We start from the raw sequence: 72089 nt of genomic DNA, 5'->3' as shown, positions 1-72089 counted from the left end.
CCACAGATTCTGAACAGTTGTGTTTTCATTATCATTTGTTTCCATGAATTTTTTCAATTATTTAATTTCCTGATTGACCCATTCATTCTTTAGTTGGATGCTTTTTAGCCTCCATATATTTGGGTTCTTTCTTAAATTTCCTCATGATTTAGTTCTAGCTTCTGAGCATTGCAGTCTGAAAATATGCAGGGAATGATCCCAATCTTTTGGTACCAGTTGAGACCTGATTTGTGACCCGAGATGTGATCTGTTCTGGAGAATGTTCCATGGGTACTAAAGAAGAATGTATTCTGTTGCTTTGGGATGGAATGTTCTGAATATATCTGTTATGTCCATCTGGTCCACTGTGTCATTTAAGGCCTTTATTTCCTTTTGATCTTTTGCTTGGATGATTTGTTCATTTCAGTGAGGGGGGCATTAAAGTCCCCTACTATTATTGTATTAGTGTTGATGTGTTTCTTTGATTTTTTTATTAATTGGTTTATATAGTTGGCTGCTCCCATGTTAGGGGCATGGATATTTAAAATTGTTAGCTCTTCTTGTTGGACAGGCCCCTTGAGTATGATATAGTGTCCTTCCTCATCTCTTATTATAGTCTTTGGCTTAAAATCTAATTGATCTGATAAGGATTGCCACCCCAGCTTTCTTTTGGTGTCCATTAGCATGGTAGATTGTTTTCTACCCCCTCACTTTAAATCTGGATGTGTCTTTGGGTGTAAAATGAGTTTCTTGTAGGCAGCATGTAAATGGGTTTTGCTTTTTTTTATCCATTCTGATACCCTTTGTCTTTTGGTTGAGGCATATAGCCCATTAACATTCAGGGTAACTATTGAATTTAGTGCCATTGCTTTACCTGTAAAGTGACTGTTACTGTATATTGTCTCTGATCCTTTCTGATCTACTACTTTTAGGGTCTCTCTTTGCTTAGAGGACCCCTTTCAATATTTCCTGTAGAGCTGGTTTGGTGTTTGCAAATTCTTTCAGTTTTTGTTTGTCCTGGAAGCTTTTTATCTCTTCTTCTATTTTCAATGATAGCCTAGCTGGATATAGTATTCTTGGCTGCATGTTTTTCTTGTTTAGTGCTGTGAATATATCATGCCAGTTCTTTCTGGCCTGCCAGGTCTCTGTGGATAAGTCTGCTGCCAATCTAATGTTTTTACCATTGTATGTTACAGACTTCTTGTCCTGGGCTGCTTTCAGGATCTTCTTTTTGTCACTAAGAGTTGTAAGTTTTACTGTTAGATGATGGGGTGTGGACCTATTCTTATTGATTTTGAGGGGGGTTCTCTGTGCCTCTTAGATTTTGATGCTTGTTTCCTTTGTCATATTAGGGAAATTCTCTAATTTGCTCCAATATACCATTTGACCCCTCTCTCTTTCTTCTTCTGGCATCCAAATTATTCTAATATTGTTTTGTCTTATGGTATCGCTTATCTCTCAAATTCTTCCCTGTGGTCCAATAGTTGTTTGTCTCTCTTTTGCTCAGCATTTGGTCTTTTATATCACTAATTCTCTCTTCTGCCTCATTCGTCCTAGCAGTAAGAGCCTCCATTTTTGATTACACCTCATTAATAGCTTTTTTGATTTCAGCTTGGTTAGATTTTAGTTCTTTTATTTCTCCAGAAAGGGCTTTTATTTCTCCAGACAGTGTTTCTCTAATATCTTCCATGCCTTTTTCGAGCCCAGCCAGCACCTTGAGAATCATCATTCTGAACTCTAGATCTGACATGTAACCAACGTCTGAATTGATTAGGTCCCTAGCCTTCGGTACTGCATCTTGTTCTTTTTTTTTTTGTGGTGAGTTTTTCCACTTTGCCATTTTATCCAGATAAGAATATATGAATAAGAGAATAAAATATTTGGGCACTGGTTTGGAGTAGCCAGAAGACAAGTAGATATCCACACCTGCCAATTGGAGTCTTAAAAGACTAAACAGAGACTTTAGTGGCGTTCAGTCTCATACACATCCTGACAGTCTCAGTGATACCCTACTTTTTCCAGACTGTTGAAAACGCTTTCTGCTATGGGGAATACCCCATCCCAGAAAGCCTCAAAATGAGATTTTTTGATGTGGGTTTTAAAAATTTATTTCTGAACCACTTTTTGTAAATTAATTTTAATTATTTCACAAATTTTCCATTTTGTTTAAATTCTTTTGCCAAAGGTTCATAGAATGTTCTATTAAATGTTAATATCTAATATTAAATCTCTCTTGCCTCTTATACTGCCCCCTTTCAAATATCATGATTGCTTCTGCCTTTTCTTTTTCTTTCTTGATTAGTGTTGTCAGTGCTTTGTCTATTTTATTAGTCTTTTCAAAGAACAGACTCAGTTTGTTGAACATCTTTGAATCTTTATTACATATCAATTCTTTCATTAATTCTACTCTTTATTGCTTTCTTCTGACTTTGTGTTTATTTTTCTTTAACCTTCTGAATTTAATATTTGGAATTAAAGGTATACATTCTTCTGTAAGTATAGTTTAGATGCATCCCATTTTTGTATCATTTTCACTGTAATTCATTTCTTTGTTATTTTCATCTTTAAAATAATTTCTTCTGAGTTTTTTATAATTTACATTTGCACAGGTCTTAGTGTGTATTTGTAGTTACTTTTTGGTAGTTGATTTTTACCTTTTTTAAGAAAACATATCTGAGAGGGGCGCCTGGGTGGCTCAGTGGGTTAAAGCCTCTGCCTTCAGCTCAGGTCATGATCCCAGGGTCCTGGGATGGATTCCCACATTGGGCTTTCTGCTTAGCAGGGAGCCTGCTTCCTCCTCTCTCTCTGCCTGCCTCTCTGCCTATTTGCGATCTCTGTCAAATAAATAAATAAAATCTTTTTTTTTTAAGATTTTATTGATTTGTCAGAGTGAGCACAGGCAGACAGAGTGGCAGGCAGAGGCAGACGGAGAAGCAGGCTACTGCTGAGCAAGGAGCCCGATGTGGGACTCGATCCCAGGATGCTGGGATCATGAACTGAGCCAAAGGCAGTGGCCCAACCAACTGAGCCACCCAGGTGTCCCAATAAATAAAATCTTAAAAAAAAAAAATATCTGAGAGATAGTGCATGCATAAGCATGGGAGGGAAGGGGTAGAGGGACAGGGAAAGAGAGACCCCTCCCCCCAAGCAGACTCCCTGCTGAGCACAGAGCCCAACATGAGGCTAGATCTCAGGACCTGAGGCGAAGTCAAGATTCTGACACTTAACCACCTGAGCCACCCAGGTGCCCCTGATTTTTGTCTTTACTGCACTATATGATTATTGATTCATTGTTAATATGTGCTTTATATATCCTTTCCTACCCTTTTACTCTCATCCTCAGTTAATTCTCATGCTTTAGCAGTTTCTCTTGTGACATTTCTAAAATTCAACATGAAGAATCTCCTTTTTTTTTTGAAAGGAAAAGATATTTGCATTTACTTGTAATAGCTCATATTTATTATTTTTTAATCATCTTTTAGTGCTTTTTAACCAAATGCATTTGTTTTGCTTCTACTTTTTCACCTTTCCACTAGATTTTTAAAATATTCTATATCCCTTTTATTCTTTATCCTCTGCTTTTGGATCTATATATTAAAGTTTACTCTTAAAATTATAATATACATATACAACTTCCATAGCATCCAAGGATTTAAGAAACCTTTAGTCTCAGTCATTATGTTCTCATTTTCCACATCATAGTTATCTAGTGTTTCTGTTTTATTCTTTTTAATCTTGAAATTAGATATTACTATTCTTTATATATTTACATTTACCCATATTTCTGCTGTATCTTTATGACTTTCCTTCTCATTTCATTTTCTTTCCATCTAAAGTACATTTTTAGAAGTTCCTAAATGATATTTGTTGGTGGCAATGCTCTAACATGTTTGTCTAAAATGGATTGATGTTCTCCTTTGTCTTGATTATATTTATATTGTCAATAATATAGAAAATATATAGCAATCTGTTTTTTCATGTGTTACTTCTCCTTACTTTAAAAATGCCAATCCACTATCTTCTGGCTTTTGTTATGATAGTGGACACTTTGTGGTTGTGCTAATTACTGTTTTTTGAATTATTTCATCTTTTTTTCTCTAAGTGCTTTTAAGATGTTTTTTCTTAGCATAGATTGTAGTTTCAACTAAAATTTGAGTTTCTTTAATTCAGTTCAACTTGAACAAATTGTGATTTAATTTGATAATTTAGGTGTCCCTGGAAAAAACTTAGCTTGAAACATTCTTTCTCCTTCATGTACTTTTCCTACTTCTAATGCTCTAATTTGGTGCTTTTAAGACTTGATCATTCAGTTCTTTTGAACTGTCTCTAGTGTTTTCCATAATTTTGTCTTTCTGTACCATATTTTAGGAAATTTCATTGGATACTCCTTTAGTTCGGTTAGCTAATTCTTTTTCTCTGTCTAATCTGCTTTTTATCCCATACGTTGTGTTTTAATTGCAACGAAATATGTTATAATTTCTTATTCCAAATATGCTCTTCTTTTGTATGATACATTATGATAATTCATGTTTTCAATGACCCTTATTTCTATTATAATTTTAAGAGTTTTTTTATAATTTAAATATTTGAAGTCCTTGGTTTTTAATGTGATTGTGGTTGTTTTTGCTTACTTTTGATGGTTAATTTCTTCCTGTGTTTTGAGATTGTGGATTGTGAGCAAATGTTAGAAGTGCTTGCCATTATCTAGAATAATCCTATGTCATTTAAATTCTTTAGAAGTGAATTGTATTTTTTTTTCTTTGCACTCTTGGGGTCCTAAAAACTGGGCCATTTTAACTGAATTTCTCTGCTTGGTTTTCTTGGATCATATGGGAAGTATAAGTTCAAACCCAAACTCACATAAAATCAGGCACTTAGTTTTAATTCAAGAAAATATATATTTTTTTAGTCTACATTTAAAGACTAACCCAAATATATTTCCTTGTTATCATCCCCCCCCTTTTTTAAAAGTCCACTTATCTACAGAGAATATAGTTCTTTTTGTTTTATCCTAAATTAGGAATATTCACTTTGTTGATTCAAGACACAATGTCTTGTCCTCTCAGTCGATATGAGAATACAGGACAGGACACAGAATGGGAAATAACCTATGGCAGCTTCAGGTTAAGTACCCACTTCTAAGACTGGTTTTTAACATATTTCTCTTTTTTGGCTTTTGGAAATTCCATTATTTTCTGGCAGGGTCAAGTAGGTGTTAGAAAGGATTGTTAAAATTTAATCATTGTATTTACTTTTGTTAAGGGGAAGATTCCTGAGGTTATTTAATATAAACTACCCTGGAACTGAAGTTCTCTTTTCATTCTAAACTCTTTGTATTCTGAATTCTTACTTTCACATCAGTTCTTGTAAATATTTTCGATAATCTCGCAAATACCAAATATAATGGCCTCTTCTCAATGTTCATCTCCTTATCATTTCTTCCTAACTTATATTTTCCATTTCTGTCCTCTTTTCTTATGTTCTCTTTGTAACAGTACCACCATTTCCCAAGTTTGCTCAAGATCCCAACTTCAAAATTATATAATGCATTTCTCCTCTATATCTACATCCATTCGGGGAATTCTGTAGATTGTGGGTATGTATTATGTTTTTGTTTGTTCTCTCCTTTACACTATTCTTTGTTCAGTGATGATTCAGATCCTACAGTGTTTCTTGTTGGTCTTTCTGTTCCTCCCTGCTATTTCTAGTCATGGCCTTCCTCCCTTCAAAAAAATAAGTAATATATATGAGATATACATCTACATATATACAATATATTACATATATACATGATATACATCCCTTAAATTAACTTTCAGATCTTTCAGTGATTTGACTGAGACCTATTTTCAACTATATTTCCTACAAAATAATTTTGAAGAACTTCAAAATCATTCTGTACAAAGCTGTTTACTGTTTTGTAAACATGAAATCTTTTTTTCAATTTCTCTCACCTGGATATATTATGCATGCATCCCCACAGGTTCAAAGCGGTTTTGCCATGATACTGTCTAAATGGAACATTTTGCAAGGACTCTACCAAAATTTTCCCACTTGGAAATCATCTAGAGAGATCATCTTTTTTCTTCTATCTCATAATGTAGCTATTCTGTTATGTTCATCAGATGGCACCTGGTTAGATAGACACCTATGTATATCTTTTTCCACATTAAAGTAAAAGGTCCATGATAATGAGATTCTTTCAACATCTTTATATCACCATTGTTTCTTTTCACAATGGTTAAATTATAGAAGATATTCAACATGTGTTTATAAAGCTGATATCTGGAGGTAAATAAATATTATGAATGAAAGCTAATCCTTCTTTTCATAAGGGCTATTATTCTATATGATAAGGAATCATACAGAAATCAGAAAGGGTAGGTGAGGTCTTCTTGTGTCCAGATAAAGATGGAATAATATCTTTACTGAGAAATACCTATTCTTGTTTACTAAACTGAAAAGTTATGAATAATATTGTGATATCACCATTTTTATCTCATGAAGAACAATACTCAAAACTAAGTTTTCCAGCTGAATATAAAAAGAATGCCTCATATTACATATTACTTTACATACTTAATTCTTATTACCTTCTGTGTTGGCTTGCATAGCAACTGAGTGGTGGGAATAAAATTTAGAAATAAATAACTTTTCTAAAATCCAAGTCCTGTGTATTTTATACATGTTTATTCCACTGTATTATACTTATATTGGTTTCAGCATTTTCCCCCTGAGACGATCTCCTAACCAAAAGTCAAAGATGGTGTTCAGCTCCTTTCCTGAGTATATTTAAGTATAGCTACATTCAGCTCCATCATGTTCACTTTGCATATATGGGAAAATTCATGGGAGTTATAGAGTTATAGAGTTAGAACAAGAGCTCTAAATTACACTCAACATTCAATCAGAGCTGATATACTATGTTAAATACAGAACATAAATTGTATGTTTTTATACTATGTAAAATTATCTATCACTATTAGGGAAACTCTGGTCTTTCTCATTTCTAAAGATAATATCCTGAGTACCAAGAGTTATAGCCATATAGATGTTTAGAGTTGCTATGACTAGATGATTTTAATTAATTTTGCAGAATTTGCTTATTAGTGAATTACTGTTTATCTCTGTTTTAATACAGTTGGAAATAAATAGATGAAAAAATAAATCAGAAAAAGTGAGATCCTCATGTCTGTGGAGGCATTTTTCCCCAACTGATGCCTCATGTCTCCAAGTAATACATTGACTTAAGACTTCAAGATTTTTTTCCCCCACAGGTGGCTCCTAAAGTTTGCTTTGTTTAATCTAGTGTTTCTTAAAACAAATTTCATGTATGTTTTGGCAGGAAATGTTAAATGATCCACAAACCATATAAATTTGTCTTTTTATTTTAATGTTAGTTTTTAAGTCAATTTAAGAATATTCTGGATTATCTAATGATCAAATTAAAACCAAATATTTCCAGATGAATTTAGATGTTAATATAGTATTAGTTTTGTGATTCTATTCAAAATAGGTGATTATCACAATTGATAGCATTTCCGCATTTAATGTATTAAGCATATCTTAATTATCTTAGCATTTCCTAATGTTATAATGATTACTATCTGCCACTATATTCATGACTGAATTTATGTTTTAAGTGTATCTACTATTGGATTCTAATATCAAAATAATAAAATTATTCCTTATGTAACACTATTTTCATGTTTGAATTTTTTTTTAATATAATTTTTTATTTTTTATAAACATATATTTTTATACCCAGGGGTACAGGTCTGTGAATCACCAGGTTTACACACTTCACAGCACTCACCAAAACACATACCCTCCCCAATGTCCATAATACCACCCCCTTCTCCCAAACCCCCTCCCCCCAGCAACCCTCAGTTTGTTTTGTGAGATTAAGAGTCACTTATGGTTTGTCTCCCTCCCAATCCCATCTTCTTTCATTTATTCTTCTCGTACCCACTTAAGCCCCCATGTTGCATCACCACTTCCTCATATCAGGGAGATCATATGATAGTTGTCTTTCTCCGCTTGCCTTATTTCGCTAAGTATGATACGCTCTAGTTCCATCCATGTTGTCGCAAATGGCAAGATTTCATTTCTTTTGATGGCTGCATAGTATTCCATTGTGTATATATACCACATCTTCTTGATCCATTCATCTGTTGATGGACATCTAGGTTCTTTCCATAGTTTGGCTATTGTGGACATTGCTGCTATAAACATTCGAGTACACGTGCCCCTTTGGATCACTACGTTTGTATCTTTAGGGTAAATACCCAATAGTGCAATTGCTGGGTCATAGGGCAGTTCTATTTTCAACATTTTGAGGAACCTCCATGCTGTTTTCCAGAGAGGTTGCACCAGCTTGCATTCCCACCAACAGTGTAGGAGGGTTCCCCTTTCTCCTCATCCTCTCCAGCATCTTTCATTTCCTGACTTGTTGATTTTAGCCATTCTGACTGGTGTGAGGTGATATCTCATTGTGGTTTTGATTTGTATTTTCCTGATGCCGAGTGATATGGAGCACTTTTTCATGTGTCTGTTGGCCATCTGGATGTCTTCTTTGCATAAATGTCTGTTCATGTCCTCTGCCCATTTCTTGATTGGATTATTTGTTCTTTGGGTGTTGAGTTTGCTAAGTTCTTTATAGATTCTGGACACTAGTCCTTTATCTGATATGTCGTTTGCAAATATCTTCTCCCAGTCTGTCAGTTGTCTTTTGATTTTGTTAACTGTTTCCTTTGCTGTTCAAAAGCTTTTGATCTTGATGAAATCCCAATAGTTCATTTTTGCCCTTGCTTCCCTTGCCTTTTGCGTTGTTCCTAGGAAGATGTTGCTGCGGCTGAGGTCGAAGAGGTTGCTGCCTGTGTTCTCCTCAAGGATTTTGATGGATTCCTTTCTCACATTGAGGTCCTTCATCCATTTTGAGTCTATTTTCGTGTGTGGTGTAAGGAAATGGTTCAATTTCATTTTTCTGCATGTGGCTGTCCAATTTTCCCAGCACCATTTATTGAAGAGGCTGTCTTTTTTCCATTGGACATTCTTTCCTGCTTTGTCGAAGATTAGTTGACCATAGAGTTGAGAGTCTATTTCTGGGCTCTCTATTCTGTTCCATTGATCTATGTGTCTGTTTTTGTGCCAGTACCATGCTGTCTTGATGATGACAGCTTTGTAATAGAGCTTGAAGTCCGGGATTGTGATGCCACCAACGTTAGCTTTCTTTTTCAATATCCCTTTAGCTATTCGAGGTCTTTTCTGGTTCCATATAAATTTTAGAATTATTTGTTCCATTTCTTTGAAAAAGATGGATGGTACTTTGACAGGAATTGCATTAAATGTGTAGATTGCTTTAGGTAGCATAGACATTTTCACAATATTTATTCTTCCAATCCAGGAGCATGGAACATTTTTCCATTTCTTTGTGTCTTCCTCAATTTCTTTCATGAGTACTTTATAGTTTTCTGAGTATAGATTCTGTGTCTCTTTGGTTAGGTTTATTCCTAGGTATCTTATGGTTTTGGGTGCAATTGTAAATGGGATTAACTCCTTAATTTCCCTTTCTTCTGTCTTGCTGTTGGTGTAGAGAAATGCAACTGATTTCTGTGCATTGATTTTATATCCTGACACTTTACTGAATTCCTGTATAAGTTCTAGCAGTTTTGGAGTGGAGCAGCCAACTATATAAACCAATTAATAACAAAATCAAAGAAACACATCAACAATAATACAATAATAGTAGGGGACTTTAACACTCCCCTCACTGAAATGGACAGATCATCCAAGCAAAAGATCAGCAAGGAAATAAAGGCCTTAAACGACACACTGGACCAGATGGACATCACAGATATAGTCAGAACATTTCATCCCAAAGCAACAGAATACACATTCTTCTCTAGTGCACATGGAACATTCTCCAGAATAGATCACATCCTCGGTCCTAAATCAGGACTCAACCGGTATCAAAAGATTGGGATCATTCCCTGCATATTTTCAGACCACAATGCTCTAAAGCTAGAACTCAACCACAAAAGGAAGTTTGAAAAGAACCAAAATACATGGAGACTAAACAGAATCCTTCTAAAGAATGAATGGGTCAACCGGGAAATTAAAGAAGAATTGAAAAAAATCATGGAAACAAATGATAATGAAAATACAACGGTTCAAAATCTGTGGGACACAACAAAGGCAGTCCTGAGAGGAAAATATATAGCGGTACAAGCCTTTCTCAAGAAACAAGAAAGGTCTCAGGTACACAATCTAACCCTACACCTAAAGGAGCTGGAGAAAGAACAAGAAAGAAACCCTAAGCCTAGCAGGAGAAGAGAAATCATAAAGATCAGAGCAGAAATCAATGAAATAGAAACCAAAAAAACAATAGAAAAAATCAACGGAAGTAGGAGCTGGTTCTTTGAAAGAATTAATAAAATTGATAAACCCCTGGCCAGACTTATCAAAAAGAAAAGAGAAAGGACCCAAATAAATAAAATCATGAATGAAAGAGGAGAGATCACAACTAACACCAAAGAAATACAAACTATTATAAGAACATACTATGAGCAACTCTACGGCAATAACTTTGACAATCTGGAAGAAATGGATGCATTCCTAGAAACATATAAACTACCACAACTGAACCAGGAAGAAATAGAAAGCCTGAACAGACCCATAACCAGTAAGGAGATTGAAACAGTCATTAAAAATCTCCAAACAAACAAAAGCCCAGGGCCAGACGGCTTCCCGGGGGAATTCTACCAAACATTTAAAGAAGAACTAATTCCTATTCTCCTAAAACTGTTCCAAAAAATAGAAATGGAAGGAAAACTTCCAAACTCATTTTATGAGGCCAGCATCACCTTGATCCCAAAACCAGACAAGGATCCCACCAAAAAAGAGAGCTATAGACCAATATCCTTGATGAACACAGATGCGAAAATACTCAACAAAATACTAGCCAATAGGATTCAACAGTACATTAAAAAGATTATTCACCACGACCAAGTGGGATTTATTCCAGGGCTGCAAGGTTGGTTCAACATCCGCAAATCAGTCAATGTGATAGAACACATCAATAAAAGTAAGAACAAGAACCATATGATACTCTCAATAGATGCTGAAAAAGCATTTGACAAAGTACAGCATCCCTTCCTGATCAAAACTCTTCAAAGTGTAGGGATAGAGGGCACATACCTCAATATCATCAAAGCCATCTATGAAAAACCCACCACAAATATCATTCTCAATGGAGAAAAACTGAAAGCTTTTCCACTAAGGTCAGGAACACGGCAGGGATGTCCATCATCACCACTGCTATTCAACATAGTACTAGAGGTCCTAGCCTCAGCAATCAGACAACAAAAGGAAATTAAAGGCATCCAAATCGGCAAAGAAGAAGTCAAATTATCACTCTTCGCAGATGATATGATACTATATGTGGAAAACCCAAAAGACTCCACTCCAAAACTGCTAGAACTTATACAGGAATTCATGTTTGAATTTTTAACAGTTAACATATAAATTTATATTTATATTTTATGGTAAATTACTATTAAAACACTTATATAGATTAAGACTTCAATTTATTAAGCTACATGAAAAACTTGGATCTGGTATTATGAAAGAGCATTGAAATAGAGTCATATACTTCTTGTCACTGACTGAGAAGAGGAAGGTGGAGGCAAACTTAAAATGTAAATGTGATGTTTGTATGGAATGAAGGTAAAATGATACCACAAAGAAACAGAGGCAACATGGTAATTTAGGAAGGCAGCTATGCTCACCACTATACCACCAACGCTGCACACAACATGGTAATTTAGGGAAAACTGATGAGGGGATTGTGCCATTAGAGCACCACTAGATTGCTGAAACTGAACTAATTTACACTACAGCAGTCAGTATCATATTTATATTGTGAGTTTTAATTTAGTTTCAGCAAAATATCATCCATCACATTAATTTAATGTGTTACTGAATGCTGTTACTCTGAATTTTTATTTTCTTAAATTTTTTAGTATTTGCTATAAATGCTTGGTTTTATGGTTGGGAGAGAATTAGGTACATGAAAGATTTATACTGTTATATATTTGTATGTATGTAAGCAACTTAAAAATAATTCAACACTGCTAGTCCATGATACATCTCTTTGTGGGTCTCTCTTGTTCTCTAGCTGGGAATCATTGGCTTCAACTGTAATCATTCATACAGCAGTTTTAAACAAAAACAAACACATTCTTTCTTTTTAAGATTTATTTATTCATTTTAGAGAAAGAAAGAGCAGGGGGAGGTGAGGCTGGGGAAAAGGAAGAGAGAGAATCCCAACCACACTCCCTGCTAAGCATGAAGCCCCACTAGGGGCTCCATCTCACCACCCAGAGAACATGATTTGAGCTGAAATCAAGAGACAGATGATCAACCAACTGAGGCACCCAGGAGCCCCAAAACAAACACATTCTAAAAACTTACTATAGACTATTTTTGGAATGCTATAAGCGTTTTCCTAGTTTTAGGGTTTAGAGCTATTTATTATAAAAGATAGTTGACAAAAGCTTGTAGTAATGATCACTGAAACAGTAGTATGAAAAATACAAACAGCCTTCGAGCTCTAAAACTTTTCCTTATGAGTTAGTTATCAAAAGTTAGTTTTTTCATTGATTCTGTGTTTCTTGGATATCATGCAGTAATATACTACTGATGGTTAGGCCAGTGGTTCACTTTACGCTATGAGAGAGCAAGAGGCAATGGTGAGTAGATGGCCCAATGTGTAGGCAGTTTTTTCCCTTAGTAGGTATGGGAAGCTTGAGTTTCTTCTCATGATTGTTCAAGTATACCTTCATAGCTGCTGGACATAAAAGTAAAGTGGCCCTCTAGTGAGGCTATTCATTTGATAACAATTTTTCACTAAAGACAACACAGTGACTATTGGCAGAAGTTTCAGAGTAGTCCCAAGATGCTTTATTTTAGACATAAATCCATCTAATTGGACTTTATAGCATTGGTGTCAGTGTCACCTGCTCTTAAACAGGACTTCCTTTTTCTTCTTAAATAGCCCCCTCTCTTTCCCACTTCCCCCAACCACGGCTGTGACTCTGTCCTCTAACTATAGGTTCTAATATTTTGTTTATTTGGCAAATATTTAGTTTAAATGGTAAAATAGTTACCAATTCTCTCTCTTTTCCCTGTAGCTCACTGTTGAGCACTATTGAGGCTTGGAAGGCAGGTGCTTGTGGGAGACTTAGAAAGTATTTTAGTGTTTCTAGTGTATCTAGTGTTTCTTAAACCAAATTTCGTGTTTGTTTTGGCAGGAAATGTTAGATGATTCATAAACCGTATTTTTTTTTAAGATTTTATTTATTTATTTGACAGAGAGAGATCACAAGTAGGCAGAGAGGCAGGCAGAGAGAGAGGAGGGGGAAGCAGGCCCCCTGCTGAGCAGAGAGCCCGATGTGGGACTCGATCCCAGGACCCTGAGATCATGACCTAAGCCGAAGGCAGTGGCTTAACCCACTGAGCCACCCAGGTGCTCCACAAACCGTATTTTTGTGGATGTCTTTTTATTTTAATGTTAGTTTTTAAGTCATTTTAAGAATATTCTGGATTATTCTTAGAAATGTACCCATGAAATTTACTGACATTTTTGAACTTAGAAACGTATCCATGAAATTCACTGACAGCACTTACCAGAAGGAAAGGAAGGAAGAAAGGAAGGAAGGAAGGAAGGGATGGAAGAAAAGAAAGAATAGTTCCCATCCGAACAATTATTAAGCAGAACAAATCTGTTCAAGTGTCTTGAGTATTCACAGGAATTTTCCAATTATTTGATTATGCTATTCTTCTATGAATAACTTAAAAGCTCTGGCTAAATGTGTAAACTAGCCAGTATTTAATACTTAAAGTTTGGATATCCAGATGTATTCCATTTTTTTTTTTTCCATTTAACTGGAAATATTCGCTCATAGTTAGTGATATCTCACTTTGGAAGAATGCTGACTCACCGTTCAGACAAAAAACATTTTATGAGAGTTTTGCAGTGTTTCAACATGTTTAAAATATTCTCTAGTTGCAGTATCTCCAATGGCCAAAATTGATAATATCAGTCCATGATGGTCAGTTTCCATCACCCCAATGTCCTTTTTATGATTTTCTTTTTTACCAGTCCAGATGTCTTTGTCTATCTCTATTCTTCCATCTGTAATATGGAATTATATTTTACTATGAGTATATGTGCATATAGGTATTTATTTAACCTATGCACATAGAAGTTTCAATAGTTTAAAATAGCATTGAATGACGTGTAAAAAGGTCATTGTTAGGGACGCCTGGGTGGCTCAGTTGGCTGAGCAGCTGCCTTCGGCTCAGGTCATATCCCAGCATCCTGGGATCGAGTCCACATCGGGGTCCTTGCCCCGCAGGGAGCCTGCCTCTCCCTCTCACTCTGCCTGCCACTCTGCCTGTGCTCGCTCTCTCTCTGACAAAAAAAAAAAAAAAAAAAAAAAAAAAAAAAAGTCATTGTTATCTTTTTTTTAAATTGAGACAATCTTGTGACTATGTATGTTCACATTTTATTTTGAGTGGGGAATTAACTCATGTCTACCAACACTTATGTCTCTGCTTCCTGAGTTTTGTTACTTATATTATTGATTTTAATTATTCTGTCTACTAAATTAAAATAGATCACTATGAAATAGGATAAAATCAGAGTTCCCTTACCACTGTCTATCTGCTCCTCATAACCTTCATATTCATTCTGTGTACCATATCATTCCTTATAAATTGTTCAGTTTGTAACATTTACATTCCATCAAGTAATTAATAGAGTTCAATTATAAATAAATCTAACATGCTTTCCTTATGGGCTAGATTTTAAAAATGACAAATGAATGAAGGGTTGCTATAATTTTATGATTATATACATACAATATACTATAGGACTAAATATTGTGAATATATCCTCAAAGAAGGCATGTAATCCTATGTCATTTTAACGGGAATGTTGCATGAGACAGGCCAAGTAGATTCATATTCTTACATTCTAATGCGTGTTTAAAATCAAGCAATAATGAAAGGCAATCTCCAAACTGAGAGAATATAATTGCACATCACATATCTGACAAAGCACTTAAATCTGGAATACATAAAGATCACTCAAAACTCGAAGTGACACAGCTATTTGGAAAATAGGCTTACAGTTTCCTATAGGTTACATTTACACTTATATGACCCAGCAATTCCCTTCTTTGGTATTCATCCTAGAGGAATGAAAATGAACTATCGCACAGAAGTCTGTCTACAAATATTTATAGCAGTTCTTTTCACAATTGCCAAAATCTAGAAATAACTCGAAGTACTCCAGTGGGTGACTAGACAGAATAAGTTGAGGTGCATTCATACAGAGGAATACTCCTTAGCAATGGAAAGAAATGAAGTATTGGTTTTCATATCAACATGGATATGAAAGAAGCCTGTTTGAAAAAGTTATACACCATATGATCAAATTAATATGCCATCTTGGAAAAGACAAAACTATAGTGATGATATAAAGAATAGTGGTTTCCAGAGATCAGAGGTAGGGAAATAGTGCAACTACAGAGGGCCAGAATGATGGAGATGTATGAGTCGAGGAGCTGTTTTGTATCCTGATTGTGGTGGTATTAACATGTGTCAATACTGTTAGAACATGGGAAAGAGCCAATTTTACCACCCAGAATTTCTTTACTTACACAATCCTGAGTTAATTCTATAGTTTTCTGGAGTCAGGTCTTCTGAGAATCTTCTTTCAGATTCCTACCTCCACCTTTAATTTTTTTTCCAGAGAATGTGTATCAAATTATATATCTTTATATGTCTGAAAATATATTTTGCTTTCATGCTTGATAATTGGGCTGGGTATAGAAATATAGGTTTCAGGTTTCAGAAACATATTTCTGATGTTGATAATAAGTTTGGTATCAGTCTGATGGTCTTAATTCAAGTTCCTCATGAAAGCAGAACCTAAGACAGAGACCTGGGTAGAGGTAGTCTATCTTAGTAAATCCAAAGAATCAGAAGTGAGAGAATGGTAAAGAATCAAATTCAGTGTAAGGGTACTTTCTCAAAGTAGCTGCTTTGAGCAGCAGGGCTCAATTACTCTGGCATCTTCTTAAAAGTGTCCATAATACTGCCTCCATTTTTCCAACTGGAAGGACAGAAGGATGGAGCATTAAATGCAGGCTATCACTTGTCATTGGTTGTTGGTTTCTCTCTAAGTGCATTAAATCTCTCCTTACCACTGACATTTGTTGTGTCAGCACTTCCAAGTTCCTACAGTGCTGGAGAAGGTTCTGAAGCAAAATACAAGAGGATGCACACCAAATGTGGGAAGCTGTCAACATTAGATAAACCTGAGTCCACATGGAATGATCTACTGCACCTGAGAGTGAAATCACATGTGGATTGGTGGGATGTGGCTCAGTGCACCATAGGTGTCTGGTCTGTTCCTTGCGCTACATAGATCTCCTTATGTCCCACATTTAAGTCCACTCTGTTTCTGATAACAGAGTGATGCCTAGCTGTAATAAGATTTATATGACTCTGTAATAAGATTTATATGACTCTTAGTGAAACAAACTTTAATTTCCATCACTACCACAATTCTTCCAAGACCATGATGTATATTTATTATCTGTCTCCTCTAGCACTTATTCTAGATTTTTCTCATCCTTGGCCAGCATTTCAGCTGTCCTTAAATTGTTTGTCATAGTGGTATAACTAAAAAGCTTAATTTCTGAAAAGTCAGTGGGATTACCCAGAAATTCTTCCCAGATTACAAATTATCTACTGCTGGATAATAGGCCAACTGCAAAATTTAGTGACTTAAAATAACAGTGTGTTAGTATCCCTTGTAGTTCTCTGTGTTGACCAAGCTCAACTGCATGTTTCTTGCTTGGGATTTCACCCATGGTTTAAGTCAAGTAGAGGCTGCCTCTGGAGTCATCAGAAGGCTCAAATGACCTGAATGTCCAAGGTGGTCCACACATATGGCTAGCAGTTGCTGACTGTTGTCTTAAGTGTTTAGCTGAGGCTTTTGACTGAAGCACCTACATGTTGCCTTTCCAAATGTCTTAGGCATCTCATATATGGCAACTGAGTCCCAAAAATAAGTATTTCAATAAAAAGCTTTTTCACAGCAAAGGAAACAGTCAACAAAACCAAAAGACAACCTATAGAATGGGAGAAGGTATTTGCAAATGACATATTAGATAAAGGGCTAGTATCCAAAATCTATAAAGAACTTACAAAACTTAATACCCAGAGAACAAATAGCCCAATAAAGAAGTGGGCAGAAGACAGTGTGGAGATTCCTTAAGAAATTAAAACTAGAGCTACCCTCTGACCCTGCAATTGCACTACTGGGGATTTACCCTAAAGATACAGATGTAGTGAAGAAGGGCCACCTGTACCCCAATGTTCATAGCAGTAATGGCCATAGTCTCCAAACTGTGGGAAGAACAAAGATGCCCTTCAACAGATGATTGGATAAAGAAGGTATGGTCCATATATACAATGGAGTATTATGCCTCCATCAGAAAGGATGAATACCCAATTTTTGTATCAACACGGACGGGACTGGAAGAGATTATGCTGAGTGAAATAAGTCAAGCAGAGAGAGTCAATTATCATATGGTTTCAGTTACTTGTGGAACATAAGGAATAACACAGAGGACATTGGGAGAAGGAGAGGAGAAGTAAGTTGGGGGAAATCGAAGGGGGAGATGATCCATGAGAGACTGTGGACTCTGAGAAACTGAGGGTTTTGGAGGGGAGAGAAGGTGGCTGGGTGATGGACATTGGGGAGGGTTTGTGCTATGGTAAGTGCTGTGAATTGTGTAAGACAAATGAATCACAGACCTGTACCCCTGAAACAAACAATTTATATGTTAATTTTTAAAAAAGAAAATATTTTAAAACTTGGCTGTGATACAACTGTATAACTGTATAAAGTCACTAAATAAAGTCACTAAAGCTGTATAAAGTCACCATTCGGGGGAAAAAAAAAAAAAACGTATTCCAAGAGACTGGAGGTTGAAGCTGCCAATTCTTAAGACTATGACCTAGGGCCTGGCATAGTATAACTTGCATTATCTTTTATTAGCCAAAGCAACCACAGAGTCTGCCCATATTTGAGGTGGGGGATGAGAATAGACCCCACTCTTGATAGGAAGATTGTCCTTTTTATAGAAATAACCTGTGTTTTCAACTAAGTAGCTTTTTTAGACTGCTTTCTGTTTAGATGTCCAAAGGTAGGTTTTCATTTTTTATTTTGTCCTGTTTCTCTCTCTTTCAATCCATGCTGGTATCATACTTTAAAAATCTTCATGAACTTCCTGAGTATCAAATTATAGACCAGTGGTCCTGAAATATAGATGATCCCCTCTCTCCTGGTGACATTTGGAAGGTGGAGGAGGGAAGGAAACCATTTTGATTGTCAATAATTCAAGGGGTGACACTGTTGGCATCTAATGTGTAAAGCCTTAGGATGCTGCTAAACATTCTACAGTGCACAGGACAACACAACAACCTTCCCACATCCACCTAACAATGAGGAGTTATTTGGCCCCAGATATCAATAGTGCCAATGTTGAGAAATCTTGTTTTATTTTATTCTTTTTTAAAAAAATTAAATTTATTTTATTTATTTATTTATTTATTTAATTTTATTTTTCTATTTCAGTGTTCCAAGATTCTTTGTTTATGCACCCCACCCAGTGCTCCATGCAATACGTGCCCTCCTTAATACCCACCACCTGGCTCCCCCAACCTTCCACCCCTCTCCCCTCCAAAACCCTTCATCTGTTTCTCAGAGTCCACAGGAGAAACCTTGTTTTAGATAATAGCCACACCCATAAATCTTTTAGGGACAGGTCTTTCTCTATCTGTGGCCCCCTGTGGGTTGATGTTCTTAAAATTATTAGAAGGCTTTATGTCTAACAGACAAGCCTGTATGTCTACAAGGCCTTTAATCTATGTGAGATTGTCTTTGAGTTACTGCCTTAGTTGTCTCATAGATTTATCAAGGAACTTACATTCCTTATGATTTGATCTTTGTTTTGAAGAAATTCATACTCTAGGAATCTTTCTCTGGAGACACTGAAGATGAAAAAATAGTCCCTTTTTGATCCCAGAAGGCTTGACCCTTTATGTTTTGTTTAAATTCTGCTGAAAAAAAAAAAAAAGACAAAAGAAAAACTAAAGAGTTTCTTCTTTATTTTATTTCTTTTTTCTTATGTTTTATTTTAGGCAGTTAAAAGCAGCCAGTAGAGGCTTGAAATTTTACCTTCACATATCTCCAGGCATCCACAATTCCATTAGGCACTCTTTCTAGTTTCTTCTCTACCATAGGAGACAGTGTTGCCAAGTTTTCTGCCGCTAAATAACAAATGCCTCTTTTCTTTGGAACCTCTTTTCTTTGGCTTCCAATAACATTTTCTTCACTGTCTTCAAGCCCTCATCAATAACCTGCTTGAAGTCCTTTTAGGATGTGCTAACAGTCTCCTGAAGACCACTCTAGCTTCTGCCTATTGCCTACCCCTAAAACCAATGCCATAAGTGTTTAAATTTTAGTTCTTGGGTGTAAAGATCATCATGCTCTTGTTGGGCTGTGGTTGCTGCAACTATTCATTCATCATTACCATCAGGCATATGGGCACAAGTTTTAGTTTGTGCTTCCCCAAATTAAAGTCTGAGCAAAGGAGCAGATAAAAAACAGGGTTGAGAGAAGAGACTAGTGAGATGAGGAAGGATGAAAAAATAACATTAATGTGCATTAATGAGTTTGCTGATGTGGTTTAGAGGAGTTGGGGTCTGCTGGGACCTTTTGAGAAGAACATATAATGCCACCCAGAATTTATCCACCAAATAGGGATCTGGATCATCTATTTACTAGCCTCTCTGCTGGTAAGGTTCTGCTGGGTGGGTTAACTACCTTGCACTGTGGAATATGCTTGTGCATGAGCACAATGAGGTCCTGTAGGGTTGAGAAAACTTAGAAAGAGAAAAGTTACCCAGTGTGTGCATGAGGTGGGCTGGTGTCTCTGTGAGGTGAGTCCCAGTTCACATGGAACATCTTCTGCAGATGGAGCTGAAATCAGACCAGGTCATGGGGATGTGATGGGAGGCCGGGGGATGGGGAGTGGGTACCAAAAACATCTGCTACACTAAAACTCATTATTTAGTAGGATATCTTATTTTTCTTTCTGGAAACTTTTAGGATATTATCTTCATCTCAGGTGTTAGAATTTCATTATTACATATCTAGATAGAAGTCTTATAAAATTCATCTTGCTTGGCACTTGGTGACCACTTTAAATAGGAAGTCTCTCACTTCTTTTTACTTGAATTCTTACATAATTTAATTTCCTCCATTTTCTCTGTTTTTTTTTTCTTTCTGAAACTTCTATTTGTTGGAAATTAGATATCTTATATTTTCCATATCTTTGTCTTTTTGCTATGTATTCTAAGAGGTTTCTTTATCTTCGTCAGCTAGACTTTCTAATGAACTTTTCAAGTTCACTAATAATATTTTTAATTTCAAGAACTCATTCATAGATATTCTCTATTTCTTTTCAATGGCATTCTGTTCTTGTTACACTGATGTGTTATCATATCAATAAAGGAAATCTGTGTAGTGCAAGGAGTGGTTCAGACACCTATGGTGCTCTGAGTTATATCCTATCTGTCCGTCCACATGTGATTTCACTCTTGGGTGTAGTAGACAGTTCCATGTGGGCTCAAAATTATCTAATACAGATAGCCTTCCACATTCAGTGTGTATCCTTTTCATACTTTGTCTCAGATGCTTTTCCAACATCTTTTAAAAAAATATGACTTAATTCTTTTGATGTTCTTTGTATTGATTATTTTTCCATAATTTGTCTCATACTAATTGGCTTTACATTCATCTTTATGAATAAAACACAATGTTGATTGATCTGAGCTGCTGGAATAATTGTTTTTTCTGCCACTTATAGAGTTATCAAACCATTAAATATTTTCCTTATCTAGGAGGGCTCTGTGTGTGTGTGTGTGTGTGTGGTGTCATTGGCAATAAGCAGATTTTATTTTGAGATATGGAGATGGCAGGATACCTAAGAGGAGGACAAGTTTTAATCTGTGCACATGCAACATTTGCTGTTCCCAACCTATTGATTCAATTTCTCTAGAAAACAATTCTCTGGTTTATGCTTACTGAACATTTAAGACCTGTCATTTACTATTCACATAGGAATGGAGGCTTCTTTGGATGAGCCAAGTTGCAGTGATGGGGACAGTTTTTTAAATTATTTTCTTTGGTTTCTTCTCTATAGTACTTTCTTACTCACCAGGCCTGTCAGTTCTTAGCTGAAAGCTTTTCTGTTTCTCTAGGAAGAACAGTTCCTACAATTGCTGACACCTGTTCCTCTTCGCTTTCTAATATACGGCTTCATCTGTCTTGCATAGTTTATCTGCCTGTGTAACCTTCTGTCTTTTATTGTGCAAAATGCCATCAAAATATTCGACCTATGCATAGCCTCTCCACTCCAAATCTTACAGTGGTTTTGGATTCATCCACTATTATTTGTCTTTATCATAAGTTAAATGAAATTTTGAGAATGTATTTTTCAATACATGTTTTCAGTCTGCCATTTTAAAGATTTTATTTATTTATTTGACAGAGAGAGACACCGCGAGAGAGGGAACACAAGCCGGGGGAGAGGGAGAAGCAGGCCTCCCTCCAAGAATGGAACCTGATATGGGGCTTGATCCCAGGACTCTGGGATCATGACCGACCAAGGGCAAATATCTAATGACTGAGCCACCCAGGCACCCCTCAGTGTTCCATTTTAACCTGGCATTTAGAAATCTTTCTTTTTTTCTTTTTATTTATTTATTTAATACAGGTTTATTGTTCCAGTAACAATCTAAAAGTTGATGTAGCGTGTATTTTATATTTTGGGATTTTTTATTCTTTCTAAACACAGAAAGATTTTCTTTTATGAAATTGACTGATTTTTTTCCCTTATTGATCGTTAGAAGAGGGCAGCCAACACAATAGCTGTGCATTGCAGATGAGAAACATTTTTCCCAGTGATTATGAGCTCTTAAAAAAAAAAAAAAGATTTATTTATTGAGAGAGAGGGGGAAGGGGCAGAGGGAGAGAGAGAATCTTAAGCAGATTTTCCACTGAGCAAGAAGCCTGATGGGGGGCTTGATCTCACATCCCTGAAATAAGGACTTGAGCCAAAATGAGGAGTTGGACGCTTAACTGACTAAGCCACCTAGGCACCCTGGTTATTAGTTCTTCTAAGGAAAGTAGTATGGTCTTCCTATTGGTTAACTTTTCAGCTACTCTTTCCTGAGTTCTGCCCCTTCACTGCTGTCCCATTCACTTAACTAAAGGGGTTGCCCTAAGTGACAATGCTTAGACTATATAAACCTTTCTTTGATCATGTTTGCCTATCTAGGAGCTCTTTTCTTTTTGACACAAGCTGGGGGATAAGGGGATGCATGACCCTTTCTCTGGGTATTTAGTATTGGTGGCTATATTTTCTAGTTCCTGTGAACCACTAGTTAAGAAGATGGGTTTGCTGGGAAAATGAGAGTTAGCAAGTGTGAGAAAGAGAATAAAGTATACTGGCAGGAAGGAGGAGCGGTTAAAGGAATTCTTTTCACTCCAGAGGCCTGCCAGGTTCTCTGCCCTTGTATATAATGTCCTAATAGCCTGGCTTTCTCATATTGGCTGGAGTAACTTTCTCTGACCTGAGGCAGTCAATCAGTAAATAGTCTGAACTAATATACCATCCTCCCAGTGAACTATAAAGAATATGGAGTGATCAGTTGTTTTTATTTTTTATTTATTTATTTTTCTTTAAAAAGATTTTATTTGTTTGACAGACAGAGGTCACAGGTAGGCAGAGGAGGCAGGCAGAGAGAGAGAGGAAGGGAAGCAGGCTCCCTGCTGAGCAGAGAGCCGGATGCAGGGTTCGATCCCAGGACCCTGGAATCATGACCTGAGCCAAAGGCAGAGGCCCAGGCGCCCCTCCAGATTACATTCAATGAGATTTTTACTTCTAGTTCTGAAGTCAAATGGATAAAGGGTTCCACCATCTTAGCACAATTTTAAACTGTCCACATAATTTAAAAACCACATAAGATAAACTTCTATGATGCCTTTTATCCTTTAAGTTGGTACGCCCGCTAGAAAGAAGCACCTTGATCCCTGAGGCCTTGAAGAAGAGGCCTTTGACAGGCTTTTCGGAATCAACTTTGAGCACAGCTTGACAAAGTCTTACTGTTTTGTCTGGGAAAGTTAGGGGACAGTGGAGTCAGAAGAAACCAGTCAAGAGTGCCGGGAACTGAAGGCGAATTGGAGGCAGTTCTGACTCTGAAAAGGAATGGATTATTGGAAGGAACTAGTAGTGGGAGAATCTGTGGAGAAGGAGTCCAAAAAGTTTGGATTATATTGTTACTCTTTTGGGATCAAACTCTGCCTCTGGTCCCTGACCTAGGGGAAACTGCTAAAAGTGTCATTGTGGCTAACCATTTTCTCAAGCAAGATTTAGGGCTTATTATGAATATACAAAACAACAGGAACATGTAGTTTGAACATCACAAAGCAACATGATGAAAGTTCTACTAGAGATTTTGGAGACTCTAAAATATTTCAGAAGAGATCACATTTGGTTACTGAGAATATAGACGTGCAAAATTTCAGTTTCTGAAGGAATTGCCATGTGTTTGAGTTCTCACTTGAAATGCATGCTCCCTTGTGAATTGTTTAAATGTACATATAAATATTGGGAAACAACCTAAAAGGCTCCTTTTTTTTTTTTTTTTTTTTGTCTAAGTGCTTTAAAACTATGCTTAAAGGCAAACAAGGAGGGCCTAGTCCCCATCTAAGCTTTCTTTTCTGCAACCTCTCCCATCTCCATTTCCTATACCATATTTCAGACCACTATACTTTTTCTCTTAGTTTATTTACAGTAAAATGACTGGAAGCACCAATTTATGCCAGTTGTTCTCTCAAGAATGTTGTCATGTAATTGACTGTTATTATCCCCACTTTACAGTTGAACAAACAGGGCAGAGAAGTCACCCAGCTAGTGAGTCATAGAAACCGTGGGCTCCTCATACACTCACCTTGACACATTGTGCAATACATAATCTCCCAGTGATATTTGAGGCAACCATATGTTCTCAGCTGTCTTTGTTAGTAAATCCTTCCAACCCACAGGCTAGGCTGAAGGAGTGTATATCAGGTTTGTCTCAGGTATCCTCCTGCATCTGCACACAAGGGATTCAACCCAAGAATGTGTATCTCCCAAATAACGCTTATCAGCTCCTATCCTGAAAATCTGGAATTTGAACAATAGAAGGTGGACCAGTTAGCCAAAGGGAGGAAGCTGTGGTGTAAGATCTTAGGAAGTTGAGGTAGGTTTGCTGCATTGCTGTGCCAAAACCTTGTGCAAAATGCATATGGGGGGGGGCAGAAATGGACAGTAAACAGAGGAATCTGCTCTGCAAATAATCTCTTGGCTTAAATATTTTTGTTCATCTTTCATAAAGATTGTAGCAGTTATACTTTTTGCATCTGAGAATGCCTATTGACCTTAACTTCGTAAGTTCCAGGTTGTTCATTTTTGTTGTTGTTGTTTATGCTAATTGTATGATATAAAATGGTATTGTTTTTGGTATTAATCAAATGGTATTGATAATTGATGAGCTGAATATCTTTTAAAAATATTTTTGTATTTTCTCAAACACTTGTTTTCTTATTTTCGGAATTTTCTTTTTATGTCTTTTGCCAAAATTCCCTTTGGTTTGTTCTTTTTTCTCCTGGTTATATTGAGACATAATTAACATATAACATTGTATTAGTTTAAGGCATATAGCATGGTGATTCAATATATGTATATACTGTGAAATGTCTGGCATGATAAGTTTAGTTAACATTTATCACCTCCCATAGTTACCATTTCTTTTTCTTATAATGAGAATTTAAAGGTCTTACTCTCTTAGCAATTTTCAAATATATAATATGGTATTGTTGACTATAGTCATTATGCTGTGCATTACATCCTGAAAATTTACTTATCTGATAACCGAAAAGTACTTTTTTACCTTTCTCTGTACCCTTGCCAGTGTCTGTTGTTCCCTGACATGTATTTAATATTTTGAATACTCATCATAAGTTCATCCACAAACATTTGTTAAGAAATCTCAGTCTCGGGCGCCTGGGTGGCTCAGTGGGTTAAGCCGCTGCCTTCGGCTCAGGTCATGATCTCAGGGTCCTGGGATCGAGTCCCGCATCGGGCTCTCTGCTCAGCAGGGAGCCTGCTTCCCTCTCTCTGCCTGCCTCTCCGACTACTTGTGATTTCTCTCTGTCAAATAAATAAATAAAATCTTTAAAAAAAAAAAAAAAAAAAAAAAAGAAATCTCAGTCTCTTTGCAGGATGTTCAGCCATCTCAATATAGCTCCCCATCTGGGGCACCTGGGTGGCTCAGTGGGTTAAAGCCTCTGCCTTCAGCTCAGGTCATGATCCCAGGGTCCTGGGATCAAGCCCTGTATCAGGCTCCCTGCTCAGCAGGGAGCTTGCTTCCCTTCCTCTCTCTGCCTGCCTCTCACCTACTTGTGATCTCTGTCTGTCAAATAAATAAATAAAATCTTAAAATATATAAATAAATATATATATATATATATCTCCTCATCATCCCATTCCTTTTTTCTAAGAGACTTCACCTTCACCTTTGGAACTTTCTGAATCCCTGTTCCAACGTGTACCAATTTGTTCTCCAGGCCTACCATGCATCTACATCTCCTTGTTGCATATCTTTATCATCATCATTGGGATTCCCTCTCTTCTGTATGGAATCCCCCTACTTCCTGATCCTACATGTTCATCTCTCTTGGCTTATTTTTCTTCCGTCAATGAAATGTTTTTGCAGTCATTTTCTAGGAAATGGTGCAAGACAGCTAACCTTTTTCACATGTAATATATCTGAACTACCTTAATTCTTTCATCACATTTGATTGCTATCGTGGCTAGGTATAGAATACCAAGTTGGAAATAATTTTCCCTCAAATAGTGTTCTAGATTCCTAAAATATTTTAAAAGTTGGATGTCATTTTTATTTCTATTCCTTTGTATGTAGCCTCTTTCTTTCTCTCTTGATACATGAGTGTCTTCTTCATTGTTGTGATTTCCTGCAACATTGTGATGGTCTGTCTTGATGTGAACTCTCTTCATCTATGGTGTGGGATTTCTAAGTGGATTCTTTCAACCAGACTCTCATGTTCTTCAATTTGGAGAATTGGTTGGAAGCACGATAGACATTTTCTTGAAATTCTTTTCTCAACACAGAGAATTCCTATTCACATTTCAAGTTGAAGTTTAAAAATTACTTTCACTGGTATTTCTGACTACCCTCCCTGTGTCAAAAGCAGATCAAAACAAACAACAGCAACAACAATTCAGGTCTGTCATTCTACCTTGTGTATATATCTATCATTCCATTTTATTGTAATGATTCTTACTTTTATTTTTCTGCTTAGGCATTGAACAGTTTGAAGATAATGTATTTTAAAAAGTAATTATTTAAAAAAATGTATTCCTTATACCTTTATGTATTTGTCTTATTAAAAGGAAGTTAATATTTTTGAGATAAAGAAATAACTGTTGAAGACAGGTAAGTACCACAAAAAAGAAAAGCATGGAGTGTTCTATTTCTTAGTGGAGTAGGTAAGCAAAACTATTGCTCTGGGAAGCCCACAGAGGGTGTTTGTGAACTACTGCTGGGGTCCTCCCGCTAGGTTTAGAAGGACACAGTTTTACTGTCTTCTATTTGCATTACCCTGAGTGCACCAGAGATGGAAATCTGATTTCCCGAGTAGATCTTTCTGGTGAAATCTTTCTGTCTTTCTGGGGACACCTGCAGGAAGCCAGACCTTTCCATCCAAATGCCTAGGTTCCTGACAGACATATAGTTCCTTCCACTGTGAGTGAAAGAAAAGCAGAGTGAAATTGAGAGACTGAAGACAGGTCATCTGGAGGAATCAGCAGAAAACTCCTGACGTGCTAACACCTTGTGTGAGGAAGATTTGGTTGTTTCAGTGAAGACAACATATTAATAATGTTGGATATCTATTGTGTATGTTTTAAGAACATACACAGCAATGGCCACAAACAAATATCTTTAGAATATCAGAGTCTACAGAGCCTTTAATATACATTGGCTCATTCAACTTTCATTGGCTAAATAACATCTCAGTTACATAGATTGTATCATTCCCCTTTTACCCTTTATACACTAAGACTCAGAGAGGTTAAGTATTTTTCCATGTTCACATAACCAGCAAGTGGTAAAGTTGGATCCTGTTATATTTTCCAAGTCTTTTGTACTAAATCATTGTCGAGGTATAATTTGGGGTGTTTAATTTTTAATGTGCTTGCTCTGATTGAATAGCAAAGATAGTTCATATTGCGAAGAGAGGTGCAGCACACAGTTACTCTCCCCAAACTCCTCTTCCTCCTCCTCTACCTCTTCTTTAAACATCTTTAGCTTTCCTTTTCTGAAATGCACATACTCTAAACAAACCTGACATTGGATTTCCTCATTGAAGTTCCTTCCCCACAAAGATGTTGCAGGCTAAGGAGCTTGGGATGTGAGGAGTGCATTATAGGAACTAGAGATGTAGATTATACCACTGAAGTCACTGGTGTAGTATTTCCGGGCTATATGTTCGTGTGACAGTGTGTAGGTTAATTACTATTTGTAGATTATCTGAGGAAGAAATAAGATTGCAAAGAGGAGGAAGCAAAAATATAGGATTAATGTATGTATTAGGAAGTTGGATTCATTCAAATGTTTGAACACTTAGGACCTTATATAAATCAGGACTTTTCTTTTCCTTGTTTCCTTCCTTTTTTTTTTTTTAACAATAAAGAAGATGTTCTACCTTTAATCTGGTCATTTATATTTTTAACAAATCAAAAAAATGAGTGATTAATAGGGAATAGATCTAAAGTGGAGAGAAACCTTTATTTTCTGTTTGGTGGTCTCCACTGCTTTTTCTTGATTGGTTTGTTTTCCTAGGCATAAGTGAGTTGTTTCTTATGAAATTAAGTTGATACTCTAATTTCTGGAGAGGTCTACAAGTGACAAGAAGGTGTTTTTAAAGTCAAAAGCAAACTGCTAATTAAAAAAAAAAAAAAGAGGGAATCTGCCTCATAGGGTTGTTTGGGGGAGAGGATGTGGTGGTGGGGGAGCAGGGCATTCCTAGTCTGAAACCTGTACTCACTCGCACATTTGAGAAAGGATCACATGCCGAACTTTTTTTTTTCTTTTGGTTCCAATGTCAGCATTAAATAGCATAAATATTTTGATATGGACTTTCACATAAATACCTCTGTGTAACACAATTTAAATTATTTAATTTTCTTCAAATGTAATTGACATGACACATTAATATATTTCAGATGACTTGCAGCGTTACAGTGTCTGATGTGTGTATAGGTATGTGTTTCTATACACTCCTGCAGCCTGCCTCATTTCTTTATACACACTGCATTTGGTTTGTTGTTCTTCTTCCCTGCAGGGAATAATGAGTAAGCATTACAGATAAGATGTTAAACAGCTGTTTGGGTTAAACTTCCTTAGCCTAATTGGCAGAATATGACTAGTCTCATAACATGCAGAAGATGAGATGTTGGTGGGCAAAGAAATGTCTGCAGGAATGTGTGAATATTTTGCACTTCTGGTTTGTAAATTTGATGGACCACATATCACAATTGATAGCTGCTGCTGCAGCTTCCGGGTGTGACTACAGAAGAGTGTGCTTATTAAAGGCCAGCTGTAACAGAAAGAAGGCATTAACCCTTCTAGCTATTGCCCCCAGGTTCCTGGGTTGAGGTTCACAGAGGTTCTTAGAGGCAAAACCCGTAGAATATTCAGAATATTAAGGCTCTCATACTGTGACTGGTATTGCCCTAACTTTGTTCCTCTTTTCACAAATGAAAGACAAAGGTGCCAAAAAAAAAAAAAAAAAAAAAAAAAAAAGGAAGGAAGGAGGGAGGGAGGCAGAGAGGAAGGGAGGGGGTGGGAGGGAAAAAAACAGGGAGGAAGGGAGGGAGGGAAGAAAGAAATACTTGCCTAAGGTCCAAATGTAACATCTTATAACACCGAGCATCAAAATTTTCTCAGTGAACCATCTGAAACATAACATTCATATACATTGAAAAATGTAGGACTGTGTGTGCTCTTTTATAGAAGGGGAAGATTTCTTTTGTGATGTTTTAATACTCGCCGTAAGTGTCGCCAATGTCTGTGTGTGCAACTTCCTGAAAATTCCAATCTTCTCTTCAATATCTAACTTTCAAAATGTTTTAGGAGTTTCAAAAATGTTTATTTTTATTTAGGAATAGAATGAAAGTCAGGAATACAGATTTTGAATCCAGACTGCCTGAGTTTATGACCTTGGAAAAGCTATTGAATTTTTCTCTTTTCTCAGAGTTCTCATTTGTAAAATGAGGAAAATCATATGTTTCTCCTGGTTGAAGGATATTGCTTTGTATACATCTCATAGTCAAAGGGTAGTTTGATTGTATGGAGAAGTCTGGGCTTTGGAGCTGAACTACTGGGATTAAATCCAGGCTTCTCCTTTTGTAAATCTATGACGGGCAAGTCACTGCACCTCTCAGTGCCTTAGTTTTGTCATGTGTGAAATGATAATAATAGTAGTCCCGACTTCATTAATTATGGCATATTAAAAGTGAGGATTTGGGCACCTGGGTGGCTTAGTTGGTTAAGTGTCTGCCTTAGGCTCAGGTCATGATCCCGGAGTCTTGGGATTGAGTCCTCCATCAGGCTCTCTGCTCAGCAGGGAGTCTGCTTCTCCCTCTGCCCTTCACGCTGCTAGTGCTCACTCTTGCTTTTTCTCTCTTTCAAATAAATAATAAATAAAATCTTAAAAAAACAAAAGTGAGAACTGTGTCAAAACTCTTTTTTCCCCAGATTAATTGATATATATATAACTTCGTGCAAGTTTAAGATGTACAACATAATGATTTGATTTATATATATAATTGCAAAATGATGACCTCAAGTTTAGCTAACATTTATTACCTCACATAATTATAATTCTCTTCTTCTGAAGAGAACTTAGAAGATCTAGTCTCCTGCCAACTTTCAAATATATAATACATTACTGTTAACTATAGTCATCATGTTGTATATCACATCCCCTGAACTTAGTCAACTTATAACTGGAAATTTGTGCCTTTTGACCACCTTCACCTAATTTCCCCATCTCCTAGCCCCTGCCTCTGACAACCTGGCAACCATCCATCCTATCTCTGTTTCTGTGAGTTTGAGCTTTTTTAGAATCCACATGTAAGTGAGATGCACAGTACTTGTCTGGGTGTTGGGACACCTTTGGGAGTTGAAAAGGAACACTGTGAATCATTATGCATGAGCAGTAGAAATGGACCATCTAATGGCAAACAGAATTTAAGGCCGCCATCTTTACTCAGGCTGAAACAAGGGGCCCTGATTTGCATCGTGTTGGCGTTCTTAGACTATTTCTAAGTACCAAGTGTATCCTGTTTGCCTTTCTCCAGGTCTTTGACTTACTAAGAAGGAAGTGGCCATCTGAGATGGTTTTAGGATTCTTTCAACTTCCTTGCCTTTTGGCAACTTGTTGTCGATTGCTGTCTATGGCCTAGTTTTCTATGTGGCATTAACTGACCATGTGTTCCATATTCTCTTTATAAGAAATAAAACCTTAACTACAGAGAACGAACTGATGGTTACTAGAGGGGAGAGGGGTGGAGTGATGGGTGAAATAGGTGGTGGGGATTAAAGAGTACACTTATCATGATGAAGAAAAAGAAAAGAAGAAGACCAATGAACTTAGAACAACAATTTACAGCCAAATCCTAAAGCAGTTTATTCTTGCTTATTCTTTTGCCATCAAAAACAACTTTCAAGGAAAAAAGGAAGAAAGGGCAAAATAATACAGTTTGCATGTGTGATGTCCCCCAACATCTGCCATGCCCATGATAGTGTGTCCACGGCTTCCTCAAATGGGTCACCGGTGGGGGAGTAGGAGACATAAGGAGAGGATAGCATGTGGGCATTGGCTCCATGGAGAACTTTCTCGGAGCTCTGTTAAACTATTTCACCACTTTGAGGATGCACGAATCATTGGGGGATTTGGTTGTTATACATTAGGAAAAAAATTGGCAGAATTAATTTGATAGTGCATCTGGAGATGCATTTTATCCTTGCCTGGATTTTTGTAGTATCTAAAGTTATATCAAATTCACTTAGAGGTAATAAGATATGAATGGTCCCCAAAACCACTTAAAAATACTCATGTATTTAATTTCAGAAGGAGAAAAACATGGTAGCACAAATAAACTCTTTTGCAAGCTCAAAGCAGAAATTAGTTTTGATTTATTTTGTACATATTTTGAGTGAATTAGAAAATTATCTTCAATCCTGCTGAGTACTAGGGGAGTGGCACCTGTCCAGAGCATTTCATCCTAACAGGATGGTGACCTTAGATACAGGGCTTAGTTAAGCAATGAGGTTTCTTTCTTTCTTTTTTTAATTTTTATTTTTAATGAAAAATAGTTGACATAGTATATTAGTTTCAGGTGGTACAGCATAGTGGTTCAACTGTTAGATACATTACAAAAAGGTCACCGCAGTAAGTACAGTTCCCATCTGTCTGCATACAAAGTTATTCCAGTATTATTGACTATATTCCCTATGCCGCATTTTTTTTTTATCCTTGTGACTCCTTTACTTTATAAGTGAAAGTTTGTATCTCTTCAGGCTCTTCACCTATCTTCCACTCCCTTCCCCTCTGGCAGCCACCAGTTTAGTCTCTGTATTTAAGAGTCGGCTTCTGTTTTGTTGTTGCTTTGTTTTTTTTTATACTCCACATACAAGTGAAATCATATGGTATTTGTCCTTGTCTGTCGTATTTCACTTACATAGTATTCTCTAAGTCCATCCATGTTGTTGCAAATGGCAAGATTGCACTTTTTTATGGATGAAATAATATTCCATTACACACACACACACACATCTTCTTTATCTATTCATCTACTGATGGACACTTAGGTTTCCTGTCTGTCTAGGCTATTATAAATAATACTACTATCAACTTAGGGGTGATTTTTATTTTTTTCAAATTAGTGTTTTTGTTTTCTTTTTATAAATACCAATAGTGAAATTACTGAATCCTCTGGTATTCTATTTTTAATTTTTCTGAGGAATCTGTAGTGTTTGCCACACAGTGGCTATACCAATTTACATTCCTATCAGTAGTGCGTGAGGATTGCTTTTTCCTACATCCTTGCCAACACTTGTAATTTCTTGTCTTTTTGATGATAGCCATTCTGACTGGTATCAGATGATATCTGATTATGGTTTTGATTCTCATTTCCTTGATTAGTTATGTTGAGCACTTTTTTATGTGTCTGCTGACCATATGTATGCCTTCTTTGGAAAAATGTCTATTCAGGTCCTCTGCCCATTTTTAAATTGGATTTTTTGAGGGTATTTTGGTGTTGAGTTGTGTAAATTCTTTTTATATTTTGGATATTAACCCTTTATCATATGTATCATTTGCAAATATCTTCTCCCATTCAGTAGGTTGACTTTTTGTTTTGTAAATAGTTAGAATTGAGGTTTCTAAAGTGGGTCCAGCACCCAGTATCTTACTTTTGGGTCTTTGTCTCACAGAAGTGTTGCATTGGGTGTCCTATATCTCATATGGCCTGCTTTTGCTTTGCTTTTCTTCTACTTTAGGAGATTAAAGTTCCCATTTACCTTATGAATCTTGTTCAAGATTTACCACGTCTATGAAGTCTTCTTTATTCTCAAAAGCCAGAATTAGAGATGTTCTAATTAATCTTTGACTTTACCTCTGTGATAACACTTATTATGATTAATGACCCAATGCTGGTTTATATGTTTATCTTTTGGGTTAGTCTTTGAAATTTTTGGAAAAGTGTCTGAGCTATCACTTGTATTACTCAGAACTTTCTCCAATTGAACAGAACTTCCTTCTGAAATTCGGGATTAAATCTGATAATTTGGAGCTAAGGATTGCTGAATCCATGCATATTTTCTTAGAGCAGCTTAGATCATAATGTGATGGGTTTAAGATAGCTAGGGCCTGGCTTGCATGCGTTAGATTAGTAAGTATACCAGGTTACAAAGAATTTCTTGGTCATCAGGTTAGCATATTCTGGGGCCCTCCTAAGTGTTTTTCAAAATATTGGCAGAAGATAATCTGTATGAGAATTGCCTGGGTAGGTTTTTACAGTTGCAGATTTCTCTACCTTATGCCAGAGCAGAGGAATAAGAATAACCACAGATGAATCCTGTAATTCTGCATTTTGCTTAGACCCTGAGGAAATTCTTGTGCTAAATAATATTTAAGAACCAATGCATTATAGGTATTAACTTTCTCATACTTAAATATACCAAATGACTTCAATATTAATGATAATAATAATGACGGAGCTTTACTGAGTACTTATTAGGTGCTTAATAATAGTGGTATGATCTATTAATATACTGTAATTTCATAGTTATATTATGAGGATTATGAATTAATACACATTCCTGAAATGCACAGCTGTGAAATACAATTATTTTTTTTATTTCCATGATCACAGTGTGATTTGGTAACAGAATTGGAAATTGATTCCAAGAAACTAATTTTTTTTCCACTAGTGCTTACTAGAATGATTTGCAAGAATAAAAAGAAAATATAATATTTAATACCTGGCTCCAACACTGTCTCATTTTTTACCGCTTTTTCTTTTATTCTATGGGTCCTTCTTCACAGAAATGACCAACTGCTCATGGCTTCTCCTCCTTCTACATTTCCAATAAAGAAATATAATTTCATGGCCTCAGGAAAACATAATTCTTGGTCATTGACATATTCTCATTATTAGCACTTGCATAAACCCATTTGATTTATTCATTCAGACAGATGAATTTCCCAAACAACTGAAGAGCCAGAATAGTGACAGTAGCTTTTATTTACTTTTTGCTTCTCCTTTTATTGTTTCCTTATCTTAATTTTGTCTTTCTCCTAAGTTTTTTCTAGTAGTTTTATCCTAAGTGTATTTAACCTATATAAGAAATTACTTAATTTTAATTGCCTTAAAATTCAATGAAATGGTAATAGGATCACAGTATTTCTTATTCACTTAATATTGATACTGAACTTTATCTCTTTTACTGTGGGTGGCCATAGTTCATTTGTTTTCATTACAGTATTATATTACTTTATTTGAATATATTAATAATTTAATTCTTCATTCAGAAAACTTTTTTAAAAAGATTTTATTTATTTATTTGACAGGGAGAAAGGGAGAGAACACAAGCAAGGGGAGCAGCAGGCTTAGGGAGAGGGAAAAACAGACTCCCTCCTGAGCAGAGAGCCTGACATGGGGCTTGATTCCAGGACCCTGGGCTAATGACCTGAGCCGAAAGCAGATGCTTAACCCAGTGAGCAACTTAGGCTACCTTCAGTAGACATTTTTAATGTTTATAGTTTTGTTCTGTTTCCATGTGTGTATATATCTATGGAGCAAGTGGAGCAAGAGTTTCTCAGACATACTTAGAAACAAACAGCTTCAGGTCATAGGGTATGCATACCTTCAAATTTGCTAACTAGTAACACACCACTTTCTGCCAGCAATGTATAAAAGATCTGGTTTGTTTTGCTTATTTATCTTAGTATAGTCTAACTTTAATCAGAGTTTCTAAGGTCCCCAAAGTGATAGAAGAAAAATGAATAATTTGAACATCACTCTTCTCCAAGTTACATATTATTTTTGTCTATATTATTTTGTAATTTTCTCACTAATTCATGGTGACAGTACCATATACTGATGAAAAGTATGGACTCCCTAGATTCAAATCTCGAGTTTACTATTTGTCAGCTGTGACTTTTTTTTTAAATTTCTTTTCAGCGTAACAGTATTCATTGTTTTTGCACCACACCCAGTGCTCCATGCAATCCGTGCCCTCTAATACCCACCACCTGGTTCCCCCAACCCCCCCCCCCACTTCAAAACCCTTAGACTGTTTTTCAGAGTCCATAGTCTCTCATAGTTCACCTCCCCTTCCAATTTCCCTCAACTCCCTTCTCCTCTCCATCTCCCCTTGTCCTCCATGCTATTTGTTATGCTCCACAAATAAGTGAAACCATGTGATAATTTACCCTGTCAGCTGTGACTCTTAAACAAGTTGCTGAGTCTGTTTTGGCATGTTGTCTCCATCTGTAAGTGATGATACTATTAGTAACTGTCCCATAGATTTGTTAGGAGAATTAAACTAGTTATAAATACAAATACTTTAAAGAATTTCTGGCACATAGAAGTACTTTAGCTATCATTTTTTTGTATTTTATTTGCTCCTAATTTTTATCCCTATGTTAGTAATGATTGTTAGTTTTTTTGAACAATTAGTGCTTGATTAGATTTGTTCATGCTTGCTAATTTCTTTGCTTACCATTGCTTCTTGCATCCTACTTCTTCCTTTATTACCATAAATTTCTAACCTTCCTGAATTATGTCTTGCAATCATTTCTTAAATAAGTATGTGTGAGTGGTAATTTTGTAAACTCAAAAATCTTTTTTTAGTGCTTTACTTCTGAATTGTGGTTTAGCCAGGCATAGAATTTCAGTTTGCATATTTTCACTCAGCTCAGCAGCAGGAACTCATTGTGTTTTTCCTCTGTTCCTGCTAATGAGCAGTATACTAACAGTGTTTCTGTTTGCTTGAAGATGACCTGTCTTTATTTTTTGGGTAGTTTTGAGAGGACTTCTTTGTTTTAGTATCTGGTTATGTCAAAAAATTGTGCTTTATGAATACATTCTTATATATAAGACATCCGTTAATTGTGCATAATGTTCAGCCATTATGTTTTCTTCTCCTACTTTTATCATATATTTTCTGTAACATAGCAAAATATATAATTCCATTGTCTTAGTAGCTGAGGAAACTGAAACACAGAGGTTAAATGCTTTTTCTAACAACAAAATTAATTTAATTTAATTTTTAAAAGATTTTATTTATTTATTTGACAGAGACACAGTGAGAGAGGGAACACAAGTAGGGGAAGTGGGAGAGGGGGAAGCAGGCTTCCTGCAGAGCAGAGAGCCTGATGTGGGACTTGATCTCCGGACCCTGGGATCATGACCTGAGCCAAAGGCAGACACTTAATGACTGAGCCACCCAGCCACCCCACCCAAATTAATTTAAAAAAGTTAAGTATCTAGGGGCGCCTGGGTGGCTCAGTGGGTTAAAGCCTCTACCTTTGGCTCAGGTCATGATCCCAGGGTCCTGGGATCAAGCCCTGCATCTGGCTCTATGCTCAGCAGGGAGCCTTCTTCCCCCTCTCTCTCTGCCTGTCTCTCTGCCTACTTGTGATCTCTGTCTGTCAAGTAAATAAATAAAATCTTTAATAAAAAAAAGTTAAGTGTCTATAGCAACAAATGAATATAACCAATAAATGAATAAGTTAATAATAGTGATAATTATCACAGAAATGAATTTTTTGAGCCAAAAAGGCTCATGATTCATCTTTATTTATAAAATGCCAAGCTAGACAGGAAAGGTATTTGAAAAATGAAATTATTCAGTAAAAAATAGGTCTGTTGAATGTGGTAAGATGTCTTACTGCTTCTAGCACCTGTATGCCGGCGTTACTATTGGGTGGGTCTTGGGTCAAGTGGCAGATTGGATAGCTTTTGGGAGTCCCAAGAGGCTGGTCTTATGGCTCTCTTTAAGTTTTTGTATCTGGAGATTCTGCCTTGAATTTTGTTGATGTTCACTAATGATTCTACTTTGGGCATCCAAATGATCATTCTCTACAGTAGAATTCTGTGAGTGATGTTTCCCAGAAAAATTCACCTTCTAATCCCCAGCACTTGTCAATATTACCTTAGGATCTTGAGAGGAAGGGTTTATCATGGATGCTCTGGGTGGGCCCAAAATGCAGTCACATGTATTCTTAAAACTGAGAAGCAGAAGGAGTTTTGAGAAAGAAAATGGAGCAGTATGAAATGGTGATGTGCTCATAAGTTAAGAGCAACCAAAAACTGAAAGAAGCAAGGAATGGATTCTCCCATAGAGCCTTTAAATAGAGAATGGCCCTGCAAACACCCTGATTTTAGACTTCTGGACTGGGGAACTGTGAGAAAATTCATTTCTGCTTATGCCACCAAGTATGAGGTAATTTGTTATGGCAGCCATAGGAAACTAATGCATCCCCCATTAGAGATGTTCTATGTTAAACACTTCGGGCCTAGGGTTTTGCCATAGACTGACTGTTTTTGTACCCCCTCAATTCATGTTGAAATCTTAACCTCCAGTGTTATGGGGAATTGGTGAGGTGATTAAGTCACAGAAGCAGACTCCTCATGAATGAGACTAATGCCCCTGGAGAAGAGACACCATAGAAATTCCTTGTCCCTTCTTCTGTGTCAAATTACAGAGATGAGACCAGTGTCTATGAACTCGGAAGCAGGCCCTCATCAGACAGCAGATCTCCTAGAGCCTTCATCTTAGACTAGCCAGCTTCCAGAACCATGCAAAAGAAATGTTTGTCTATGGTATTTTTTGTTATGGCAACCAGAAAGGACGAAGACAGGTTTCTATTTTCCTGGAATTTTCCAGTTTTTGCAATCACTTCTGGTGTTACTGCTGCAGCCTGGTCCTGCTGAACTTAGAGAATAGGATAGAATATGTGATGAGGAGAATTTACATCCAGGGAGTCTGACTGAAGGTGTGCAATAAGGAGGTTGAGTTGATGTGGATGGAGGCATCTCTAACCCACATTCACAGAAGGATGAAGACGGCTAATCCATTGAGTAGCTACAAAGTTTGTGTTTAAAAGGTGAACTGATTTTCTGAATGCCTGGGTAGTTCTGTTGGTTAAGCTCAGCAGAGAGTCTGCTTCTCCCCCTGTGTGCTGCTCGCTCCCCTTGCTTATGCTCTCTCTCCCACTCTCTATTAGTGTGAAATAAATAAAATCTCTAGAAAAAAAAAAAGCTGATTTTGGAACTAGAGAGTGTCAATGTCATAGATAAGAAAAAGGGGACACAGGGCACCTGGGTGGCTCAGCAGGTTAAAGCCTCTGCCTTTGGCTTGGGTCATGATCCCAGGGTCCTGGGATCAAGCCCCACATCGGGCTCTCTGCTTGGCGGGGAGCCCGCTTCCCCCTCTCTCTCTCTGTCTGCCTCTCTGCCTACTTGTGATCTCTCTCTCTCTGTCAAATAAATAAATTAAAAAAAAAAAAAAACTTAAAAAAAAAAAAAGAAAGAAAAAGGGGACACAGAGCAGCACATATTTTGCTCTGTAGTTTACACAAAGTCTTAACCACTTTAAATTGACTCTGTTTTGGGGCACCTGGGTGGCTTTTTCGGTTAAACATTTGTTTTGTCTCAGCTCATGATCCCGGGGTCCTAGGATCAAGCCCTGCATTGGGATCCCTGCTTGGTGAAGAGTCCGCTTCTCCCTCTTCTTCTGTCCCTCCCGCTCCCCCGCTTGTGTTCTCTCTCCCTCTGGCATACACACACTCTCTCTCTTTCACATAAATAAATAAATAAATATTAAACAAACTGAGTCCATTTTGTATGTGAACTTTTCTCTCTCCACAGTCTACCACACCCAGATAATACGCAGTGCCTTCAAAATGGTACCACGTCCAAATGGAGTTAAGTCATCCTCAACTCTTCCCTTTCAGTCATCTACTACCTCCAAATGGTCCTAATCTACTACATGCAAATGGTACCAAGTATCAGTTGGCATTTGGCTTTACTTGTTAAGTGTCTCTAAAATCACTTCTATCTTCTTTTCTATTGTCACACACCCTTAGTATCTCTCACCCAGGCTGTTATCAACACATCATTGTCCTCTGCCTCCAAACTCTCTTTTATTTAACCCTCAAAAGTTTGCACATCGTAATATGAGCTGTATGTTTGTACTGTCCTCCTCTCTTCTCAACCTTTCCTGGATGCTTGTTTGTAAAGGATAAAGGACAGGCTCTTCAGCCTAGCTTAAAAGGCCATTCATAAGATGGCCCTATACCTCTTCCCGATTTGTTTTCTCAGGACTTCCATATTGTCAGTGACCTCATACCATAAGTATTCCCTGTTGTCTGTATCTGTTATGCTTTTCTTTCTTTCTTTTTTTTTTTTTTAATCATGCTTTTGAACATGACTTTGCCTTTATACTTGCTACCTCTCTTTGATGGAGAGTGTTACTTTTCTTTTCTACTTGGTACAGTTATATTTTTTAAGATCCATCTCAAAAAATATTCTCTTGTGAAGGTTTCCCTGACTCCTCTTCCATCCTGTACTCCCATAACACAATATAAAGAACATTTTTACCCATTATTTCATTTGTCTGTTTCTTTTACTAAACTGTGAACACCACCACACTAATACCACCATCTCTTATTTACCTTATTCTTTTGTATATCTAATTTTCCCATTCAGTCTCTCCTCCATAGTAGGTACTCCATGAATTATTTTGTTAGATGAAAATGATAAATTTACTTAAATTTACCTATAATATTAAGTGAAAGAGTAAAATTAAATAGTTAATTGTATTCTGCACTTTGATGTATTTCACAAAGATAAATCTCTGGAGGAAAAAAGTATAAACGAAGTTGAAAACTGAACTGTAACTCCATGTTTTCCAAGTTGCTAGATCTCTACTTTTGATGAAATATTGTCAGTTATTCTTATCAGATTTTTATCTGTTCTGTAACAAAGTAGAAAATGATCTTTAAGCAGATACACAATACACTGTGGGGTTTGCTATTTTTAAAATAATCCTGCCATGAATCTTTTTATAAACTTGAAAAAACTCTTGTAATATAAATGATTATCTCAAATTGTAGCTTCAGAACTTCTTAGATGGTGGAGTATATTATAATAGCAAAATGCACTGTATGTACTCTTTTCTTATAAAAACTAACTTGAAACATTTTCTTGTGATGATTGATGTATTGAGGACACTGAAACTCTAGTCAGTAGTGTAGAAATTTCTAACTTTATATCATAGAATTTTCACTTATTGTGAAATAAGTGAAATAGTTTTTTGTTGTTCACTGTTTTCTTCTTGAGGGCAACTTATATCAAATTGGATGACTCAAAGTTCAGGTTGAGAGTTTTTGTACTTATGATCAAAATATCTTCTCTTGTGTCTCTAGCTCTTGTGTTCTTTTTTTCTCTTTTAAATTATCTTCCAGATTTAATACTAAATATGATTTCATTAAAGGGAAATTTTCTAAACATTTCTTAGAAAATTGAAACAGGCAGCTCTGCCAAAATATTAGCTTCTAGTGAAACTTAAATTGGGAAATGTTTGTATTTCTTACATCGTCATTTGAGTAAAAGCAATATTTGAATATCTAATAAGGGATGATTTAGCAAATTTTGCATCAATGCCATGAATGTGAATTAATAGACAGTGCTTTAAATGACTTCAATATATGAACACTGTCATTTGCTCTTATTAAAAAACGGTAAGAGGACTTATAAAAATTAATCCTTAGGGTGGCCGTTTTTGTGTAAGCTGTTCTTCCACATATATGAAAACTAGGAAACATTTCTTTTTAGCTAACATTTAATAGAGTGGTCACAGAAATGTCTTTCTGTGAAAGGGTAAACTCTCAGGCTGTTTTGGTAAAAAAAAAAAAAAAAAAAATTCAAAGAAATGAACTCATTGCTGCTTCTGCTTCTTGTCAAATTTCATTGAAATGAATATAGGTCTCTTACCAAAATGAACATGAGATGAATTGCAGAGTTCACTGTTCTTTCTTTGCTGTTGGAGGTGCTGTTGGTTTTTCTTGCAGCTCTAAGTGATGCTGAAAGAATGCAGTTCAGAATCTAATGTATTTTATGCCAAGCAATCATAGAAGCAGCATACTTTCCCCTGTCTTCTTATTTATGGAAGTTTTTTTTTTTTTTAAGCTATTGATACAGAAAAGTCTATAGAATTCATAATGTTTGATTAAGACTGGCAGGCAGAGTCTGTCTTTTTGAGCACCACAGGCTCTAGTTTTTGTATCTGTTTCTTTTGAAGATGTTAGAAATTCTAAAGAAGCACTGTCTTTTAGGTAGGCTAATACTGGTGTGAGATTATATTTCGAGGTGTTGGCTTAAGCACAGATCCACTGATGGAAAGCCCAAGTGACTCAGTACAAAGATGTTCTAACAGTTTTTACTCTGGAATGCACCGCTAAGATACAAAACAAAACTTATATTTTTGAGGAGGGGGAGGGTGTACGTAGTACCACAAAGAACAAAACCTAAAATACTAAGCAGCTTGATTCAAAAAGGATTCAAAGCCCTAGAAGCCTTAGTCGAAAGTACTTGCTCAATGTGAAACCAGGCCTCTGTGACCACTTTGTAAAGGGCCAATAAATCATATGATTTGATCAAAATGTTTTTGTGCAATTGCTGGGTCATAGGGCAATTGCACAAAAACATTTTGATCAAATCATATGATTTATTGGCCCTTTACAAAGAGGGTATGTGATTTGGTGAGTGCTGTGAAGTGTGTAAACCTGGTGATTCACAGACCTGTACCCCTGGGGATAAAAATATATGTTTATAAAAAATAAAAAAAAAAAAATGAAGGAAGAAAAAAAAAAATGTTTTTGTGCACTTATCTTAGGAAGAGGAACTAAAAATTGTTTCCAGTGTATTATTTTGGGATGTTTTAAACAAAGCCTTAAAAATATATTTTATTTAGTGGCCATATGGAACCCGAAAGAATAGCTATTTGCATTTAAGGGGCTCCTTTAAATGCATGAACTTAAGTAGCGTATTTGCATATAGAGTAACTGAACAGGGGTGGGAGTAAAGAGAGTTCCGCACAAATGTCAATTCGATCTGCTGTTTTAAGCCACAGTATAACCTTAATTTCAATTTTAGTTTTCTTGCCCCAGTTAGTACCACAGAGCCAAGTAGGCTTAAAGCACTATAAGGGAAGCAGAATAGAAGAAAACAGTTCTGCCTTTGAGGAGTGTGCAGTCTACTTGAGAAGAGGAGTCATGCAGAGTTGACTTTAATGTTTGGTGTATAAAACAGCACACACCCGAGCAAATGGTTTATAGGAGCGCAGAAAGGTATTGTAATGACCATCAGTTCACTAACCCCATTTGGTTTTCAGTGTTTGGAAAATCACTGGACAAGTTGCACATGAGATTTATATTATAATCAGTATTTTGAAATACTAGTTTTATTATTCTTTATTATTATAATCTGCTCTTTATTACTCTTAAAGTATTTGTCAACACTGCTGGAGAAAAAGATCAGTGCTCTTCCTCTCCCTCTTTCACTTTTTTAGATTGATATTTGGGTAACAAGATGGCAAAATTTCACAGAAATGTAGGTAGGGTATGTTACCAAAAGGCGTTGGAGTTGAGAATATTATTTGTAAAAACTAATTTCGAATTAAGTACATTTGTTGGTATGTGTTCCTTTTTTCTTTAAAATTAATAGGTTGAAATCTAATATCCATTAGGTCATTTATTTGAGCATTTAGCTGTCCATCCACTGCTACTGGTATACCCTTAAAAAATGAGAACAAGTAAAATAGAAAATAATTACATATGTATATATTTTACAAATGACTATGCTCACAAAACTAATTAGATAGGTAATGTTAATGACTCATAAATTCTCAATGAGATAATCTATTTCCAATATATTCTGTGTGGTTACTTGTAGGGAATAGTAGGTGTAGCACTGAGAACAACAGCAACTTATATATACTTATATTATCTGGGTTTATTTCTACGGACTAGATGTCAAGTTCTCCAGCATTAATGATTGTGGTCAGGGAGATTTGAACAATCCAGGAAAGTTTTAATAAACTAGAGGAATTCAGTTGCTTTTAACCAATGTGATGACTAAAGGTAAAACTTTCAGGACTTGTATCAAAGGAGAAAACCCAAGCCCTATAAAAATAATATTTGATAGTGTAGAAAAATGCTTTGTATACAATAAAAGAAGGAGGAGGTCATCATATTCTCCTATAATATTTTTGGTTAAATTGATTAGAAGATTGATTTGGGGGTTGAGGTGTATTTTATTTAGAATTGGAATTTTTTAGGATGAAAAAATTGGTCTGGAAAGAAAATACATGCCAGGACACAAGAGAAAAATATCAGTTCTAGTTCATATTAGTCCTTTTCTATAATTATTATGCACATGTCATTCAAGTTACTTTCTTTTTTCTCTAGAGAGTAATTATTGAATATTCATAGATTACCTTTATTTGTTGGGTTTATTTACTCTGCAAGATTATTTATTATGGAAAATGTTTTGAAATCAGCTCATTATGATCTATGAACCATTTGCTTTTAATGTAAAAAGCAACCATATCGGTTAAAGTTTTAGTGTATATTAGGAAGCCATGTGGAATTTAAATTTCTTTAAAGTTAACATCATAATGCCTTAAAATTCATCTTTGAATTTTAAGATATAAAAATGCTCCCTTATATCTTTTTACTAAAACCCTGAAGTATTGCTTTTCATATTTAAGTAATGAATTCATGTGCACTGATTTGTGTGTCATTACCATAAATTGTTTATCATCACTGTAAATCGAAGATAACCTCATTTTCTCAGTGATTTGAAATGTCACCTCTCTCATTGTTTTTTTCCATTTACAGATGGACTTGTGTCTGGGTTCTCTAGTCCATCCTAAGGAGCAGTTTTCATTTCCCTTAACTTAAATCACATTGTCTTAATTCATCTAGTATTATAATATGCACTGTTTTCATTGAAGGCAAGTCTGCCCTCATTATTCTTCTTCTTTATGAGTACTTTGGATATATTTGGCTCTTTGCTGTTCTGCTGACTTTAGAATCAGCTTTCCAAATTTTACAACAAATCCCATGGTAATTTTGATTTGGATTGCATTGAATCTTTTGATCAATTGGAAGAGAATTGACATTTTAAAAAAACGCTTCTTCATTCATAGATATGGCATATGTTTCTGTTTGTTTATCATCCAGAGTGTCTTTCAATGCTTGTACAATTTTCTCTATATAGTTCTTGAAACAATGTTTGCTACATATGTTCTTAAGAACCTTACAATATGTGTTGCTAACATAAATATTATTTTTACAAGGCTTTCCCCCTAATTGTTTATTAGTGGGATTTACAAACAGAAATGGTTTTTGTATATTAATCTTGTAACCAACCATCTGCATGTGTTCTCATCAATCCTGATAAATTTAAGGTTGATTATTTTGAATTTTCTCTGTTATATCATTTGTGAATATTGAGTTTTGTCTTTTCCTTTCAAATCCCTAGTCTCTCATTGTTTTCTATTCTGATGCCGCTAGTTAGATATCCCAGCTAAATGTTTAATTGAATTAATTGAATCTTTGTGTCAAATTTATGACTTCAAAAGAGATGTTTCTTAGATTTCACCAGGTTTTGATCAGGCTTATCAGGTTAAGTAAGTTAACTTCTCTTACTACCTTGTTAAAAGTTTTTATCCTAAGTGTCTTTTTTTCAAATGCTTTTCTTCATTGATTGAAATGATCATATGCTTTTCCTTAGATTTTTAATAATTTTATTGATAATATTAAATCATTTTTGGATTTTTGGGATAATTCTAAATTGTTTTTAGTATATACATAATTTATTCATTGTTTGATTTGGATTGGTATTATTTTGTTCAGAATTCTTATCTCTGTGTTTATGAATGAGATTGGCCTATTATTTTTCTTTTTTGAATTGTCTTTTTCAAAGCTCTGTAACAAGATTTGAAACCAGTATACTGGTTTTATTGAATGATTTGGGCAATATGCTCCCTTCCTTTTTTTTTTTCCTGTTATCTAGAAGGCTTTATATAAAATTGGAAAGATTTTATCACCTTAAGTATGTTAGACCTTTCCTGGTAAATAACTCAGGCCTGGGATTGCTCTCTCTCTCTCTCTTTTTTTAAAATATTGAACAACTTCTATCCTAATTTTAGGTCTGTCCAGTCTTTCTACTTCTTCTTGATTAAGAATTTATTGTTCTATTTTTTTTGTGAATTTGTTGATTCAGCTAAGTTTATAAATTTATTGACAAGCCTCTCTTCTATTCTCGTCTCTCCTTTTCTAGGACTCCAGTTAAATACATAGGATCTTTTCATTCTATCTTCCATGTATATATTTCCATTTCATAGTTTTTTCCCCCTGACTTCCTGCTCCTTATTGTGGATATATCATTACTAATATTTCTTTTTTTCAAAAAGATTTTATTTATTTGACAGAGAGAGAGAGAGAGCAAGAGAGGAGGGGAGGACAAGCTGGGAGAGAGGGAGAGGGAGAAGCAGGCTTCCCACTGAGCAGGTAGCCTGAGTCGGAGCTGGGGCTCGATCCCAGGACTCCAGTATCATGACTTGAGCCAAAGGCAGACACTTGACGACTAAGTCCCCAGGTGTCTCTATTTCTTTGGCTATTCTTATTTTGCTATTTATCTGTTTAATCAGTTATTTCATTTCATTTTTTTTTAAGATTTTATTTATTTATTTGAGAGAAAGAGAGAGATCACAAGTAGGCAGAGCAGTAGGCAGAGACTGAGGGGGAAACAGGCTCCCCGCTGAGCAGGGAGCCCGAGGCGGGGCTTGATCCCAGGACCCTGAGATCATGACCTGAGCTAAAGACAGAGGCATAACCCACTGAGCCATCCAGGTGCCCCAGTTTTTTCATTTCTGCAATTAGTTTTTTTATATGTAGAATTTCCATTTGTTTGCTTTTCTAGAATTGCCTAATGATTTCTGAAAACTTTTTGTGGCTTATTCTACCTATGAATTCATCTTTTATTTCTTCATACATTTTATATTCTACATTTTGCACCTGGCAGTTCCACTCTCAAGAGTTTGGTGAGTTCAGTTCCCCCGCCCCCCGCCCCGTTTCTGTTGTCTGATTCATGATGTCTTCCCTTCATGTTTGCTTGATGGTATTTAGAAACTTAACTTGATGACCTTAATCTGGAAATACTGTGGGCTTAATCTGGGAATGTTTTCTTCAGTTTTTGTTTCTGTTGAGAGTCCAGGGGTACTGTAGGTCTAGGACTATATTAGACTTCTAGGATGCCCTAGTTTAAATTAGACGTCTCATCTTTAGTTTCTTTACTTTGTTGCTGGCCCAAAGGTTAAGGTATAATTCAGTAGTATTAAGTGATGTGCCCTTGGAGCAATAACATCTTTTCCACTTGCTTACCTTTCACTTCTTGCACATTCAACTCATAGTTTGTTCCTTCTGAGTGAGGAATAACAGAGTTCTCCCACTGCTTGGAAACAATGAATGCTTTGAGAACTATGCTATCTATATTATGTAGTTGATTTTTTATAGGAGCATCTCAGAGAATTCAGTCTACCACACTGGCATGTATAGAGCCCTCACACTCTTATGTGATAGTTGAACTAGTATAGAATTCCTGCAGCTCTTTGAAGATGTTGTCAATATTGTCTAACACTTATTTTTTTGCTGGTGAGAATTCTGTGAATGCAATTATTGTTGTTTGGTAAGTAATTATCTATTTCTGGTAAAATTTTATTTTATTATGCCACTTCTAATGTAAACTTTCAAAATTCCAGCTTGGTAATTGGATGTCCTTTTGCTTGAAGTCTCTTTGTCTCCCTCTTTCCCTTCCTCCCTCCCTTCCTTTTATCCTTCCTAATATCTTTAGCCCTCTGCCCATGTTCATAGTGAATATTCTATCACTCTCTTCAAATTTAATAACTTATTAACTCAAAATATTATATCTGACTTATTAATTTTTAATTTCAGTGTCTGCATTCTTAATTTCAAAAATGTTGACTTGTGTATTTTCATTTTTACCTACTCATGTTTCATAATATACACATTTTTTGCTTTGGTTTGTTTGGTTGTTTGTAGCATTATTTATCTTCATATACTTTAGACCTTTACTTTGCACGCTGTCTTCAATGAGATATTGTTTTTCTTTTTTTGTTCTTTTATTTATTGATTAATAGTATTATGGCTGCCACTATGTGGTTCCTGGGTTCTCTTCCAGATAGGGGTCTTAGATTAATAATTTAGAGTTTCTCACTCTAAGGGCTTTAGGAGAGTTTCACAGATCACGTAGGAAGTCCAATGAGTTGCTTGACTTAGGCTGAGATTGTGAAGCTGTAACCTGCCTTCTCAAGTTGGTGGATTTACCGAAGCTATGCCTGCATTCAGTTGTCTGTAGCAGTCTTCAGCCACCTTTCAGGCACCAGGAAGGCCAGTCCTGGCTCAATAAAGGCAATTCAGGTTTCCCATCTTAGTTGGTGACTTTCATTCCCAAGGCGCTTCTGTCTGCTTCTGGACTCAGGGCCTGCAGTTTTAGGACTTCTCTTCCTTTATGTTTCTCTTTCATATTTTGTTCACAGAAATATCTTCTTGACTTCTATAAAAGCACTTGGATTCACTTAAAAAATATATATAGTCTGGGCCATATATAAAGTACATTTTTTAACAGTCTTTTAATCTTATTTTTATGATATATAATAAAACTAATTGGAAAATGATGAGAATCAATTGACTGTATTTGTTGTGTTCAGTAATAAGTTTCAATTGCATATTACTTTTTTCTTAACTTGCATATATTTAACGTTTTCAATGTAATTACCCCTAGAGCCATCTTATTATACATATTTGGATAACTGTTTCATGAGCTCTTTAACTTTTGCAATGTGCTATAGTGAAAACAGTGTAGATTTTATTGTCTGACTGGAGTAAGTTCCCATCTCAGCTCCAAAAGCCAAGGGATTGAGATAACCCCTAAACTGTGTTTTCTTTCTTAAATCAAAACATTACTTCAAATATGAAGGATGAATTAGATGAATGTGCTATCTAATTCTTACCTAATCTTATTCCATAAAAAGAATTTGACAGGCAGATCTTCATTTATTCGCTTGTGATCTGTGGCAGTATCACCAGGTACACTCGAGTTTCCATCTGAGCCCAGATCCAGCTGCAGAATTCTCAATGAAAAGAGCCCCTATCAACTGATAAAAGATGACTGCAGAAATCAATATGTGATCTTAGCTCTCCCTTTCACCTTTTTCTAATATGCTGCTTTTATTTATTGTCGATATGCATCTAGCAAATGAATATATCCAGAGGTCCAGGGAAGTGTTAATATCTCATATGATTTAATTTTAGATGTGTCACTTTTCTTAAACACACTAGGATATAGAACAAGTCATTTTACAGAATAAATTCTATTTGAGTGGCAATAACTATCAACTGGTAGGAAAGGCTATGGATAAGAAATGGCTTGGCAGAATAATAGTTTTAGCATAAAAGCACTTGTGAGAGCATTTGCAAAATGTATTCTACAGGCTGTGAATGTACATTGCCAGAAAAGAAAAAAAAAAAGCTTTTCATAAGAAAATAATTTCATGATGAAATAAAAGTTTGGATTTAGTGAAGAACTTTTTTTTTTTTCTGACAAGAATTTCCAAGAGGAGGAAATAGTAAATATGCATTCTTTCCCAAAGGTAGTTGTCCATGGAACACCTTTTTGTAGGGTTATCAGCTTCTTGATAGAACTAAGGCTGATATGCCCTGCTATGTTGTGCCAGCCTTCTTCCTTTCTGACTGCTGGGCAGTTGCTATTAAGTATTTCTGTCCCTTCCATACTGGTTGTTAAGTATTTTCAAAATCATTTTGTATAGAATACATTTTAGAAAATGTCATGAAAAGTTGTGTCATTGGTGAGGCAAATATTATATGAGATTGGGGACATTTATTATATTTGTCTATTTTTGTTTCAGATTTTTTATTATATGCAAAATAAATTTTACTTAGGATGTTGATTGCTTTGTGACATGTTAAAGTGCCTATCTAAGCCTTATATTTATAAAAACACATTCAATTGAAACACAACTAATTCATATCCAATGCAGAAATTTGGGGAAATAGATAAAGGAAAAAATATAAATTAAAAAAAAAATCTGGGATATTTCCCCCATTCCTTCTGTTAAGTACAATTAAAAGTCCTGGATATTACATATAAAATAAACATAAGAAGACTCTAAAGGAGGGAGGAAGAAGAGAGACCAGAAAGGAATCTTGAGATGCAAGGAATAACACAGTGGTGACTTCCTTGTATTTTCTTTTTATTTCATATATCCCAGACTGGGACAGGATGAAGCTAACAACCAAGAAACACCCAAAGCAGAGACAAAACGAAAGAAAATCTAAAAAAAAATTTCTTCTTTAAAAAAAAAAAAATTTCTTCTTTTTAATCATGTAAAACACTTCACTCTTACTCCTCTTTTGAAATTCATCAGTGACTTCTGTATTGCTAAATCAACTCTTACATGGTTCATTTATTATTTTGCCTTTGCTGCTGTAATTACATGTAACAAATTACCACAAAATTTGTGGCTTAAAGCAACATAAACTTACTATGCTTCATCCTTGAGGTTAGCATCTGAAATGGATTGGTGGGACTACATTGTTTTCTCTAGAGGAGAATCCATTTCCTGGTTTATCTCTTTCCATCACCTTTGTGCCTGGATTCCTTACATCTTCTCTGACTGTAACCTTTCTGACTCCAGCTATAAGGACACATGTAATCGCCTTGGCTTTACCCAAATAACAATGAATGAAAGCCCCCCCCCCCCCAATCTCAGGATCTTTAATCATATTTGCAAAGTCCCTTGCCATGTAAGGGTTTCATAGTTGCTAAGGTTTCATACCTGGACATTTTCCAGGACCATTATTTTGCCTAGTAACTACTACACCAACTTTCCTTAGATTCTGTGACACTATACCACTCTGTTTTATATTTCTTAAATAGCTGGCTATTTCTTCTCAATTTTATTTTCAGGCTTTTATTTTCTTCTCTTCCCTTAATTATTCGAGCTTCTCAGGTTCTTTTCTCATCCTTTTTTCCTCCTGGGCAACTGAGCTCATTCTCTATGTGAATTCTAAAGATCTCAATCATAGTTCTACTCTGATATTGAATTTTCACACAAATGACCTAAAGACATATACAAATACAGCATATCCTGAACTGAAATCACTTTTGCACCATCAGAGGTGCACCATTTTGTACCATTCAATTAATGACACCACTAAGCACCCTTTGCCTAAGAGGACTAATCCTTGATTCTTCCATCCTTCTTCACTTCCCCAAATTATTGAATCCATAAATCCCATTAAATTTCTATAAATGTCTCTCCATATGGGCAGCCATTCCCCAATCTAGGTCACTTTGTCTTTTTCTTAGGTTTTGGCAGCAGACCCCCAAATGGTCTTATCTCCAGGTTTGTTTCCTTTTAATTCATTCTCTACATTACAGCCAGACTAATAGTCACCTAAGCAGCTGTAGTCCTCATTTGTAAACCACAAATCTAATCCTGTCACATTCCTATTTTTTAAAAGCCTCCAGTGACTTTGTTCGTGTTAGAATAAAGGTGAAACCACTGGCACAACTTTGTGTGAAGTCTCTCATACATTGAGGCCACTTGCTTCCTCTCTAGTCTTATCTCTCTCTCTCTCTCTCTTTTTTTTTTAAATCCTGAGATGCCCTAATGATGTCCCCTCTCTGTCTATCTCCTTCTCCATTTCTGTCTTCATCTCTATCATCTATTCTCCTGACCCTCATATATGCTATTTATGCTATTTCTTCTATCTAGAAGATTTTTGTTTCACTTGTTATGTGGCTAACTGCTATTCGTTTTTCAGATTTCCAGCTCCTCCAGGAAACCATTTTTGGCCAGAAGTTAAGGTCAAAGAATATCTTCTTAAAGATTCCTATACCACTCTATGCACTTTGTTTCAAATTACCCTCATGCCTTTTTATAATTGCCCACCAGCCCTGGACTGTAAACCTTGTGAGGATAGGCACAGACTTCATATAGTAGGTATTCATTAATTATCTGATGAAAGAAGAAATAAGAAATCATAATATTTTATGAATACCAACTGGGTGTGAAGGGTTTTCAATTTTTTTTTTTTTATTTTATTTGAAAAATAGAAACATCCTACAGGTGGAAGATTTTGGAAGGTCCCCCAATAATGGGTCCATGATCAAAGGAGCGAGACTGATACTAATCGAAGGTCAAGCAAAAGCTTTATTTCTCTCCAAGCATTGAAAATCAAACTGACCAGTCCGGGCTGTCTCTTACAGAGGCGACCCCTCTCTGACTAGCTTTTAAGGGCAAAGGCCATGTGGTTGGGCCTGGCCACACACAGGTGGCCAATGAGATTGTAACACACAGAGAAAGCTGCACAGTCATGCTAGATCACACATAAGTGACCAATTGAATTACAGTTTACCCTATAGTAGATATTTGAACGAGCCTATCACCTTGGTCAGAATTGGTGCCCAAAAGGCACCCAAAAGGCAGGGCCCATACTCCTTGGTAGCTAGGGAGACAGTATGCGTGCCCCACTGATTGGATGTCTCCACCTGGCCTGACCTGCCTTTGTAATTTGGCTTTGTTACCTGGGACTGGTTTCCTGGAGTTGCTTTTAAGTAAGTTCCCTGAGGGGGGGCAGGGTCAGTTTAAGTTTTACTGCATAAACAACAAAATCACTGTTTAACCCAAGATGGAATCGCTCTGGCTAAATAGGCCCTTACAGTTTCATGCTTTCTGAACCAGAGATGGGGAGAGAAAAAGAATCAAGATAATCATTAATGTCCATCAATAAAATGTTTGAATTAATATGTTATCTAAGAGCTATCTAAGAGGCAAAGTGTTAATTCAAGCGTATCATTGATGGATATTTTTGATATTTTTCAACATTAATAGTTAATTAACATTAATAGTTAATAGATATTTTTCAACATTAATAGTTAACATTAATAGTTTGAAATGCTTATTGCCTTTGTCAAGAATCTTTAATAAAATTGGATTAAGAATGTTTACTCTATGCTGTGAAGTGTGTAAACTTGGCGATTCACAGACCTGTACCCCTGGGGATAAAAATACATTATATATTTATTAAAAAAAAATAAAAAAAAAGAATATTTACTCTAATATAATTGATTAAGTAAACAAAATCCCACATTGTTTTCAAATTTGACAAATATATTCAATTGCTGACTCTGTCATTGTGATTATCTGCAAACTGGGAATGAAACACAGAACTTAATCTTGACCAAATACCATAAAATGAAGGCTATTTAAACAAAATGCCAGATTTTTTAATGACAATAATTATTAAAGGATTAGGTTCAAACTTTGATTCTTCATTCAGTAGTATCCTTCTTCTTTAAATCTTAAACACATTTTAAATTGGACTTTTGAGTTTTCTGAACTAAATACAAGAGTTTTAAATTGTCTGGAAATAGTCTGTATGTTAAAACTGCTAAGCTCTGAACATCTGTGTTTTTTGGTGCCCCATTTCCTTTGATTTGAAGTTTTTGATTTGGATGAGAAGATATTAAATTCTTCTAACTCAAAACAAGAAACTACAAGAAATATGCTCCAATATTAAAGCTGTTCAAAAACAGTAATCATTCCTAAAACCCTGTAAGTATTTTGCAGACAATTTATTCAATTGCTTTCTCTAATCACAGATTTTTTTTTTTCTATTTTGTCACAGAGTAAGATTGTTTCCTTGAGGCAAGAAAGAAAGGGGAGAGGTCCTGACAAACAAGAGGTAGCATTAAGGAAGAGGAGCCTTACAGTAAACACTTAGAACTTCTTCCCTGAACAAGACAACCTTTGAAAGTAAACATGAAGAAGGCAAAAAAAGGTGTGAGTTACTGGCTTTTTATCACATAATTTAACATCGGGTCTTTTATTATTTGGTCATTTAAAAAATACTTCATATATATTAAGTATGTTCTTAGTAATACTACTTCATGGTAGATGAAAAGTATTTAATTTTCACATTTGACTTATAAATACTCAAGCTAGAGTTTTTCAACTTGGAGAAGGTCAAGGATAACACGAAGTAACTGTAGATGAAAGTAAGAAGGAGCTGTAGAAAGAAATCCAGGATACCAAGGGTCTTTAAAATAAAAGAAATAATAAAGACCAACTTAGTGGTATAGAGGAAAATACATTTTAGTTTTAATCAAAATCTGTATTACCAATCTTGAGCAAGTCGTTTATATTTCTAAAAATCAGTGTACTCATTTGCAAAAGAGGTTTCTGCATAGGCAATCAGTGAAGATGACTAGTGCCCATTTTAGTAGGTATTGCATTTTTCTGACATATTCTGAGTAAGAATAGCAAGCGGAGAAGAAATGGGGGTGGGGTTTCTCTGAGAGGCAGAAAACATTTGCTAGATTCCAGTGATGATAATCCCTGGGCATTAGTTCTCACGTGTTTGTTTTTAACAGCTGTGAGAAAACAGTAAAATTAGTGTTAGCCTGTATTAGCAAATGCATATAACCCCTACGGCTCTGCTTCAAAATCTGGAATACCTGGCTCTGTGATAATTGTACATGTAAACAGGTGTTGGATGGGGGAATAAAAAGAATTACTTATCTGGAAGGATAGTAAATAGAAAATAAATGCTTAGAGATGTTGTAGGTGTTAAAAATGATAAAAACATGAAAGCAGGCCCCATCTGATGATATTTTAGTTAAATATCAAAGTTTTTTCGTAGATTGAAATGCTCAGGACAAATCTCTTTAAAATGTCATAGATGACAGCTTTGTAAAACTGTGTGAACCCATCACCCTCACGAAATGTTAAACATTGATGGTTCCAAAGAAAGTAAATGCAATTCTTTTGAATAGGAAATTTTGGTGGTGGTTTTTTAACTGAATGCCTCACCACATTGGGGTCAAAAATTCTTAAAGTGAAAGGAAATCAAGACTTATGTCTCTTTATCTCTTAAATGAGAATGAACTGGTAAATTAAGAAAGATGTAAAAGATGGATGAATGAGTTGCCTATTTAATTGTGATCAGAAAATTGAGAAGGACTGAGGATTCAACTGAGAAAAGGGTAGTTGGGGATACTGAGTTTCTCAGACTGTTGCTGTTGTCAAACATGAGTGGTTATCTGATCACATGTTTGGCATCTATGAAACACATTCCTTAACCTAAGATCATAGAAAAAGAACAAGAAAATGTTTTCAGATTTTTTATCATTATAATTGGACGACTCCAGCTTGATATTTCTCTGGGGTTTGCCCCCTTTTCCAATTGTGTTGGAAACCTTTGATTTTGCTCTGTGAAATTTTAACATCGTTTTTCTCTTGTCCTTCTCTTCAAGAATAGTCTTAGTGATGTTTTCTAACCACATGAATTGAAGACCTTAAATAAAATCGATCTGATACTTTTTCTGATCCCGTTTCCTATGTCCTTGAACACTTCTGCCCATTTCAGAAAGTAAATGCAGTTTTAGTTTTTCACTGGTGCTTTTCCAGTATGACTTTCAAAGACATTAAAATAATCCTTTCTATTCTACTAAAAGTGATGTTGCCCTTTTCTTTCCCTTTCTCAGTTATACAACAAACACCTCTGAATCATGAAGTTTTGTTGTGTGTTGATTTTAATTTGGGGTATATATACTTACTTTTGAAAATGGTGAAAATCCTAACCCTTTAAAGGAAAAAGAGATAAAGCTTCCAGGCTTGAAGAGCACTGAAGTATTCAGCATCATAACAATTTCTAACTTAATATACTGCAGTTAATTAAATCATCAACTAGACATATCCTGTTTATTGCTCTTTTAGATTAAAATAAATTAAAGCAGAAAGGAAACACAACTTAATTGGCCTTAGAAAAGTTGTTATACTGTTACTACAATGGTTTTCTTGGAATTTAGTAATCATAATTATGCAAATCTTAATTAGGTAATTATTGTTGTGCAGTTTTCCTTGACTTAAGGGGGGAAAAAGTTCATTGGTATAATCAGCCATATCATGCCATGTCAGAAACTTTAAATCAGAAAATTTTTTAGAGTAACTTGTAGAGTACTTTATTATTTACTGGGGTATAATTTCCTAAACAACAAACAGAGAGAAAAGCCTGAAAATACTCCTTGCTTCAGTATTTGTTCTCCTTTGTAGCTGCCCAAGTGTTGCCCTGATTTGTCAGAATAAGACTGATGGAGGAAAGACAAGTCAGCAGGCATGGGTGATTTTTCATCAAAGTAGACGCCAGATAAAAGAGACTCATGGATTCTTGGTTCTTTCAAGAGTAACTTTTGAATAAAATTTGAATAAATTTTTGTCTTAGCCCATCAGAGGTTCAGTTCAGCCATTTTGCTTCTAATTAAGTGTTTCTGCCATAGCACATGACATGCATTCCTGGAAATTTACATATTCTGCAAAAGAGAAGAATGTGCATTTTGAGAAAATTAGAGTTGATTAAAATAAAAATTTGTAACTAAAATACTAACAAAAACAGTGATAGGCTTTTTAGGAATTACTTGAGTAAGCCAGAAAGACAGGTCAGTTTGGAAGAGAGTAGACAGAGTAGAATGGCCTGTGGCATCCCGATGGCAGAAGGCGGTCAGTCTCTGAGCCAGTCCAGCTTTTGGTGAGATGGCCACAGAGGTAGACCATCCTGCCCTGAAGCTGGACATGGCAAAGCCAGAATGCTTCCCCTTGGGAGGATATATGGGTTTTGGTATCATTTAAAATATCATGCACCCAGGGAACCTGCTTCCTCCTCTTTCTCTGCCTGCCTCTCTGCCTACTTGTGATCTCTGTCAAATAAATAAATAAAATATTTTAAAAAAAAAAATATCATGCACCCGAATGTTTATAGCAGCAATGTCCACAATAGCCAAACTATGGAAAGAACCTAGATGTCCATCAACAGATGAATGGATCAAGAAGATGTGGTATATATACACAATGGAATACTATGCAGCCATCAAAAGAAATGAAATCTTGCCATTTGCAACAACATGGATGGAACTAGAGCGTATCATGCTTAGCGAAATAAGTCAAGCAGAGAAAGACAACAATCATATGATCTCCCTGATATGAGGAAGTGGTGATGCAACATGGGGGCTTAAGTGGGTAGGAGAAGAATAAATGAAACAAGATGGGATTGGGAGGGAGACAAACCATAAGTGACTCTTAATCTCACAAAACAAACTGAGGGTTGCCGGGGGGAGGGGGTTTGGGAGAAGGGGGTGGTATTATGGACATTGGGGAGGGTATGTGATTTGGTGAGTGCTGTGAAGTGTGTAAACCTGGTGATTCACAGACCTGTACCCCTGGGGATAAAAATATATGTTTATAAAAAATAAAAAATTAAAAAAAATATATCTTACAAATAACATTACGGGCAGATCTTGTTTTATGGGCTTTATTGTACTTTGTAGATACTGTATTTTTACAAATTCCAGGTTTGTGGCAACCATGAGTCTATCTGCATCATTCTTTCTTTTCTTTTTTTTTTTTTTTTAAAGATTTTATTTATTTATTTGAAAGAGGAAGGGAGAGAGTGAGAGAACGCACACACTCACAGAGGAAAAGGGAAAAGCAGATTCTCTGCTGAATAGAGAGCCCAGTGCACGGTTCGATCCCAGGACCCTGAGATCATGACCTGAGCTAAAGGCAGACACTTAACTGGCTGAGCCACCCAGGAGCTCCTGTACCATTTTTTTCTAACATTTACTCACTTTGTGTCTCTGTGTCACATTTTGGTAATTCTCATAATATTTCAAACTATTTTCTTACTATTATGTTTGTTACGATTATCTGTCATCAGTGATTATGGTTTACTGAAAAAACTCAGATGATGGCTATCAATTTTTAGCAATAAAGTGTTTTTTAATTAAGGTATACACATTGGGCTTTTTAAATATTTTAAAAGATATATTTATTTGAAGAGAGAGCACACGAGGGGAGGAAGGGACAGGAAGAGAGGGAGAGGAGAGAAAGACTCACACACACAAGCTGTGTGTCTATGTGTTCGTAAAACCTATGACCCTCATTTTATGTTTGAAACATTTTCTTACCACGGGGTGCCTGGGTGGCTCAGTGAGTTAAGCCTCTGCTTTCAGCTCAGGTCATTATCTCTCACCCCTGATGAGTGTGGAACCCGATATGAGGCTCAATCCCGCAACCATGAGATTATGACCTAAACTGAAATCAAGAGTCTGATGCTAAACAGACTGAGTCACCCACATGCCCTGACATTAGTTTTTTGTTTGTTTGTTTTAAGACATAATGCTATAGCATACTTAATAGACCACACAATATACTATAACATATACACTATATACAATATAGTGTAAACATAACTTTTATATACACTGGGAAACCTAAAAATTGATTTGACTCACTTTATTATGATATTTGCTTTATTGTGGTGGTCAGGAACTGAATCCATGATACATCAGCATATGTCTGTTATGAATCAACTTTACAGTCCTCTGGGTTCCTTCATCAATGAGCTAAACAGATCTTTTCACAAGTTCTTTCAAATTCAGTTTTTTAAATTTTGAAAATTTTATTTTGACTGCTTTGGAGGTTTCACCAAAATGTTCAAGTAAATGTACTTTTCAGAACCAACCTGAGTAACCTGAAAATAAACATCTTTTCTTTGCTCCTGAATCAAATCCCAAGTGGCAATAGAACTTTGCCTTCACCTACTCTTTGTTTCTCTTATCCCCTAATTCTATGCCTTTGTTTTTTTCCCCTTGTTTTGGTTCTCATACGTCTCAGAAGTTATTCTTATTTTCCTAGTAAGATTTATGGATTTGGTGTTGTGGCCTACTTGATGATCTTTTTCAGGTAGAGACCTGTTCTGTTGGGTGAGAGATGACAGAAAATTTTGTTTGTTGGCTTGCTAGTTTATTCAAGAATACATCAACTTTCAACTGCAGAGGTTAAGATTTCTTTTTGAGATTTAGATATGTTAGTTTTTGTTCTCAGTGTTTATTTTAGCCCACGACTAAAGCTACAAGCTGTGTGTCTATGTGTTCGTAAAACCTATGACTCTTAATCTCACAAAACAAACTGAGGGTTGCTGGGGGGAGGGGGTTTGGGAGAAGGGGGTGGGATTATGGACATTGGGGAGGGTATGTGTTTTGGTGAGTGCTGTGAAGTGTGTAAACCTGGTGATTCACACACCTGTACCCCTGGGGATAAAAATATATGTTTATAAAAAATAAAAATTATATTAAAATCTTAAAACAAACAAACAAACAAACAAACAAAAAAACCTATGACCCTCATTTTATGTTTGAAACATTTTCTTACCACGGGGTGCCTGGGTGGCTCAGTGAGTTAAGCCTCTGCTTTCAGCTCAGGTCATGATCTCAGGGTCTGGGACTGAGCCCCACATCGGGCTCTGTGCTCAGCGGGGAGCTTTCTTCCCTCCTCTCTCTCTGCCTACCTCTAGGCCTACTTGTGATCTCTCTCTCTCTCTCTCTGTCAAATAAATAAATAAAATCTTAAAAAATATATTTTCTTATCTCTGGAGAAATAAATAAGTTAGATATAAAGTCTCTTAAAATAAGCTCTGTTTTGTTTGGGTTTTGGAAGCTAATAAGTTTTGCCTAAGTCTAACATAAGAGAATGTAAAAATCCCTAGAACATAAAAAGAAACTAAACAATACTAATACTTTAGATATGGCAGTATAAAAACAAAACCCCCAAAAAACTACAGCCACCAACTTTTCATAGGGATTGCCAGCTTAAATGTGCTTAAAACAACAACAACAGCAAACATAAGAATACCAGTTTCCATAATTAAAGAGAATTCTTGGACAGTTCAGACTAGTGTGACAATTTTTTAAAAAGATTTTATTTATTTGAGAGAGAAAGAGAGCATGAACTGTGGGGAGGGGCAGAGAGAGAGAAGCTGACTCCCCATTGAGCAGGGACCCCCATGGAGGGCTTGATGCCCAGACTCTGAGATCATGAGATGAACTGAAAGCAGACACTTAACCGACCAAGCCATCCAGGAACCCTGTTTGAATTTAGGTTTAAAAACAGCTATGTCTTTTCTCTGGATTTATCTGTTCGAATTTTTTTAAAAATTCCCAAGTTTGAATATTCTTCTTATATGCTTTCTAAACTTCTGGTATACTAAGCAGATAAATAACATCATTCCCAGAAAATTTAAGGATTTAAAAAAATGTATTCTATTTAAGGATTTAAAAAAATTTAAGGATTTAAAAAATAATTTTGATAATTTTTATGTTGATAGTAATTATCTGCATGAGAGAGCTGAAGTAGAATTTTTAGGATATTTAGTTAAATTTATTTATTTTAATTGATGAATAATTGACATACAGTATTATATTAGTTTCAGGTTACAGCATAGTGATTTGAGATTCATATAAACTGTGAAATGATCACCATAATATGTCTGGTTACCATCTGTCACCATACAAAGTTAATACAATATTGACTATATTCCTAATGCTATACATTACATTCCCATGAGTTATTGATTTTATTACTGGCAGTTTGTACTTGTTCCACTTTTTTCACCCTTTTGCCACCTCCCCCAATTTCTGTCCCTCTGGCAACCACTAGTCTGTTCTCTGCATCTGAGTCTAGGTTCCATTTTGTATTGTTTGTTTTGTTTTTTAGAATCCACATGTGAGTGAAATCCTGTGCTATTTGTCTTTCTCTGATTTATTTCACATAGCATAATATCTTCAGAGTCCACCCATGTTGTCACAATTGCAAGATTTCCATCTTTTTAATGGCTCAGTTGTATTCCATCCTCTCTCTCTATATATATATATATATATCTCACATCTTCATTATCCATTCATCTGTTGATAGATACTTAGTTTGCTTCCATATCTTGGCTATTGTACATAATGCTGCAATGAACATAGGGGTGCATATTTCTTTTCAAATTAATGTTTTCATTTTTTCAGGTAGATACTCTAGGTATGATTGCTGGGTCATGAGACTTCTATTTAAAAAATTTTTGAAGAACCTCTATGCTGTTTTCCATAGTGGGTGTGCCAATTTACATTACCACCAACAGTGGTACTGCTGTACCAACCAGCAGTTCTTTTCCTTCATATCCTTGCCAATACTTGTTATTTCTCACCTTTTTTTTTTTTTTTTTTTTTTTTTTGCTGTACAGAAGCTTTTTTTTTTGACATAGCACTTTTTTTACTTTTGTTTCCTTTGCCTTTGGAGTCAGATAAAAAAAAACCAAAAAACAAAAAACACCAAGACTGATATCAAAAAGCTTACCACCTGCACTTTCTTCTAGGAGTTTATGGATTCAGGTCTTTCATGCTTTTAATCCATTTTGAGATTTTTGTATATGGTCCAAAACATTGGCCTGCTTCTATTCTTTTGCATGTAGCTCTCCAGTTTTCCCAATAGTATTTATTAAAGAGACTGCCCTTTCCCCAGTGTATATTCTTGCCTCCTTTCTTGTTACTTCACTGACTATATATGTGTGGGTTTATTTCTGGGCTCTTTATTCTATTCCATTGATCTATGTGTGTGTGTGTTTATGCCAGTATCATACTGTTTAGATTATGATAGCTTTGTAGTATAGCTTGAAATCAGGCAGTGTAATACCTCTGACATTGTTCTTTTTTTCTCAAGATTATTTTGGTTATTTGAGGTCTTTTGTGGTTCTCTATACATTTTAGAATTATGTTTATAATAATTAAATTATTAAATTTTATTAAGTAATAAATAAATTATTATTTAATTCAGAATTATTTGTTCTATTTCTATGAAAAATACCATTGGAATATTGATGGGATTATACTGAATCTGTAGATTGCTTTGATACTATGGACATTTTAGCAATATTAATTCCTCCAGTCCATGAGCACAGAATATCTTTCTATTTATTTGTCTTCTTTGGTTTATTTTATCAGTCAATGTCTTACAGTTTTTAGTGTACAGATATTTCATCTCTTTGGTTAAATTTATTTATAGTTATTTTATTCATTTTGATGCAGTTGTAAATGTGATTGTTAATTTCTCTTTCTAAGAGTTCATTGTTAGTATATAGATTTGATTATTAGTTCTAATAGGTTATTTTGGTGATGTTTGTAGGGTTTCTGTATATGAAATCGTGCAAATAGTAACAGTTCTACTTCCTTTTCAATCTAGATACCTTATATTTTCTTTTTTTTTTCTTGACTAATTGCTCCAACTAGGACTTTCAAAAATGGTGACTCATCTTTGTATCCCTGGAATAAATCCCAGTTGATTATGGTATATAATTTCTTTAATGTACTGTTGAATTTAGTACGCTAAAATTTTGTTGAATATTTTTGCACCTAGTCCATTAGGAGTATTGGCCCATTATTGTGTGTGTGTGTGTGTGTGTGGTGTCCTTCTCTGGTTTTGATACCAAGGTATTTTGGCCTCAAATAGTGAGTTTGGAAGCATTCCTTCCTCTTCAGTATTTTGGAAGAGTTTGAGAAGGATAGGTATTAAATCTTTGAATGTTTGGTAGAATTCACCAGTTGAGGATATGGTTCTGAACTTTTGTTATTGGGAGGTTTTGATTACTGATTAAATCTTCTTACAAGTAATTGGTCTATTCAGATTTTCTATTTCTTCATAATTTAGTCTTGGAAGATTTTAAGTTTTTAGGAATTATCCATTTCCTCTAGGTTTTTGGCATATAATTGTTCATAGTTATCTCTTATGATTCTTTGTATTTCTATGGTATGAGTTGTTAACTTTCTTTCATTTGTCATTTTATTTATTTAAACCTATGCTCTTTTGTTGTTATTGAGTCTAGCTAAAGATTTGTCAATTTTATTTATCCCTCTAAAGAACCATCTCTTCACTTCATTGATCTTCTCTATTGTCTTTTTAGTCTTTATTTAATTTATTTCTATTCTGTTCTTTATTCTTTTCTTCCTTCTAATAACATTGGAGCTTGTTTTTCTTTTTCTAATTCTATCAGGTATAAAGTCATACTTTTTTAAACTGCTCCAACCAATTAAAGTGAACTTTTTATTGAGTCCCCAGGACCATAGCAGTCAGTCAGGCAGTATATTTTTTAGTTCTATTAGTGTACTCTTCAGCTCTGTGACTTCTGTTTGGTATTTTTTTTATATTTTCTGTCTCTTTATTGAAGTTCTTACTGTGTTCATTCTTTTTTTTTTAAGTTCAATGGGCATCTTTATGACCATTACTTTGAGTTCTTTTTCAGGTAGATTACTTATCTCTATATTATTAAGGTCTTTTTCTGAGGTTTTATCTTTATTCTTTCATTTGGAACATGCTTCTCTATTTCCTCACTTGGCTTAACAGTCTGTACATGTCTATGCATCATTAGGTGAAAGTCACTTCCCTGAGTCTTGAAGGAATGGCTTTGTGTAGGTGATGAACTTTCAACCTGTCCTAGCTCCTTATTGTCTCTTGAATCTTTCTTATTGTCTAAACAGTCTTATTTATTCTTGATATGTCCCCATTGTTGAGGATGTGCTAAGATCTGTCAGTGTTTCAAGGGCATAAATTTCATTTAGTACCTATTTCAGGCTTATTGGAAGCCAGATCCTCAGTCAGTAGTTGTTAAAGTATGTAAATATATATATCTGTAGTCATAATCCTCCAGATCAACAGTTTTGGAGGTGTCCCTGGATGATAGTTGCAAAAAATAAGACCTCCAGATAAGTGTATAAACTCCTTTCTGGAAGTCTTACTGAGCTTTAGTGAGGCCAAGATGGTACATAAGGATGATGTCTCCCTGCTTACATTCCCTGGAAGCATGTTGTTATCTGCTGGATGTGTGGGAAATCTTAAGACTGATCCCACGCTCAGTGAATAGGCTTTTTTTCACAGGAAGACAAAAGTCGTGTTTCAGTCTGCCCTCTGTGCAGTGCCTTGGGGGACTGGCCTGCCAAGAACTGTCCTACTAATTATTACATTCCCATGGAGAGCAGGAACACCAGGCTCCTTGGCATCCAGTGTCAGATGATCAAAGGGCACACCCTGTGTGGATTGTGCACACCCACTGGCTTTAGTTGGGCAACTGGAAGGTATAGGAAGTAGGGCACGTTCACCAGTTTCAGAAAGGCAGCGGGAAAGTATCTTGATTGTGCATACTGGTGGGCTTCCAGAACTCAGTGAGAGAGTACCTTGTCTATGAATGTGCACTGGCTTTAACCTGGGAGAGGGAGAATGAGAATACCGTGACCACTCATACTTGCCAGCCCAATTCAGGGAGTAAGGTAGTGCTGCAGGCTTCAACTAACAGCTGGATACTGCCATGACTGCTCACCCATTCTGGTCTTAGCAAGGTAATTAGGGTAGGTGGAGAGTGCAAAAGTGGGACCTACCTGAACCTCCGTCTTTAGGGAGAGTTTTACCTGTCTCCTATTTCTCCAGGAGATGCTTTTAGATTAGCTAATGAATCTCCTTCTTCTAGGCACTTTTCAAACTGTTTTTTCCACTGGGTCTTAAGAGTAAGTGAGACCACACATGCACTCTTTCAAAAGGGAATCTCAGTTTTTTATACCACTTTCGATCTCTTGGATGTCAGCCCCACTGGTTTTGTAAGCCAGAGTTTTGAGGGCTTGTCTCTCTGGCCAGATCCCAAAGGTTGGGGTGCCTGGTACAAGGTACCAGCCCTTCCTGTGAGAGAAGTGTCAGGCAGGTGAGACCATTCTCTGTTGTGGGTCACAGCACTAAGGGTGGGATTTTTGGTGAAACTGTGTGTCTGCCTCTCCCACCCGGCTTGATGTGGTCTTTTTTATCCTTTGTTGTAGAGAACATTTCATCTAGTTCTCGAATCTTTTTCAGAGAGAAATGATTCATTTGTAGCTGTGGATGCGGTGTGTCTGTGGGAGGAGATAAGAGTTTCCTGTGCTACCATCTTGCAGCAGTCTGGTTTGTAGTTAATTTTAAAATGTTGAATTTACATTAAATTGATAACCTTTGAATTGGGGAAAATTTATTTTTTTTTAAGATTTATTTATTTGAGAGAAAGAAAAAAAGAAAGAGAGATCATGTGTGGAAGGGGAAGAGGAAAAGGGAGAGGAAGAGGGAATCTAAAGCAGATTCTGCACTGAGTGCAGAGCCCAACAAGGGGCTCAATCCCACAACCCGGAGATCAGAACCCAAGCCAAAACCAAGTGTTGGAAGCTCAGGGACTGTGCCACCGAGGTGTCCTGAATTTTGGATTATTTCTAAGAAGATAAAATATTGAAACATTTGTCACCATGCATGGTTTTAGTATACACACATGTATATATGTGTGTACACATTTAGTATATAATATGTACATATTTAATATAATACATATTTAATATATATAGCTGTGTTTCTTATTTTTGTATATTATAGAGTTGCTATACCTTTGTGTGGTGAATACTGTGATATGGCACACAGATTTCCCTTTAGGATAAAATATTTATTTATTTATCTAGGAACTGAGAGTGCTACTAAAAAAAGGTCCTTAGCCCATCTGTAGGAGTGCCTCAGTTTTAGAAACCCGACTTGCCCATGGTCCCACCTCCTTCCAGAGTATGTATCCAGTGACTCATCAAACCTGGGTCTATGAAAGTTTCTTGGGGCAGCTTGGGATAGCTCTCAATAGTTATTCCAGTCCTGGGGTATGGCCACATGGAGCTTTCCGTGGATCTGCATCCCAGGTCTTCTCTACCTGGTTGATACTTGCTCCCTTCCTTTTCTTTCCCCAGGTCTTGATCCAGAGGTACTCCCTGATAATCATCCTTCATACTTATATCCATATCAGGATCTGTATCCTGGGGAATTCAAGCTAGGGCTCTTTGGGTTTTCTATCTCCCTACATATATCATCATCATCATCATCCATCATCTGCCTATCGACTGTAAGAAAGTGTGTGTATCATGTGCATTTATAAAATTTTTAAAATACCAAATGCTTTTATATTACACCTCTCAATTACCTACTCTCTGAGATAAAAATTACTTTGTTAAGTTATAATATGCATGTGTGGCTTTATTGTGAGCAGTAGTGCCCAAGAAATATGACTGTATAAGGTTATGAGGTATGTTTTATCAAGGAAAAATATGATCTAATTAGTCATATATAAACATAGGTTGATACAGAACAGTCTATATCCTGGTCAGTCTTGAGAATGTAACAAAATTTTACTGAGAAAACTGTAATCGATAATGTAAAGATACTTGGCCTAAATATCTGAAAACGAAGCATAGATAGAGTTCTTTGGCACATAAACAACAATTCTGAGGGCTATTGAGAAGAAGTATTAGTTTTTCAAAGGACAGAAGATTGGTGCATTTGGCTGAGGCCCTAACTGTGATTTATCCATTATTTTTTTTGATGTATCATACATAGCCAGAGCCTGATGACTATCAACATCTCTACTGGAATATTAGCAATACTTTTGCAGTTTCTGTTAACGCCACTTTCTCCATGACCTGACCTCTGCCTACCACTTCTGCTTCTTCTCTTGTGTTTTTTTTTTTTTTTCTTTCTTTTAAAGATTTTATTGACTTATTTGACAGAGAGCGAGCACAAGTCGGGGCAGAGGGAGAGGGAGAAGCAGGCTCCCCATGAACAGGGAGCCTGATGTGGTACGCGATCGACCCTGGGATCATGACCTAAGCAGAAGGCAGATACATACATAACCAATTGAGCCATCCACACGTCCCGTCCCATCTTGTGCTCTTTTTCCTACCCACACCTTGCCACCTACCCCCAAAACCACACATTTGGCTTCTGATGGTGGAATACTGTTTGTGCTCTTGCTCTAAGATGAAGTCAGGTGGTTTGACTGCATCCAGGCTAGCACTACATTTATTCTGCCACTTCCAAACTGTGTGACTACAGTAAGTTTCTCTATCACCTTGTGTCTCAGTTTCCTGATCTGTAAACTTAGAATATATAAACTTACTTGGTTGTGAAAGAAGGAAGTGGTGAATGCTTGGTTGATGGTAGCTCAAATATTCTTTGGTGCTCTATCATTTGGTAGCAATGACATATTCCTACTCAGGGCCTCTTCTGCTCCATTTTGCAGTCCAAATCTGTTACTATATTTGGTACTATATTTAATGTGGGTGCTTAAACATTTCAAATTCTGCTTTATGAATATGTATGGTAAAAGAAATTCATTTTGATAGAGTACTTGCACGTGTAGATTATTGCATAGCTGTTGAAAAATTAATAACAATTTTATTAAAAATGTTCCTCTTGCCTACAGACAACATAAATGCCTGAAAGTATCTCTACAAATTTTATATGGAACAACTGAGAGATATATATGGATTTGTTTCTTCCTGTAAAAAAAAAAAATTAAAATTAAAGATAAATGTGTAAAAGGCCCAAATAAGTCTCTAGTTTCACTTTGTTTTCACTACAAGGAGAACATTCTAGAATTCCTTGGCAGTTCATCCCAGGTGTGACTCAAGAGGAGGGCTGACCTGTGTGAGGAGACAGAAATGCATTCCTTCACATTCAGTTCCTTGCTCTAAGGGTTATCACTTCTAACAGGATCTCTGAACACTCAGCCCTGCTGCTGTGTCCATGTCTCTCACAAAGGCTGCAGGAAGGCTTTAAAAAGTATATATTTGTTTTTCCAGGATTAACGACACCCTTCTTTGTCTAAATAATGAATTTTACATTGCATATTTAAACTTGAGCATTAGTTAATGCTACAATGCATCTAACAATGTGTTTAAAGCTCATTTCCACTAGATCAATTGTCTGATTAATTGGTTACCAGTTAGCCTCCCCAGGTACAGTTTTTCTCCTGTAAGAACTAAAAATAACATCTTTCCCGGAGCTTCCAGAATGCATACCGTAAGCCAGTTGCCACAGCCAAAATGGAATTATTTATTCAAGCATTTTATTGGCATCTGAATGTTTGACAGTTGTGGCAAATAGCAACATAATAAATACAGGGAAATGTTTTGGATGTAATTTTCCCTCTTTTGACACTTAATTTTGCTGTAACACATTCACTTCAAAATGCTCACTGTGATCTACAGAATTATAAAACGTTCCTTTAATCTGTTTGTTTTCCTTAATTCTCCATTAGATTTCCCTTGACTTTTCACAGGCACTGTACTCTGTTCACTTTTATCCACATCTAAATCTTTATTTTCCTAAGCCCTGTGGGTAAAAATGAACAAACCAACAAAACGTGCATCAGTTAACTAAAAGACTGCCGAAATTTTAATATGTATGCTTGTATAAATACATAAAACCCAAGACCGTCACTTGGTTCTTTTCTGCTCACTCAACAAATCAGTCAGTGTATCCTTATATTTATCATATTCTTGTCTTTCTTTTTCTGTTGTCTAACTGGCCCTCATTATTCTCTGCCCATATGACTGCAGTAGCTTCTAACCAGTCTCCTGGACTCTAATTTAACCATATTGCTAGTTTCTTCTATTTAATACAGCCAGTGTAACTCCCTATTTACGTCTTGGTCAGTTCTTTGCTTAAAAAACTAGTAGTACCTATTATTTATTTATCAAAGTGAAACTTTTTAGCTCTTGGAACATAAAGTGAAGTGCTGTGTTCTGGCCAGTGGATGTGCCCATCTGCCTACCTGGATCACAAAACCTGCCATACCACTGGTCATATGCTTTCTCTCTTCCGTCATCTCTTGGCTGAATGTAGGGAATTCGGGCACAACTCTGAGGTGATGGGTGGGGGGAGAAGAACAAATAGACAAAAAGGTTAGCGTCCTTGAATAACTCGTCCTTCCCCTCCAAATTCCACTCCTGCTGTTGGACTCTTACATAAGCAAGAAAGAAGACTTTATTTTGTGAAGATAGGGGCACATATCACATATCAATTATGTGATAACAGTGTTAGTACAAATCAAGATTGACAAACTTGTTGGTAGATTAGTATGTGGGTTTGGGTACTTTTTATGGGTACTTTTTTTTAAAGATTTTATTTATTTATTTGACAGACAGAGATCACAAGAAGGCAGAGAGGCAGGCAGAGAGAGAGGAAGGGAAGCGGGCTCCCTGCTGAGCAAAGAGCCCGATGCAGGGCTAGATCCCAGGACCCTGGGATCATGACCTGAGCCGAAGGCAGAGGCTTTAACCCACTGAGCCACACAGGTGTCCCTGTGGGTACTTTTTGTATAGTATATATTAGTTCCTTGTGTGTGGCTTTTAAATATAACAGTCTTTTATTTTTATAATTTTTTAAGTAAATGATATTTAATCTTGGTTTGGAGCATTTGAAAATGCCTATTCATTTCATGCATGCAACAAGTATTTATTTGGCATCTGTTTTGTCACAGGTACTGCATTTATACAATGAGGAAAGAAAAAAAAGGTTATATTTTCAATTAAAAAAAACATAATGGATTATAATACAGTCTTACTTTGAACCCATTTATTACTTAATTGTTATGCTCATTATAAAACCTCAACAACATTATCACTCCTCTCAAAATCCCAAGTGATTAGAGTCTCATTTTCAGGCCTTATCAGAGACACCAGAATTGTTTTGCTGCCTGAATCGTCCAGGGTTCAATGCTAATGGAAGAGATTTTTTTATTTTTAATTTTGATTCTGAAGGAAAATTCTCTTTTACTGAATTCTCACCAATGTACAAAATCAACGTGGATTTTCTTTTGAAAGCATCTATTACTTCAGGCATTTTGTTTCATGACTTGAGTGTTCTGAGGGCAATACCATGATAAAGAAAGCATCTCCTATCACTTCTGCTAGTTGAATTTTTGAAGTTAGGTAAGTAGGTCTAGGGACAGGGGAAGGAGATCTTATCTGACATGGTCCAGCACTGAAGGAGTTGTCATTCTTGGCCATTTCTACTTTCAACCATCCTTCTCTCTGTCAGCTGATTAAAGACTATCTCTCTTACCTGAGGGTTTCAAACTGAGATTTCCTAGCTTATCACTTTGAATTCCATACTTTGGATAAAATATGAATATGTCAAGAGGGTCTTCACACGATTTCAAAATCCTGTTTTGTTTCTGATAGCACCAGTGATTCATTCTTCGCTTTTCCTGCTATTAGAAAATATATATGCCAAGAACTTTAGGTTTGACTCCTAGGTTCCTTAAAATAAAATGCCAGCTTATCATTTAATAGGTCAGTTTTGTCAATGCCATTCTTGGGTGTGTGTGAGATTATTAGGCAATCCCTCATAATATCTTTCATAGTCTTTCTGAATGTACAGGAATGGAGGTATGTCAAGAAAGGTCAAGAGAGGGGTATATAAAAAGGGGATATAAAAAGAAGCCTAAAGTTTGGTTTCTGAGTTTGGCTCTGGAACCAACCTGAAAGCTGTAGGGACCAGCGACCACAGACCCTACATTGATGACCCCTTTTGTTTTTCCCATACTTTAGTGGGCTCAATAAAATGATGACACTTATCTCATCGCATTGTCATTAGTTTATTTCCCATGCTTGAACAAAAGGACGACGTGCTAACTTCAAATCAAATATATTCAAAACAAATATATTCAGTAAAGTTTTGGTGACTAAGGAAGTGAGTAAGTGGAGTGACATTTACATTTGATCATCAGTGTAGTCTAACAGGATGAAATAATTGAGCTATAGACTTAGTTACTCTATGAGTATTGATTTCCAATCTAGGCTTTTTATAAAATGAGGGTAGGAAAGGAAAAAAAAATAATAGCAAGAAAAAGGAGTTAAGGATAGAACAGTATAAATGGGGAGGGATAGGTGAAAGTTTATTCATTAAACTAAGGAGAACAGAAGGAATCAAAAAGCGAGAGGAGATAGGATTTATAGATGTAGATAGAGAAAAGGCTATGAAAGAGATTAAAGCACTGGTGGAAACATCCAGTAAGCATTCAGGATTATAGTCAAGTAGTTCTCTGACCTACCTAATAGGATGTTGTGAAGATGTAGTGGAGTAAACCACAGAGTTTCTCAGAGGGAGGCTGCACTGTAGATAAGAAAGTCCCATTATTCCATATTATTATTTTCCTTTCATGTTGGGCGGATGTACAAGTGACAGTTGGAGTTTCCTTTCAGCCAAATAGCTCCCATATGCTACATAATGCTGCTGCTGATTAAAATCCTATGGAAGATTCAGGCTGTATCTGGAACAATAGCAGTCTGAATTCGATTTATCAGTCTTCTGGGGAAGCAAAGATAATCAAATTTCCCCCTTCAGCAACTTTGGGGCCAAGCCATTTGCTGAGATGACAATGGATATGAGTCTAACGCTTTCAGTTTGTACACCTGCTGCCTGTTAATCACAAATTTCTGACATTTTTTTCTTTGCCTATTCTCATATTATGGGCTTTATCATTTGAAGGCAAGGGCCCTTCTGTAAAAACTAGTTACAGAGACATGCATGAAAAATTAGGGAGATCACTAGGGAGACAAAGTTATAGGTGATGTGAGGAAAAACACAATCTTTAGTCAGAGAAATTTAAGTTCCAGTACGCTTTTTAATTTATTAGTATGTGACCTGAACAAGTGATTCAAGCCATCTGAACTTTGGTTTCCTTACCTGTAAGATGGGGATAATGATATGTTTACCAAAGGATTGCCTTGTACATTAAATTACATACATAGTTTTGCTGTGCATTCTGGAAAAATCCAGGTAATGAGAACTGAGAAAAAACTCTTGTCATGAATACTCCATTGAAATTCCTGCGCAAAGACACTTGGCCAAACTTCAACATGGCTTCTAGCAGCCTAAGGCCCTGTTTCACTGGGACAACCACGCCCCTTTAGGAATTTCTGCCTGGAAAAACTCAGGGCTTAGAATTTATTTTTTATTCTAGGTGACACCTGATCTTGCTTTCTTACAGCATTTACTTTAAAAAAAATGGCTTATAATTGTGAATCCTTACTTTGACCTATTTTGAGATGTATATGTATCTCCTACAACTCAGGAGTATCTTTCTTAAGAACTTGCAAGCCATTCCTGTGAAATGTAATCATCAGGAAGAAGAGGGGCTTGTTCCCCCAGTCTTTATAGAGGAATAGAATTCTAACTTTAGTAATTGTCAGGTAGCAGAGACAACTGTCTGTCCTAATCACATTTACAATGGCCAGTCCTTTTCATTTTGAAATGAAAATGACCACTTGGTCTCCTTCCCTACACCCTTATTCTCCCTTTAAAATGCCCAGTCTGTTAAGCATCCAGGTGTTGATTTTTGGCTAAGGTTGTGATCTCAGGGTCATGAGATTGAGCTCTGCACTGGGCTCTGCACTGAACTTTGAGTCTGCTTGAGATTCTTTCTCCCTCTCTCTTTGTCCCTCCCCCTGCTCAAGCTCTCTCTTTCTCTCTAAATAAATTTAAGATCTTTTAAGAAAAGGTTGGGTTTTTTTTTTCCCTTAAAATGCGTGGTCCTACTGAATGGAAGAGGCTATTTGCAAATGATATATCCAATAATATGTTAATATCAAAACTCATATAACTCAGCATCAAAAATACAAACATCCAGTTATAAAGTGGGCAGAGGAACTGACACATGAAAAGATGATCAGCATCACTATTTATCAGGGAAATGTAAATCAAAGCTATAATGAGATATTGCCTCACATTAGTCAAAATAGCTAGTAATCAAAAGACAAGCAATAATAAGTATTGGTGAGAATGTGGAGAAAAGGAAACCCTCATGCACTGCTGGTAGGAAGGTACATTGATGCAGTCAATATAGAAAACATTATGGAGCTTCTACAAAAAAATAAAAATGGAAATACCATAAAATCTAGAGAATATTATGCTAAGTGAAGTCAGTCAGGCAGAAAAAGACAAATACCATGTAATTTCACTTATATGTGGAATCTAAAAAAAAAAATAAAGAATACAAACACACACACACACACACACACACACACACACACACACACATACCAGAAACAAACTAATTAACACAGGAAACAAACTGCATCAGAGAGGAGTGGGTGGGTAGATGAGCAAAATAGGTGGAGGTGATTAAGAGGTAAAAACTTCCAGTTATAAAGTAAGTCACAAGGATGAAAAGTAGTACAGCATGGGGAATACAGTCAATAATATTGTAATAACTTTGTATGGTGACTACATTTATTGTGGTATGCATTCTATAATGTATAGAATTGTCAAATCACTCTTGTACATAGGAAACTAACACATCATATGTCAACTCTACTTCAATTAAGAAAAATGCTCAGTCACCTCTACAAATCAGACTGGAGCTCAGCTCTCTCCCCTACTGTTAATTT

Source organism: Mustela putorius, unplaced genomic scaffold (genome assembly GCF_011764305.1).
Source record: "Mustela putorius furo isolate JIRA1106 unplaced genomic scaffold, ASM1176430v1.1 tig00003834_pilon_pilon_pilon, whole genome shotgun sequence".
NCBI classification, from domain to species: domain Eukaryota; kingdom Metazoa; phylum Chordata; class Mammalia; order Carnivora; family Mustelidae; genus Mustela; species Mustela putorius.
Note: the sequence above shows the minus strand (reverse complement) of the source record.